The sequence below is a fragment of the Saccostrea cucullata genome, unplaced genomic scaffold (assembly GCF_032062105.1).
Source record: "Saccostrea cucullata isolate Sc308-1 unplaced genomic scaffold, CSIRO_AGI_Scuc_v1 ctg1276, whole genome shotgun sequence".
In the NCBI taxonomy this organism is placed as follows: domain Eukaryota; kingdom Metazoa; phylum Mollusca; class Bivalvia; order Ostreida; family Ostreidae; genus Saccostrea; species Saccostrea cuccullata.
The window spans coordinates 166,684-238,772 of NW_026927281.1; the positions used below are offsets into that span (position 1 = coordinate 166,684).

General features: G+C 32.5%; 5 protein-coding genes across 5 annotated transcripts; 2 read left to right on the forward strand and 3 right to left on the reverse strand.

The window, feature by feature from the left end:
• Positions 1–2,914: 2,914 nt before the first annotated feature.
• LOC134273952 (glutathione S-transferase 1-like) lies at positions 2,915–10,070 on the reverse strand. The gene is made up of 4 exons (XM_062756182.1): positions 9,863–10,070; positions 4,710–4,802; positions 3,722–3,948; positions 2,915–3,330 (listed from the first exon to the last, which is right to left on the reverse strand). The coding sequence occupies exons 1-4, from the start codon at positions 9,993–9,995 to the stop codon at positions 3,175–3,177; spliced, it is 609 nt and encodes a 202-aa protein (XP_062612166.1). The 5' UTR covers positions 9,996–10,070; the 3' UTR covers positions 2,915–3,174.
• Positions 10,071–11,107: 1,037 nt separating this feature from the next.
• Positions 11,108–26,977, reverse strand: LOC134273944 (glutathione S-transferase 3-like). Its single transcript, XM_062756169.1, has 8 exons — positions 26,781–26,977; positions 23,700–23,792; positions 23,203–23,429; positions 22,721–22,867; positions 18,598–18,790; positions 14,644–14,736; positions 14,055–14,281; positions 11,108–11,506 (listed from the first exon to the last, which is right to left on the reverse strand). Exons 1-8 carry the CDS (start codon positions 26,911–26,913, stop codon positions 11,351–11,353), a joined length of 1,269 nt encoding a protein of 422 aa, XP_062612153.1. The 5' UTR covers positions 26,914–26,977; the 3' UTR covers positions 11,108–11,350.
• Positions 26,978–31,254: 4,277 nt separating this feature from the next.
• Positions 31,255–36,261, reverse strand: LOC134273951 (glutathione S-transferase 1-like). Its single transcript, XM_062756181.1, has 4 exons — positions 36,003–36,261; positions 35,308–35,400; positions 33,901–34,127; positions 31,255–32,518 (listed from the first exon to the last, which is right to left on the reverse strand). The coding sequence occupies exons 1-4, from the start codon at positions 36,133–36,135 to the stop codon at positions 32,363–32,365; spliced, it is 609 nt and encodes a 202-aa protein (XP_062612165.1). The 5' UTR covers positions 36,136–36,261; the 3' UTR covers positions 31,255–32,362.
• Positions 36,262–40,901: 4,640 nt separating this feature from the next.
• On the forward strand, positions 40,902–43,052 carry LOC134273945 (medium-chain acyl-CoA ligase ACSF2, mitochondrial-like). The gene is made up of 2 exons (XM_062756170.1): positions 40,902–40,947; positions 42,504–43,052. Exon 2 carries the CDS (start codon positions 42,519–42,521, stop codon positions 43,050–43,052), a length of 534 nt encoding a protein of 177 aa, XP_062612154.1. The 5' UTR covers positions 40,902–40,947; positions 42,504–42,518.
• A 14,303-nt stretch (positions 43,053–57,355) lies between these two features.
• LOC134273946 (uncharacterized) lies at positions 57,356–60,440 on the forward strand. Its single transcript, XM_062756171.1, has 6 exons — positions 57,356–57,824; positions 57,960–58,047; positions 58,152–58,400; positions 58,573–58,778; positions 58,947–59,235; positions 60,346–60,440. The coding sequence occupies exons 1-6, from the start codon at positions 57,441–57,443 to the stop codon at positions 60,438–60,440; spliced, it is 1,311 nt and encodes a 436-aa protein (XP_062612155.1). The 5' UTR covers positions 57,356–57,440.
• Positions 60,441–72,089: the final 11,649 nt, after the last annotated feature.

Sequence of the window (72,089 nt, forward strand, 5' to 3'; positions counted from 1 at the left end):
AGAGATGCATGGAATTTTCTACTTAGCGTCAGATTGTAGAAAAAGAAATTTGTCACCACAACCTGTGTATGTTTCCAATGTCAGATTTATTAATGGACAGAGATTAAAACATTTATTAACCTGAGGACTGGAAACACCTGTAATACATACTTTGTCATTTAAATAACATTGATATTGAATTTACTAATTTTATAGTTAATTAAAGTTTTATTTTAGAACATTAATGATCCAGGTTTTTTACAAAATTAAATTTATAGTTGATTGGATTTTAAGATTTTGAAGGGTTAAAATGATTTTACAGCTCCTGGATTCTAGAGATTTTGAAGGGTGAAAATTCTACCAAGTAAACATATTTGATTTCTAACTTTGAAAATATCCGCCACTGTTAATGTGTGTTTGTATTTTTCAATTTAATAACTTTTATATGTATTTTAAAAAATAACATTTCAAAAATATTATTTCAAATGTCCATATGTATGTGTTAGTAAATAAATATATATTATTATTACAGTAACTAGACCCAAAAGGCCGTTTCACGTCGAGTTGAGAGGCGCGGATCATCAGATCAAACGAGACCCGAAGCGTCGAGTTTTGAAGATCCGGGTCTGTCATCGAGACGTGATACGGCTTTTCGGATCAAGTTACTATTATGATGATAAATTATAATATACCAACTTACAACTGGCTTCATAAATTAAAATAAATTTAAGATGAATCTTATAATATTTATCCATGAAACAAAACATAATATCCAGAAACATTTTAATGTGCAAGAAAAATAACGACATGTTTCTGCGTACTACGTCATCAGTTTCAGAGACTGTGATATGGCTTCAGAATAGCACAGAGTGGTGATCTGTAAAAAGAAGGAAATTGGTGGGTATATAATAAAGTTTAACGCTTTTCTTGTATGCGAAAATATCATTTGCTCTTCTTACGTTCTTACGTTTCTTACTGCAGTCTTATGTTTTTTTTTGATTGGATGGCATGACATTGTTTTATTTACCAAGTTTCCTTCCAATTTTTTAAAAAAAAATTAGATTACATGTAATGAAGGAAATATTAAAGGAATACAACTTACACTTTACCCTAGTGATAGAGCGTCATCCAAGTCCGAAGCAAAACGAAATGTCACCGGCCACAATGGGTTCCGAATCTCATTGCAATCTTGATCGTTAGTCCATTATTTATACACTGAATTGACGACGGATTTTCCCGTTATTTCCTAATCATAAGGAGCACACGGCGGATGTGACTGGTCGACAGGGGAAGCTCACCTGTTCCCCTCGCTGATGTTTTGGAGGTCCGTGTTTGCTCTTCATGCTCCTATTTTGTATTGTTTGTTTATGAACTTTTGATCTTGAATTCTGTTCGTTATCTCCATACGTTTCATCGTCCAGGCAGGGTTGATGTTTTCATACTTATTATTTCTCATTTCTCTATGGTCGTAGGAACGTGGGGTATAGGGGGTGATTTATAGAAACTATAGAAAGCAATAGAAAGCTCCTGTATGTTTGTGCGCCCTCAATACAAACGTATGACAATAACAACCCTTTTTGATGGTTGTGACAGGTTGACAGAGAATGCTTACTCCTTCGTGACACATGATCAAATTCAAGATGTTTTTAGAGGCGGAATTCCTTTTCTTCCAGTAAGTATTTTTATAGACGTTTAAGCTTAATCTATGTTCGTAATTCTTTCCGTTTATTAGTTTTTGAATAAAGTTTGCTTCATATAAATGTAAAATAGGTCTATTTATTACTCATAAGCTCAACTGCTTATGGAGGCCTTCTTCTCTAAAAATTACTCAGTGATTAAATATTTAAATCAAAAATCGAATATCGTTTAACATCAATTTTGGAGTACTTATGTGTTTAATCATAATAAAAAAAAATTGCAAATGAGCAAAGACCAGGTTAGTAAATTTACAAGTTCCATATGTATTAAAATAGCAGTAATATGTGACGTCAAAAGAACTATATGCGGTATATTGCATATCTTTGCCCCCCAAAAAGTCACATTTTGAAAAATTTGAAAAGAATTCCATATGAGAAATATAAATTAACAGAACATAATAGTTTCAAAGTAGTTTATTGACAATTTTTGTTTTTATGACGTCACAAACTAGTCCAAAATTTCACATCATTTTTTTGAAAGAATGGTAAATAAGGTGTTAACAAGTTTTGTACGTTTTTTGATATTCTACACATTATATCAAAATATTGAGCCTGACAATTTGATACAAAATAACGTAATATATACATTTTTCTGTAAAAATCATGGAAATTTAAAATTTGCGTCATGTTTGTGACGTCATTTCAAACATATGACGTCATTGCTTATAAAAATATTCAGTGCTTTGAAGTCGGTATATATCCCCCTGTATAAGAAGATAATTAAGTATTTCTCCGTCAAAGTTTGATTTGGGGGGCAAATATTCGTTATTACCGAAGAAAGTTCTTTACCGTTTAGAATGGTAAATAAGGTGTTGATATGTTGTACGTTTTTTGTCAGTAGGTTTGTTACAATTGGATACAATGTTGAACATTATTCTTGAATATTTCCTGGATTAATTGTAAAACATGTATTTAAATGAAAAATAATGATTGATTTTTTAAAAATTTAAAGCAAATACTATACATCTTTGTAAAAAGAATTTTTATGTATTTTAGGAATATGTATAGATATGAAAAGTTGAAATTAAGTTTGACTGTTGAGAATATCAGTTTTCTTTCGTTAGAGCTGACAAACTAGAAATGTTATCATTAAGATTTAAAGACGATTGGATTTCTATATACATGTATACATGTATACATGTATTTGATAAAGCTATATAAAAATAATATTCCACAAGTTTTGTAGTCTCTCTCGGTTCTTTTTATTCATAACACATGTAAATGAAACAGGGAGATCGTTTTAAATAATGTGACAGCAAAACACATCTTTATCAAGTAGCATACTGAATTACACGCAGAGATGAGATACAGCCTATAGATGAATAACAAACTTACACGTTTCAGTTAATAATTACACCACTCAATAATGATTCCTGCTTAATTTGAATTGATTATTTTACTAGTCTTTCCCATGTCCATCAAACATGTTGAACAACATTTCAGTAGCTGTTATAAGCACCTATAATGAGGGATTACCGGTACGCTCAGATTCTCCTGTTTATTTTGAGGCTTGTTTTGAGATGTACTCCTTAATTCTCGGATTGTTTTTCACTTTCTCTATCAGAGTCCCAAGCTTGGGCGGAATAGGCGGAAGTTTAACAAAATCACCGACTTGATCTGTTGTGTCAAAGAGCAGAAGGTCTGCAATCGACATCTGAAATGAAAATAACATTCAAAAAAATTCATTGCACATAAATGCATGTACGAAATTGAAATTTATAAAATCAAAAATATAGATAGAGAAGGTTTTTTTATATGAACGTTTTATTCGGTATCTAAAAAAAGAAAACAGCAACTCAATTAGAAAGCTGATATAGATTCAATAAATTAATCAGATAGAATGCAAGTGTCAGTGATGACATCTAATTTTACTTATTAATGAACAAAAAGAGTCTACTCAAAGTTATCAAAATGATAATATATATACTTTGAAAATAGCAGATTAAATAGTGAATTGAAACTATATCTTCCGAGATACTAATAGGGAGGTGCCAGCTGTAAAATATGATTAAAATGCAGTCAAACATAATTTACCAGGTACTTACTTTATTTCCTACAAAGAACGCATCCCCTCCATTATTTTCCATCAGAATTCCCTCCATTAAATTGAAAAATTGTGGCAGTTTGTTTTCTTCAAGATCTTTCTTTAATTCTGCTTGTTTTGTTTCGTCTTTCTCGTACCAAGCAGTAATGACGTATTTTAAGAAGTCATCATTAGCCCCGAGAATGACGTCAATTTGCGTACTTTCGTCATTATTTTCACCATATAAACCTAAACAGAAAAGTAGTTTCAAGTGCAAAAAATGCTAACAGCTGTGTTGCTAAATTATGAAGGAGCAAGTATAAAATTTGTTGAATATATCTTAATGTATGACATTATCATTTATTCAAAAACATCTTAAGAAATAATGTCAATCAGTTTTCTGAATATATTGATTAAAAGAAACAAACTGTGATTTTAATGACCATGGTTATATTTCACTAAATTCAGTACATTACAAGTTAACTATTTTATGCAGTTTCCAATAACATCGAACATTATTATACTCCTGTTAAAATGTTTCCTATATAAAGTTCAGAAGGTGAATATAACTATCCTTTATAGTCCACGCATAGCAAAGCTATACCCCGGGGTATAGTTTTTGCTACCCACCCTTGGAAAATTTTCATGCAATTGTTGCCACCAAATTTTGATTTCGAGCGATAAATCTTTAAATTGATGATGGCATAATGACTTCATTAGCCTTGTGACGTCATCAGGATTTCAGATTATTTTTTTCAGAATTAGCTTACTCCAAAAAAAAAATTTCAAACCTCAGAAATTATATTATACATCAGTATAGTAAAACGCTTATCCACCGGTTGTGAGTGGGATAGCTCTTTTATCAAACCCTTGACAGGAACTATTCCCCTCGGACAAGCCCTCGGGGAACAGTTCCCTGTCGCGAGTTTGATAAAAGAGCTATCCCACTCACACCAAATGGATAAGTTTATACTATTGAAAGTGTTTACAAGATGGAAAAAAATTCCTACCAAAGGCCCTCCCGATGTATCTCAAAATGGCACCAGATTGTGGAATAATTCGGTCATCCACCTGCAGACATGGTAATTGGTTCTGTGGGATAGCTGTTGAAAGAGCATAAATATTTAAAATGTAAAAAAAAAAATATGATAGTTAAGCTATTCAAAATATTTGAAGTAGTATGTTTAACCCGTGTTAACATGTACTTCTTTATCCTATGTATATATAAAACAATGGATATTTTTTTTATATCATACATGGGGATGATACAGCATGTTGGATAAACCTATGTATGGCAAGCCAAATTCACAAAAATGAGCTAAACAGAGTTTCAGAGTCGATAAACTAGGTTTATCCGTTATGAATTATAGTTTACGGACGGTAAGCTATAATTAACATCATATTTTACATCTGTAAACCATAGTTACATTTGTAACGCGATAAATACAGTTTCACTATTCGTAAACTATGGTTTACAACTCTTTACTATAGTTAACAATCTGATCAATATAGTTTCACGATTTGTGAAACTATGATAAACAACTCTTCAGTATAGTTTACGATTGTAAATAATAGTTTATCATGTTTATATATCAACAAAATCTATTGTTAACGCTTCATTACAGACATATAAACTTTGATTTACATTCGTAACCTACAGTTAACCACCGTTAAACATAGTTTACAGATGAAACTTTAGTTAACAAATTGTTAACTATAGTTCACGGTTTGTAAACTATAGTTTACAGTCGATAAACCTAGTTTATCAACGGTGAAACTATGTTTTATGGCACGCCAAATTCACAAAAATGAGCTAAACATAGTTTCACAGTCGATAAACTAGGTTTATCGGTTGTAAACTATAGTTTACGGACTGTAAACTATAGTTAACAACGTTAATCTATATTTTACATCCGTAAACCATAGTTAACGCGATAATCTATGTTTCACAACCTTAAACTATACTTAACACTGAAAACAATCATTTGCAATTGCAAAACATATATTATCTGATAAATACAGTTTCACAATTTGTAAACTATAGTTTACAAACCGTTAACTATAGTTAACGATCTGATAAATATAGTTTCACGATTTGTGAAACTATGATTAACAATTCTTAACTATAGTTTACGAATGTAAACTATAGTTTACAAACGTGAATCTATGTTTATCAACAAAATCTATTGTTAACGCTTATTACAGACAGATAAACTTAGATTATCATTCGTAAACTATAGTTAACAACCGTTAAATATAGTTTTACAGATGAAAACTATACTTAACGAATCGTTAACTATAGTTTACGGTTTGTAAACTATAGTTTGCAGTTGATAAACCTAGTTTATCAAATGTGAAACTAGGTTTATCTCATTTTTGTGAATTTGGCGTGCCATAATGTTTTAGCTCATTTTTGTGAATTTGGCGTGTCATACCTATGCTTTATCCACGGGTAGATGCTTTATTGATAGCACTTCAAATTTTGACACGATCCCCCGCCTCATGATTTTATTTGATTGAAACGTGTATTTGTAAAAATCCTTTAATATACCGGTATGTCAAAGAAATATCTTATTTTATCAAGGTACAGAAGCTGTTCTGGCTGCTTGAAGACGGATGTTAATCAAACCGTATTCGAAGAAAGTAAAGCCTAGCAGTTAAGTTGTTGTTATAAGATTCCCTTAACATCTTCAACAATGATATATTATGTCATACTACTTACACCTACCTAGTAATGTGGGTATAACTTACCGTGGACCAACAATGAATCTACAAGAAGCCTTTTCTATAGCACTTGTTGTACTAGTACAGTACAAAATATTTAAGAAGAAGGTACAGTTTCAATACATATTAAGCCCTATATTTTTCTAAAATATAAAAGTGATAGAAAAAATAAAAATTTGTTCTTTCTGAATCATAGGAATTCCCTGCAGTAAGAATACACAAACAGTTTTTCTCATATGACCTCCTAAATGCTAATTGTGACGTCATTAACTTGTGCGTTTTCCCGTATTTTCTTAAAAAGTTGCAGAAGACATCAATTTTCAGTGGAATTTTCTTTCAGAAAACATACTCTGCCACCGTCGCCCAGAAAGATTGTGAGATATGTAATTTTTCATAGTATTTTACATAATATATCCAAAAATTAAAGCGGGCGACGGTGGCAGACACTATTTTCTAAAGGAAAATAAGCAGAGAAATAAGTCATTTTGGGGCTTTTCTGCATAAAACGTAGAAATGTACCAAATTAATGACGTCATATTTCCGGAAAGGCCTTCCTTTATGCCATATTCTTTAATGATTTATCATATTCATCTTCTCAACTATTGTTAAAGCCAATTTCACAACTTTTTAAGAACATTAAATTTTTAGGGCACAATAAAGCTCAAACTGTACCCTTTTCTTTCATTATCCATCGGTGCTTACAACTTTTAGTCAGAAGTTCGCTTCATGTACAGCTCCAGCAAATGTTTCATAAAGTTTTTGAAGACGCAGATGGCAAAACTTCTAAATTTTGAAGACGACCTAATTTCTCTCGAGGCATGATAACATCAATGGCGCTAAGTCATCAAGGTCTACGTCATCAATTTTTATAAAAATCATTCCTGTAGTTTTACAGGGGAAGTCTCAAAGTTCTGTTAAAACAAAAGTCGTATGAGATAAAGAGAACATCTATAATTGTGTGGTTTGATATTGGCTTTATCAAACTCTTTGAAATGGTGTATATTAGCGCACGGACTAGTCTTGACGTTAAGGCAATTTCATTATAACGTCAAACATTTGGATTTTATGGACACACACTACATTTTCTTTATTATGACACACTGCAAAGTACTAGCAATAATAACAATAAATGTAGATTATAATTCATTTAATTATTAAAATTCATAACAATACACAATAATTTACGAGCGTCAACAATGTAAACAATTAGTATACAAAGCTGAACAATTCATTCTGATGTTTCACTAGATTTATAACAACGTCATGAATAGAAATATTAATTTTCATTAAATATAACGTGTTTTCTAATCCTTGTAGTGTCTTCGAATTTGTACGCACCATTGAAAATTCGTATACAGTGTATACCAATCTCAAATCATTCAGCAAAATATATTCTAATAAGTTGGAGTTGTTTGAACAAATATTTTGTCTCTGACGTCGTTTCAACCGTATTAAACATAATTTTGTGATTGGCCCTGGTCCCTTCGGACGGGCAACGTCGCTGTTTTCTGTCGAGTATTTAACACATATTTGTTAAAGTTTTTGTTTAGTATTTTCAATATCTATATTGTAACCGATACTTTAGATATCAGAAAATGATAATAGCCTTTTTATTTGTGTTACATATAATTTTTACTACGCTTTGACTTGTGACATCTATCTGACTTGGTTTTTCATAAGAAATATTTTGATATACAAAAAAATGTATATAGAACCATTTACGAGGGTTGTCCCGTAAAATCGTGGACAAAACGTTTTTCTCGAAAAGTAATGGGCGCACTAAGCTGAAAATTTCAGTAAATGTTTATTTATCATATTTAAGTGCATGATAATTTTTTTGATAAAATATAGGCAAAAATAAAGATTTTATTATGCTTGAATGTGCACGGGGCATTGTCCTACGGCGCACGGACAAAAAACTAAGGTTTTATTAAAGAATACACAAGTTTGAATTCAAAATAAAAGTTTTAAATACATAAGATTGGATTAAAATTATCTTAATTCAATTCAAAAATCAATTTTTTAGTCTTTGTAAAAATTTCAAGGCATTTGGTTAATTTTTGGCAGTTTCTTGAGCATTCGAAATGGGAAAGTGGTAAACACAACACACGAAAAATGGCGACGTTTTATGACGTTACGGCGCACCGGAGAGCAGTTCCGTTATAACTTGATGTTGTAATGACACCTTTAGAGACTTGAAATGAATATAGAAGAAAAGAGATTATAAAAATGTCACCATATCTTAAGTATACAAATGAAATAGCAGTTTTCTTAGCGAATTCTTTTTTGATCGAGTCCCTGGGGAGTACAAAACATACGGACAAACTCCTAATGTAATAGCAAAAGACGCTGTCACAGTAGACCGCCGATATGAGATTTCCTATTAGTTGAATGATGGTGAGAATATTGTCCGTAACTTACTGATAAATCTTCAGAAGATCGCATGAGGGTGCCAATTGGTTCTTCGGCTGATAATGGAGACTAAAGAATGTGTATCAATGAAATTCCTAAATTTAATTCGGACTCATCCAACTTCATTTTCAGCAAAGATAAAACGTGATGCTGTTTTAGACACTTTGACGTTATAATTCATGCGCCGTAAGGTGATACAATACATTGCGTAAAATCTCATAATTTGTTTATTTATGCATATATTTATCTGAAATTTGCTGTGTATATTACTAAAATATGTACTAGATAATAGTGAAAATTTTAGAACGCAGTGATGTTTATTTTTCACACTAGACAACTTGTCCACGATTTTACGGGACAACCCTCGTATTTTAACTAAAAACGTCTTTGTCCACGAACTTTTTGGACAACCTATATCAGAACTTGTATTTTATTGAAGTTCTCACTCAATTTGTCGATAATTATCATTTTAAGCCAAGCTGCACGTTCTACGTAGCTGTGTTACGCTTAGTTAACTAATAAATCATAACAATTAAGGACAGATGATACAAACAAAAAATTGATGCCTGGATTGGTATATATTTTATGGGGCTAATTTCATTGCAAATGATGCAAATAATAAATTTCTAGAATCTAAGAAATTGTAAACCGTCTGTGATGTTCAAAAGTATGCCATTCTGAAACCATCCTTATTAATCTAAACATATATTTTTCACTTGAAATTCCATTTTTGGGCAAATTTGAATAGAAAATTAAAAATTATGCGGTGAAAGTTATTATTTTTAACCATTTAAACATGACCAGAGTTGTTATTTTTAAATTCTTTGACAAAAGTTTGTTTGTATCATCTGTCCTTAAGTCACAACAAACAAATCATAATGAATAAGTCATAACAGGTAAATCAATGTCCCTCCAGGGCTTCCGTACTTTCCTGTTAGTGTGTCAATACATCAATCCTACACATGTCTCATTACAAAAAAATAGTACAGAAAAAAATTCATAAAGGTGTATAGGACAGTGCACTTACTTGGTTTGACTTTTAACCATTCTTCTCTTGTAAACCTTTTGTCTTCGAATTCTTGTCCTGCGGCTGTTAGGGTCAATCTGATTATCTCAGCACGCGCCTTAATCTCAAAGTACATCAGTTTGTAGGTAGGCATAATGTACTTTTTAACATAAAATTAGTAATTACAATCAACTCAAATCCCTGATATTACTCGTTCTGAATTTTTACCTTTTTGTACTACAGGGTAGTACAAAAATTATAGCTTTATAACTTATTTTTTCTTTATATTGTGAGTTCGATGAAGCATATCTATGGCACGCCAAATTCACAAAAATGAGCTACAGTTTACGGACTGTCAGAAAAGTTATGTTTTTTTTTTTTTAATTTTTTGCTTCATGCTTCAACTCAACACATTTTTTGTTCCTTGAAGCACTTTACTTTAATTTTAAAGTAATCGAAGAAATAGAGTGTTTGTGCTCATTTTTTAACCTTCTGATTCTCATCCATTCTGAAGAATTTTGAAGGTATTGCATAAGCAACACATGTCCCCTACGGGGCTCCCCTTTTCTGTTTGGGATGTCATTTTATAATATCCTGAAAGGTGACCCCAAAATGTGGTTATTTCGATAATTATTGATTTTGATTGAAATTTCCTTAAAATTAAGTAGATTATCTTGTAGTTATAACATGAAAATTGTTCAATCTTATTAACTAGGAAACATGATCGTGATTGCATTATTTACACATGAAATTGTCTGCTGAATTCTCATTTTTCTGCTCATGACACCTATCATGACGGTAATGATGGGTTAACATGGGATGATTACTCCTTTGTGGCACATGATTCAATCTCTGATGTTTGTAGAGGCCCGTGCTACCAATTCTTCTCCAAATAAATATAAAAATGTCCACAGCAGATCTATATTCCATTGTTAAATCAAACTGATTGTAGAGGACTAGATTTCTGAAAAAATATTCTGGAGTTTTTCCTGTACTAATTATAATATTTTAGTGAGGGTAATGAGTTTTTTTAAGCACCTTTATACATCTTTGTTTGAAAAGATTTTTATGTAGTTTAGTAATTCAGGTACGAAAATCAAAATTCAGTTGCTTGTTGAAAATATCATCTATATTTCGTAAGAGCTGACAAAACTAAAGCTTCACAACTGAGTTTGAAAAACCACTGAATTTCCGTTAATGTTTGATAAAGGCGTATATTTTTAGTTTGTTTCAAAGCGCATGCAAATTAAAAATAAAACTAAGATATCAATTTAGATACGGTGTCAGCAAACCACATCTTTATTAATTAACACACTTATCAGGTTCACATAGATGAACAGTCTATTAATGAATAACTAACTTGTACATCTAAGGTAATTATACACTACTAAAAATGATTCCTGCTGAATGTAAACTAATGGTTTTACTAGTGTATCCCATGTCCATCAACCACACTTTCTGTAGCTGTAAGTATCCAATAATGGGGGATTGCACATCACATTCTCCTGTTTATTTTGATGTTTGTTTTGAGATGTACTCCTTAATTCTCGAATTGTTTTTCACTTTCTCCATCAGAGCTCCGAGCTTGGGTGGAAGAGGTGGAAGTTTAACAAAACTACCGACTTGATCTGCTGTGTCAAAGATCAAAAGGTCGGCAATCGTCATCTAAAATGAAAATAAAATTCATTGATAGATGGATGTAATAAATTGAAATTTAACAGATTAGTAAAGAATACGGATAGAGAAAGTTTTTTAAGCGAAAGTTTTAATGAACTAAAAGAGTCCACTCAAAGTAATCAAAACTATGATATATTTTTTAAAGGACAAAGAAGAAGGTATTGTTTAAGCTTTATTGTGCCCTAAAGATTTATTGTTTTTAACAATAATTGAGCAGATGAATATGAAAAAATGGCATGAAGGAGAACTGTTCTGGAATTTGATGTAATGAATTTGGTTCATTTCTAAGATTAATGAAGAAAATCAACAGATTGACTCATTTCTGTGCTTATTTTCTTTTACAAAATAGTGCCTTCCACCGTCGCCCACGTCAAATATTGGATATATTATGTAAACTGGTATGAAAAATCACATATCTCAAAATCTTTTTGGATGATGGTGGCAGAGTATGTTTTCCAAAAGAAAAATTCCACTGAAATTGAAGTCTTCTGCAACAACATTTTGAAAAAAACATACGAGAAAATGCACATTCAAGTTAATGACATTACAATTAGGATATTGGAGGTCATGTGAAAAAAACAATGTTTGCATTCTTACTGCATGGAAATCCTATGATAAAGAAAGAATGAATTTTAATTTCTCATATCACTTCCATTTTAGAAAAATATAGGGCTTAATTTGTATTAAATTTGAACCTTGTTCTTATCTTAGAAAGTAAGTTGAAACCATATCTTCCGAACTACATATGTACTGGCAGAAAGGGAATGAATGAAGATAACGAAAAGTATTCAATATCAAAGTCCAAAAACAATACAAAATAAGAGCAGAGCAAACACGGACCTCCGAAACCTCAGAGGAGGGATCAGGTGCCATGGAGGAGTGAGCATCCCCTGCTGACCGGTCACACCCGCCATGTGCTCCTTGTCATTATCAGGAAATAACAGAAATATCCGTCGTCAATTCAGTGTATAAATAATGGACTGAAATTGGTAGGAAAAACGTTAGTCAGCATTTGACTCAATGATAAATTGTATTTGCTGACAAGGTTATTGTATCGACCATAGAACTTACGAAATGATGACTTTAAACGAAACTGCTGTTATTCTTGTTTCATCAATCTGTTTGTGAATAATTTACCTCGTTTTGGAAAATATTCATACGTAGAGCATGCTCTTGCGTGCGTATCGAATCTTGTGAGATTATACGAGGGTTGTCCCGTAAAATCGTGGACAAGTTGTCTAGAGTGAAAAATAAACATCACTGCGGTCTGAAATTTTCACTATTATTTAGTACATATTCCAGTAATATACACAGCAAATTTCAGATAAATATATGCATAAATAAACAAATTATGAGATTTTGTGCCATGTATTGTATCACCTTACGGCGCATGGATTATAACGTCAAAGTGTCTAAAACAGCGTCACGTTTTATCTTTGCTGAAAATGAAGTTGGATGAGTCCGACTTAAATTTAGGAATTTCACTGATACACATTCTTTATAGTCTCCATAAACAGTAGAGAAGAACCAATTGACACCCTCATGCGATCTTCTGAAGATTTATTAGTAATTAAGTTACGGACAGTATTCTCACCATCATTCAACTAATAGAAAATCTTATATCGGCGGTCTTCTAGCTGTGACAGCGTCTTTTGTTATTACATTAGGAGTTTGTCCGTATGTTTTGTACTCCCCAGGGACTCGATCAAAAAAAAACTTCGCTAAGAAAACTCCTCTTTTATTTGTATACTTAAGATATGGTGATATTTTTATAATCTTTTTTCTTCTATGGTCATTTCAAGTCTCTAAAGGTGTCATTACAACATCAAAATAAAACTGAACCGTTCTCCGGTGCGCCGTAACGTCATAAAACGTCGCCATTTTTCATGTGTTGTGTTTACCACTTTCCCATTTCGAATGCTCGAGAAACTGCCAAAAATTAAGCAAATGCCTTAAGATTTTTACAAAGACTACAAAATTGATTGTGGAATTGAATTAGGATAATTCTAATACAAATCTTATGTATTTAAAACTTTTATTTTGAATTCAAACTTGTGTATTCTTTAATAAAATCTTGGTTTTTTGACCGTGCGCCGTAGGACAACACCTCGTGCACATTCAAGCATAATAAAATCTTTATTTTTGCCTATATTTTGTCAAAAAATTATGATGCACTTAAATATGTTAATTAAACATTTACTGAAATTTTCAGCTTAGTGCGCCCATTACTTTTCGAGAAAAACGCTTTGTCCACGATTTTACGGGACAACCCTCGTATATACTCCGTATGCAGGTGATGAAGGTATATTGCTGCATAAGTAAGGGAAGTTGACTATAGAAAAGTGAAAGTCATCACGTTTATCATATAGCTAGGTAGTTAGATTACCGGTAACGTCTTTTTCAAGTAAAATATCCAAGTATGAAATAATTGTGTAAAACTCTGTGGTATCTTTTATCTCAAGCTCACCAGCACATGTCAGGGGAAAGCAATGAAATATATCTAAAATTTAATAAAAATATTTAACAGGTCACTTACTTTATTTCCTACAAAGAACCCATCCCCTCCATTATTTTCCTTCAATATTCCCTCCATTAACTTGAAAAATTGTGGCAGTTTGGTTTCTTCAAGATCTTTCTTCAATTCTGCTTGTTTTGTTTCGTCTTTCTCGTAATATACACCCATGACGACTTTAAAGAAGTCATCATTAGCCCCGATAATAACATCAATTTGCGTGCTTTCGTCAATATTTTCACCATATAAACCTAAACAAAAATTTAGTTCAAATGCAAAATTTTAAACAGCTGAGTTTTTTAATCATGAAGGAACAAGTATGAATATCTTTAAGTAAATTTTGCACGACCATCTTAATCAGTTAAGCAATGTCAATCAATTTCCTTTCTGAAATATACTGTACATTGTTTGAAAGACACAAATTTTAATTTTAATGGCCATGATTGTAAAACACTAAAATCCCAAACATAACAAATTTTCATTTTCCCCATTTGCAGTTTTTTTAACATCTGGCATATGATATTAAAAATGCATGTTTTTATTTGCATTGTTTGAAGGTATTGAATACTTTTAAATCTGTTGATTGTATGTTACAAACTGTAACAGTACCTACCAAAGACTCTCCCGACGTATCTGAGTATAGCCCGAGATTGGGGAATGATTCGGCCATCCACCTGCAGACATGGTAATTGGTTCTGAGGGATAGCTGTTTAAAGAGCATAAATATTTAAAATGTAAAAATCTATGATACATACTTATGATTAGGTTTTCAAATATTTGAATTAATGCACTGTTTATATTTAACATACGTTTACACTGTACCCCTTTGTCCTGTGGATATTACACATTAAATATTATTTCTTGATATCCCACTGCCGTGGATTCCTATATAAATTTTCTCTGTAATAGCTCAGTGAAAAGTAAGGAGAGTTGAATTTTGATAATTAGACCTGAATGTAATTTTTACTTTGTCAAAGGTCAGGAGCTAAGGAAACCTAATATGCATGTAAAAGCTCGTCCGGATGTCTTTTGGCTGACGTCAGTGTGCGGGTGCTATCAGGGAAGGCCTCGTATTATTTAAATCTTCAAAATCTTAATTTTCAATTTCATTCAACTATTAAAAGTTAATACGAGGGTTGATCGAAAAGTATTGTCACAACTTCGATAAAATTGCTGCTGAATGACGTAAATCAACAATATCATACAAGCTCGAAGCTAAATGTATTAATTACAAATCAGTCCTGAACAAATCAAATTAAAATGACTGATACTTTTGAAAATATCGATTTATATATAAAGTGCAACTATGGTAGTCGCCGCACATAAAAAGCGTCATATGATGGATATGCGCCGACATATATACGAGGGGTGATCAAAAAGTTCGCTAACTTATTGAATGACTTCCATAAAAGAAACAATATTTGGTTTCAATGTTGATTATGTTTTAAATCAATCCTCTCAAATTTTATTGCACATCAACCACCGAACATCAACATTTTTGCCCATGCGTGAATCACGTGATAATGGCGGTCAGGTGACCCCCTCCGTAGCGTTCTGTCACAAAAATTGAAACATTTTTCTGAGTGTTTTATTTCTTTCCATGTGAGTTAATTTTCATAAGAAAAACAGTTCATTTGTCAGAAATGGACAAATCTCGGCAACAGTATGGGTGGATAAGAATATCCTTTCCAAAAATAAGCATGGCGACCATTAAAACTCAAAATGTTCTGTCTCGGGAGAGACGTTTATTCAAGGTGGATAGAAAACGGGTGCCTCATTATATCTAATATGTTTAAAACCTAAAGTTTATTACTAATATTTTAGGTATTTGATAATTATATTAATGTTCAAATATTCAACTATTTTTCAAAGTGAAAATTGGAGGTCTTTGATAACAAATTGCTTTATTAAAATATATATCTTCTCGAACTTGTTTTCACTGGGCAACATGACAAGTATTATTTATAACCATCTGCCTTCCTTCATTAAAAGGATCATTCCAATCATTGATTGAATTTATAGGAAATCATTTGTCTTAATAAACAGTGTACACATTATTATATGCTACTGCAAAGGGATTTCTAAGATAAACAATAAATTGTACAATCGTTTGTTGAACGAGTTCGACTGAGACAACCATTTTTCGTCACAAGTGACCTACATAGTGACATAATTTTCGCATTGTTACGTCACAAACAAGGAGCAAAACTTTACTCAGCATATGCTATTTATAGAACTTGTGTATGTATATGTGTGTACCAATTTTTATTCTGATCTGAATTGTGGTTTTGTAGATATAGAGATACTATAATATACTCACCGTCAATGAAAACGCAACACTCTAATTCTAAGGTGAAAAGTATATACGGGTTATAACTATGTACCAAAAAAGTTTGGACATCTTTTACTTTGCCAAATCAGTTATTTAACGGTTGAATGAATTTCTTTCCTCTACCGGAAGTTGCTTTTTAGCCCTCTTAACAGAAAGCAAATTTTAGCATTTTTAATAAATTTTTAACAATATTTTGGGTTTTCTAGATTTTGTAGCTGTTTATCATAAGTATTGTACTAAAATCCCGGGAAAAAATCCTTCTTTCTTTACCGGATGTGATGCCTATATTTCTTCAAAATGACTGATTTTCATTGCTTATGCTGGAGATTCTCAAAATAAAGAAAAAAAGAGCTGCAGATGCAAATGTACACTATTTAACGACTCATCAGGCTCATGTGTTTCAATAGCATAAATAACAGTTACTTGACCGGAAGTCCAAGAGTTACTACACTACGCCAAGTTAGAGAAAATTCGACCGGAGTATCTGAACAACAGGCAATTAAAAATGCCCAAGAATATTTATTTCGCTCAGAAAAAAGACATTGATAAACCTAATGCATGGTAGAAATCGGACTGCGTACATGTATGTTGTACATGGCGGACTAGCATGTTTTGATTAAATGGTCGGAAGGGGGTGTGTGTGTTATTTAAATGTTATCTTTTAAGAGGGCTAAAATATCAACTTTCGGTAATGAAATGAAAACCATTCAACCATTAAATAACTGATTTGGCAAAGTAAAAGATGTCCTAACTTGTTTGGTACATAGTTATATCCCGTATATAATTTTTCATCCTAAAATTAGAGTGTTGCGTTTTCATTGACGGTGAGTATAGTTTGAGAACTTTTTGGTCACCCCTCGTACTTCCCCTTTGTTTCATTAAAAGAAATATAACAAAAACATTCAGATATTTCACTTTTTTAAAAGATCTTTTTTTATTGGCACCCATTGTACACTCACTTTATATATAATTCAGTCCTGTTTCAAAGTTCGTTGAACAGTACCATAAGACAAACTTTAAGTTTCTCATATCGCTCCATCCGTGACACGTCTCTCTTTTTTGAAAACGTCAGACAACGTTAAATGCTTCCACCCGACCTCCCTTTTTCGGTCTTCCTGTCCTCTGCTGATCATTCGATGGCCCATGAGCCGCAAAAAATCACGGAACCTTGCTATAAAACATGTCTCTTTTTATTACATTCTCTCCTCTGTGTGTCTGATTAATCATTGTAATTGTCTCTACTTGTGATTTCCCCAATTTCTAGCGAAAATGCAACACAGCTCGTTTCAGCGGTTTTTGAGTTCGACATTTCCTTTTTTCAATATATGATTAAAACTAAAACGTTTATGATTAAAAGCAATGACGTCATTTAATTTTTAAGTAACGACTAGAAAATTTCGTAAAACTTTGTCTTTTAAAATATTGGGAGATTAGACGCTTGCTTTTTTTAAGATGCTTTATTATGTGTCTTTTTTTCATACTAATAATATACATTTTAAAACGTGACGTTTCGTTTTGATGCGTGATACCCCTCATATTTTAATGTTTTAAACGTCTATAAAATTAAATAAAAAAAACATTATGAATAAAATTTCCAATTTTGATTAGATTTAGTTTTATGCATCTTTTAGTACATTATATTTTATAACATGAAACCAAATATTAAAGATATGGACAAAGTGACATTACTTTAGGATCAACATTCTTATAAAAAAAACTATCTAAACTTTTGGATACCCCAGGGTCATTTACAATATCAGCTTAGGAAAATGCATTCTTCATTAAAAATGTACATGTTCCTAGGAATTGATTATATGCAGTAGGCACTGAACGCGTGTTGCCTAATATTAGTGTAGGATTAAGTTTTACAAGAAAGGAGATTCTTGTATCTGCAAAATTAGAGTTTAAAGTAACTATGGAGAAGTTACCTATATGCATAAACATTGACGAACATTAAAATAACGTAAACCTGATACCCAGATAAGATCTCAAAGTAAACAAGCCGGGAGATATACCTCGCAGTCATCTGTTCAGTTCATTTACCTGTACATGTATTTGCCTTTCATTTTATAAAAATTCCTCTAAATCTGTCACTACAACTTCATAACCCAAGTTTCTACTAATACCAATAAAAGATAATACAGTTAAAAACTTTAAAAGATAATTTGTTTGACTTAATGTAAATAATGCAATGCATTAAATATAAGCGTTGTATAATTACGTAAGTGTACATACTTGGTTTGACTTTTAACCATTCTTCTCTTGTAAACCTCTTGTCCTCGAATTCTTGTCCTGCGGCTGTTAGGGCTAATCTGATTACCTCAGCTCGCCCCTTAACCTCGAAGTACATTAGCTTGTAGGTAGGCATCTTGCTCTTTAGTAATGTAAAGATAGTAAATACTGTCTGCTCATATGTCATGCATTTTATATTGTTTCATCGTTCTGAATTTTGCACCTTTTCTAATATAGGGTATTAACTTGAAATATATGTAGATTACGAACAGTATATAAAATCAAAAGTCAATAAAACAGTACAAAATAGGAACAGAGCAAACATGGACCTCCAAAACATCAGAGGTGGGATCAGGTGCCATGGGGAAGTGAGCATCCCCTGCTGACCGGTCACACCCGCCGTTTGCTACTTGTCATCATTGGGAAAAACGGAAAAATCCGTCGTCAAGTCAGTGTATAAATAATGGACTAACAATTAGTATAAAAACGTCAAGAATGGAAATAACCATTATTAAATGACAACACAAAAAGTGCGCAAAAATCGTTGATATGCACGTTTTTGCACGTTTTTTGCATTATATCTAAATGTAAAACCATAATGCTACAGCTCTGAAGTCACACAGTACGAAATGTTTTCAATTCAATGTATAAATAATTCAACGCATAAGATCTTGCGATATATCAAATTCTGCTTCATAAAATGATTATAAAAAAAAGTCTACTAATAAAGGAACGCAATTGGTACCCATGAGAATTCAAAAGGACTGTTTGAAGACCTGGTTTCCCAAAACAGCGTAAATATTGTCAATCAGAAAATCAAGCATCTTTTTGATGTCGACATCAGAGTACTTGTGTGTATAATCAGAATGTTTTGAAACAATTTTGCAAATGACCAATGACAGTAAGTAAATTTACGAGTTCAATTTTTATTGTAAAAAGCAGCTGTCGATGATATCAAAATTGCTGAACTTTAATTTATTGTGGGGAATGCTTGTATATAAAGTTGAAAAGTCATAAGTTTTTAAGCTGTTGATTTTGGTACAATCTTATTATTTCAAATTGTCCAAAAATTACTTGGAATTTTTTACTATCCACATCTGATTTAAACCGATTCTTGAATATATTGTTGCACAGTACTCTTGAGGTTTCTCCTTCACTACAATTAATATTTTAGTGAGGATAAAAGAAAGAGGCTTGGTTGCACATTTACTGGAAACCGCTATGTATCTTCGCCGGCAACCATTCCAAATTCAAAATATTAGACATTTTGACGACCGTTTCTTGAATGAAAACGGAACTCGAATATGTTCACATCTTGTATCGGTCATTATCAAAATTACTTGATTAAAGGTCACTCTGATTCTCTATACAAGGATTCAAAAGCTGCTGGTGTTCATCATGTCTTCTAACAGACTATTGGAAGTTTGATGGGCATTAATTTTGCTCCTTTTAAGCCGACCTGTTATTATATTTCTATGAAGCAGAATTTATTCATTAACTTCTACAGGAATAGAAGAAAACACTTACATTGACCTTCCAATCGAAATGCAGATATATCGACATTTTATCAAGTAACAATGGTTTATTTCATTCACTTGTCGACTCGATATAGCCCGGTGAATTCAAAATATAAAAGACACCACAGAGTCTGCCACTTCTTTTCAATATTTTGATGTTTTACCAACAACAATAACCAACTAAAAGCTAGATTACATGACAAACGAGATGATCAGTAAAGAATATATTCAACAATAATTGATGCAAAGGTGGAGCTAAGGAACAATGATCAATCCCAAATTATCTACAAACAACTCCAATCTAGGAAGAATTGTAAAGAAATTGAAATGAAAAAAAACTTAAGTGTAGGTGGGGGTAATATTTAGAAAACTATAGAAAACTTATTTACTGTATGTGTGTGTCCCCTCAATGAAAAAGCCTGACCATGACAACCCGTTACGACAGCTGTGACAGTTTGACAGGAGTCTTTCTCCTTCAAAGCACATAATTTAATTTGAAAAGTTTGTAGAGGCTTGTGTTTCCAATTCTTCCCATTGATTTTATTTGTAGAGACGTTTAAACTTGAATGCTGTTCGTTATTCTTTACCTTAAGTAGCTTTGGAATGAATTCTGCTTCGAATAAATGAAAAAACAGGTCTATTAATAACAGAGTGCAATTGTGAATTTCAACTGCTTATCGAGGATCTCTTCTTTAAAAATCATTTACAGATTCAAATATTTCAATCAAAACTCAAATATTGTTTTATATCAACTTCGGAGTACTTGTGTGTTCAATCAGAATTTAATAATAAAAAAAATAAATTTGCAAATGACCAAAGACCAGGTTAGTAAGTTTATGAGTTCCATTTTTATTGAAAAAGAAGGGATATGTCACGGCAAAAATTTACCGTTTTGAATGGTAAATAAAGTGTTGATATATGTTGCACGTTTTTCCTAGTAGTTTTGACACAATTGAATACAATGTTGTACAACATCTTGAATTTTTCCTGTATTAATTGTTATACATGTACACTTAACAAATCTTCTAAGTGTTGACTTTAATAAATGTATTTATTTAAAAACTACTTTATAGAATGGTATGATATTTTCAAATTATTTCAACAAATGAGTCTTCTAAACAATTCTGGAAAGAAAATCAAATACCACAGATGAAAACCAATTTTCCGTGACGAAGGTTAAAAACAATACATCTGTACTTTGTGGCACTTGTTTTGTGTAATAAGCATCTTTTTGTGTTCATTATCATATTGAAAAAAAAAACTGGTTTCATTAAAAAACAGAAAAAACTTGGCAAAATGAATATTGAGAAAGAAGGGAGAGCCGTTGGAATGTTGATATCTTGACCATACTTTCACCACGTTTTACTCACTTCTACTTTAGTTTTTAATTATCCTCGATCTTACTTTTAAAAATTAACAACCAGTATCAAATCCCATTTAAACACATTTTTATAGAGTGTTTGTCATTTACATCGCCAAAATATCACAATATGAAAGCTTTGGGCAAAATTTAACCAAACCGGAAGTGACCTTGATCTTCGTCTGAGCCCGAATTTCGCGTCATACCAGGTTAAAATTGTGTTAAATTTTCTTAAAACAATCTTGAAAACATGAAAACAAAACAATTTCAATCGTATGAAAATGATAAGAAATCGGTGCTCCTGGCAGTCTAGTATCAGATCAAGCAATCTGAATCATCCATAAAGTGGTGCACTTACTTGCTGAACGCCCAAGGATATTGACCAAAAGACTGTGTGATGAAACACTGTCAAATCACCGGATCTGAATTCCATTGAACATTTGGGATTTTTATTAATAATGTCAAAGCCCCCCCCCCCCTCCACACAATTTAAACGGATTGGAAAGATCTATGCAGTTAGTTTGGCACCAGATGGGTCAATTTCCTATTCAGAGGTACATGGTATCCAACAGTAAAGGATGTCTTTCAGTAAAGCGAGTGGTGGTTTTTTCTCCATAAAGATTATTTTGTGTGAATTTTCATTTTGAGGGTACATCATTTCTTTGACACTTGGCTTAAAATTCTGACGAGATACTTACATGAGATTTATGCAACATCGAATTGAAATATGCATCATTAACCATGAATTAAATAAATTATTTATTGTATGCATTAATTCTTCAAAACTTAAAAAATTGTAGGTGAACTCTTAGAAATTTGGTTCAGCGTATTGAAGTAAAGAGTAATGATAGAGGGTTTTAAAAAGTGTTATACATCTGTGTTTGAAAGGAGTTTTTATATACATGTAGTTTAGGAATAAGTATAGATATGAAAAAAATAAAATCAAGTTTAATATGGAGAACGTTTTAAATATCGTGACAGTAAACCACATCTTTATTAAGTAGCACACTGAATTACACTTACATATACAGTCTATTAATGAATAACAAACTTATACGTCTAAGGTAATTAATATACTTCTAAATAATGATTCTTGCTAAATTCAAACTGATGGTTATACAAGTCTTTTCTAGTCCATCAATAAACATGCTAAACACACTTTCTGTAGCTGTAAGTATCCACACTTTCATTAGCTGTAAGGACCTATAATGTTGGATTATACTTAACATTCTTCTGTTTATTTTTAGGCTTGTTTTGAGATGTATTCCTTAATTCTCGGATTGTTTTTCACTTTCTCTATTAGAGCCCCAAGCTTGGGTGGAAAAGATGGTGGAGATTTAACAAAACTACCGACTTGATCTACTGTGTCAAAGATCAAAAGGTCGGCAATCGACATCTGAAAATGAAAATAAAATCTATTGATGGACGTATGTAAGAAATTGAAATTTACATGATCAAAACTTTTGAGAGGAAAGGGTTTCGTTTTATATGAAAGCTTTATTCGATATTTAAAAGAAAGAAAATAGCTTCAATGATACAATCTAATGAAAACGTATTGATAGACAAAAAGAGTCTGCTAAAAGTAATCAAAATGATAAAATATATTCTTAATTGGCAAATTAGAAAGTAGATTGAAACCATATCTTCCGAAAGACTGGTAGAGAGGGACAAGAAAGAATATACATATATGTCGAAAATTCAAAAGAAAAAAATATTTTACCAGGAACTTACTTTATTTCCTACAAAGAACCCATCCCCTCCATTATTTTCCTTTAGTATTTCTTCCAGTAAATCGAGAAATTGTGGCAGTTTGTTTTCTTCAAGATCTTTCTTTAATTCTGCTTTTTTTGTTTCGTCCTTCTCGTAATATACATTAATGACGTTTTTTAAGAAGTCCTCAGTAGCCCCAAAAATAACGTCAATTCGCGTGCTTTCGTCATTATTTTCACCATATAAACCTAAAAAGAATATATTTTCAGTGCTTAACCTATTCTATTATTCAGGAACATCTTTATTCGTTAAGCAATGTCAATCAATTTTCCATCTGAAATATATTATATAATTGCTTAATAGACACGAATTGTGATTTCATTGACCATGCTTATAAAACACTAAAGTCCCGTACATTGCAAATTTTCATTTTACTTGTTTGCAGCTTTTTTTTAAAATAACACCTGGCTTATTAAATGGAAAATTTGCATACTTGAAGGTTTCAAATATATTCCTACCAAATTCTCTCCCGACATATCTCAATATGGCAGCAGATTGGGGAATGTATCGGCCATCCACCTGCAGACATGGCAATTGCTTCTGTGGGATAGCTGTTGAAAGAGAATAAATATCTGATATATAAAAACTTATGATATCTACTTAGGTAATTCAAATATTTTAAGTAATATATATTTAACATATGTTTACACCGTACCCCTTTCTCCTGAGGATATAACACAATATAACATTTTTAGATAAGTTTTCCTATTATGTCACAAATGTCATAAGTTTCGCTATAAACCCACGCTGGAAACAGTTATGTCCCCCAGACGGAAGCAGTTATGTCGCCCTCTCGATCACGTTCACGTGTTTTACGTTACACATTTTAGTTCGTGTTCGAGATTTTATGACGTAGGTTGCTTAGCAAAAGTAAACAACGGAGCGTTATTCTTAACGTCGATAAAGCATTTTTGGATTATTTGTGTAAATTTTAACTGTTTTAAATGAATTTTTTTGGTTTTTTTATATTAAAAATGTCATATAACATATACCACATGGATTCTCAGGCGACTATAATACCAGAATATTTGTCCCTCGGTGACAGGAAAGCCTTCGGCATCGGGTGACATAACACTCCAGGACTTTCCTGTCACCTTGGAATAAATATTCTGGTATGTCACCCTTGAAGCCATGTGATATTTAAGGAAGTTTTGTGTGAGTTATTGGTGTGTGAATCAAACAGACTTGTCACCTAGGCATATTTCATGAAGCGCGCTGGCGCGCTTCATGAAAAATATGCCTTCGTGCAAGTCTGTGTGATTCACACACCAATAATGCACACTAAACTTAAAAACATTCCTTATACACTGTATTTACATTTTACATATTTGGAAGCACCAAAAATATACTCAATATTATTTGAATTTCTCACTGTCCTATATTGTTGCATTTTTACTAACGTCGCTGCAGCCTCATTGTGACGTCACGTTAATGCACGTTTCTCCGTGTATATTTCTACGCGTGAGTATACACAAAAATGGTATTCAAATCAATTTCACAGTTGACATACTAGAAAACACAGCAAATGTGAACATATGTATAATGTATATTATTTGTTTTTGATATCTCACTGCGTGACGTCACAAAGGGTTTTGCGTAAAGTTAAATAAAGTGGACTCCTATATTTGTTTTCTCTGTGATAACTGTGAAAAGCAAGGAGAGTTGAATTTTTTATAATTAAACCTGAATGTAATTTTGCCATGTGAAAGGTCAGGAGTAAGGAGATCTAATTTGCATGTTAATCTCGTGGAGCTGTCTTTATGTCTGACGTCAGTTTGCAGGTGCTATCAAATTGACACGGGAGGAATTTTATTTAACTATTAAATGTTAATATATAAAGAACCACTGTCTATATTTTTGGATATCCCAGGGTCAATTGCAATTGCAGCTTAAGATAATGCATTCATCCTTAAAAATGTACATGTATTTCGGAACTGCCATATCAATTAACACTGACGAGAATTAAATAACTTACATATGATACGCAAAGTAAGTCTCAAAATAAATAAGCCGAATGATATACGAGGGTTGTTAGAAAAGTTCGCGGACACATTGAATTACAGAAAATTTATTGTGTACTGTGAAGTATGGCCTATGTCTGAATAAATTCCTACATTTTGTTTATTAGTATGTAAAAAAATCAGGTCCATTTACTAAACTCCTGAAAATTTACAACGATTTTACTATGAAGTCATAGGATTCACGGAGCAATCCCTTGACGTAAGGCGACGTGACAACCAATCCGTTAGGCTTTGTCGCAGTTCTATAAATATTTCCTTTCTTCAGATTTTTCTTATCTTTTTTCTACTTTAAAATTGAATATCTATATCAAGACATGTAACCTTTCTACTATAATGTCTTTTGTACTAATTCGGATTGTATTTATTCGGATATTTTTGAGATCTTTAAAAACGTCTTTGCAGTAAATTGATCAGGTATAAAAACTATGCAAAACCAAATTGGCACAACGTCCATGCGATAGGAGGGTATTGAAGTATCGATGGAGTTAGTCATTCAAAATGTTAATCCTTCCATTTATATGAAGTCACAACCATTTGAAAATTTTTGTCCTTTGTGTGTGTAGGAAATTCATCTTGAAAATTTTAATCTCTTTTTAGACATTTTACTGTCTACACACATAATTTTTACGTAGTGCATTGCTCCATGTGATGACGCTCAATGACGTTCCGATTTTGTGTTATTACGTGTTGATCATTTATAAATGGCTATAAAACAGTCATATACCCTCCAATTTAATTCAAAATTTCTCCAAGTGAGGTTTCATAAATACTTTAGCGATAAGTAAAATATTATAAATCTCTTTGCGCTACAATTGTGCAATCTTTAATTTTAATAAAGAGTCTTTGTAATGTAAAGGTGCCAAAATGGAGCATGCTCCGTTAAGCAAGATTTATCAAAATAAAAAACCCGTATATTTTTCAATGATCACCGGAGAGCACCAATTTTTTGTATATTTATTGGAAAATAGGTTAAGATTTTATCTGGAAAGTTTGACCGGTTTCGTGGAAATAGCACGCTCACAACAGAACTTGTCCGCGAACTTTTCTAACACCCCTCGTATTTATTGATAGTCCATTATTTATACCTGAATTGACAGATTTTTCCCATGATTTTCCGATCATGACAAGGAACATAGGGCGGGTGTGACCGGTCAGCAGGGGATGTTCACTCCTCTATGGCACCTGATCCCACATCCGATGTTTTGGAGGTCCGTGTTTGCTCTGCTCCTATTTTGTATTGTTTTATGATATTGAATACTGTTCGTTATCTCCATATCCTTCACCTTGTAATCTTATCTGTTCTGTACATTTACCTTTATTTGCCGACCATTTTATAAAAAGCCAAATGATCTAACACGTTTCTCGTAAGTCTGTCACTACATCTTCAATACCCAAGTTTCTACTCATATCAATAATAAATAATACAGTAAAAATATTGATAATTTGTTTGACTTATTGAAAGTACTACAATGCATTAAATAAAATATAAGCGTTGTTTAATGACAAAAGTGTACTTACTTGGTTTGACTTTTAACCATTCTTCTCTTGTAAACCTTTTGTCCTCGAATTCCTGTCCTGCGGCTGTTAGGGCCAATCTGATTGCCTCAGCACGCCCCTTTCCCTCAAAGTACATTAGCTTGTAGGTAGGCATCTTGCTTGTTTGTAACGTATAGCTAGTTATTTCTATCTGCACAAAATTAAATGTCCTGCATTTTATCTTCTTTCCTCGTTCTGAATTTTCACCTTTTTTTACTACAGGGTAGTACAAAAATAATCGATTTTTTTTACTTCTTAAAGTTAAATGAATCATATCTTACCAAATTAAGTGTCTACTTCATGTTATGTTTTATTACCAAATATGGGAAAATATTAATTTTACGATTAAATTTGAAAACGTAACGCATATCTTACCAAATAAAGTTTCTATTTCAAGTTACTTTAGTATGTTCTGTAACCAAATAAAGAAAAATGATTAAAATATTCTATTTACTATTAAATTTGAAAATGTAACATTTATCAACGATTGCAGTGTAAATTTATAAAAAAAAAATGGATCGTGAATCTGCACATTCTATCAGTTGAAGATGTAGAACAAAGATCTATTTGAGAGTCAATTCAGGACAATTTTTGTGACTGAGCGAATTCGTCTTCAATCTTTACATAATAAAAGTCATGGTGTTAAAGAATCATGATGTTAATAGTTTCTAACTCTCCATTCCATAAAGTGATGTTATTATGTACGGAAGCGTAAAGGGCTATTCACTCGTTGTGTTTTAACTTCGTATATTTAACTTATATTTTATCGTCATATCAACATATAAAGTGTTATAGCTCCTTATTTAAAGGCCTTTTAACTAATTTTTCAAGTTGCACATATGATAAAAAAAAATACATTTCCTAGATAGATTTATAGGTACATGAAATTATCAAAATAGATTTTAACCTATGCATATCTTTAATTAAATCATTAAAAAGTTAATAATGAGCTTGTATGATGTGTTTTAAGGACAGGTTACCAGTGTGAAAATTGACCAACTTAGTGCCGATTTATGAGTTATCCTTTATAGGAAAGACATATAGGCTGCTTCAGTTTGTATTGTTATGTACATAAAAGGGTTCCGTACATTGTTTTGTACACAAAAAGTGTTGACCAAAGAAGGAGAATCATCTACCTCTTCCTGAAATAACGGGATCAAATGAATGGGGAACGGACTATATTCAAGATTTTAACTCTCTTTCAATTGACGATTATTATGAAGAAGAAAATATGTTTTATGTGTGCATTTTTGCCCTTCCTATATAAATACATATATTTCAACAAGTAAATGCAACAAGTAATTATCTTTTTTGTGTTACTAAGCACGAAGAAGAACGACCGAGTATAAAATTTAATCAGGTTAACATTTAGAACGGGGTATATTTCACTTCATATTTTAATTAAAAATTATACTTACCTCTACAACTACATGGTTTTAAAATTGAACATTATAATTGCTAAATTTCAAAACCACTGATTTCTACTAACAGCGAAGAAACACTCAAGGGAAAAGCTAAAAACTGACTTGCTTAAATACAGTTAGATGCCTCGGACCTGCTCTAAACATGTTCCGACAATGAGTTATCGTTCGTAACATCGAACCCTAGCGGCAATTGAAAAGCATTATATTTATACATGTATTTTGAATTTTGAATTGTATTAGGATTGTATTAGGATATTTTCATATCACATCTTATATATATTTATTAAATATATTATTATCATTATATATAAGTTAGGAATATATATAATTATATATAAGTTAGGAAATATGTTTTAACGGGTGTTCTAATATGTCCGCTTACGATAGTGCACTGGTACTCGTCTTGACGAATTTGTTGACGATGGAAAGTCATTCGGTGCCCAAGGGTGTTCCCGGTTTGGTCAATATAATGCTCACCGCATCCTGAACATGTAATGACATATAACAAATTAGAACTCTCGCAGGAAAAAGAAGATTGAATAGTGAATTTTCTTCCGTTCTAAAAAATAAACTGTTGGGTTTCCTGTAAAAAGGGACAAGCTCCACATCTTGGGTGAAGACATTTTTTTCTAACAAACTCTGTTTCTTCGAATTCTGTGTTGTTAAATTTGACTCGTGTTAAAATCTTCTTTAATGAGGGGCTCTGTCCTCTACTTTTGATTAACTGAAATTAACTAAATACGTCTTTCATTCTTGAGTCATTCTCTGACCGAAAAAGGTACAGACAACGCCAAACTACATGATAGAAACAGCCTACTTCAGAGAAAAGAAAAAACAAAACAAAACAAAAAACCTTATTCCCTACGTTCTTACACACAACCCAAAATATCAAGAATTCTTCCAAGTCGTCAAAACCAACATGCCAATTTTAGAGAATGACTCAAGAATGAAAAACTCAACACCAAAAGTTTCTTCCACGGTTTTGTATAATTTTTCCTCAAGATATCCCAAAGTAAGTGTGGCATATGTCCGAGTAACTTTGGTTCCAATAGCTGTTCCACGTTTTTGTCTGAAGGTTGTTCCACGGAAATTCATAAAGTTATTTTCCAATATGAATTTTAAACAATCTAGAATAAAAGTTTTTTGAAAAACCAAGATGTAGTTATTCTGGGAATTCATCAATCCAATGGCTTCTAGTCCTAGTTCTAGTGGAATGGTAGAATATAAATTGGTCACGTCAAATGATATGAGAGTTGAATCAGTTGGAACTTTGTCAGTAAGTGATTTGAAAAATTAATATTATCTCTTATATAACTTTTTACCTTTAGTACATATGGTTTTAAAGTTATGTCCAAAAGGTTGCTAATTCTAGGGTCCTGTCCTGCTACAATTAGTCGTAGTTTTAAATCATGTGGGTTTGGAAACCAAGAAAAACATTTTATTTCATTTTCTTAATCAATGCTAAATTCCCTATCATGATAGACAATTTACATTTTCCCCTCATTTTTTGTCTGATTATTAACGTAAAAGCGTAACATAATGACGCCACAATATACTTTGAAATGTTTCCATCTATAAGAATTTTGTCAAAACTCACGATATAATTGAAACCGGTAGAGTTTTAATCGGTGTTCTGTTATTATATTATACATATAAAGTATATCATTGAGGGAGTTAGCAAGATTCCAGGGGCTCGTAACATAAAGCTTGCTAAGACTAGGAATATTTAAAGCGAACTAAGCGAGGCGCAGTCAAACCGATCAACCAATGGTTTTTGATTTTATATAGATATATTGCTAAAAGGATAAATCAATTTATAGATTAGTCGTATTAAAATTATAATTATGTTATGAACTTGGAAACAAAAGAATAAGTTTAAAACAAAAAGGAATCTTGGTGTACAAACTTATTTACTGTCACTTTGGATTCATTATATTGCGGTATAAATGATAAAAAGTTCAATACAGGTCTGATGATAAGCCATGCATGTAGCAAAAAAAAGCTGATTTATTTGCAATTTAATCAAGGATACAAAAAAAAAAAATGATTTTCTTTTATCTTAACAGCAATTCTCTCTCTCTCTCTCTCTCTCTCTCTCTCTCTCTCTCTCTCTCTCTCTCTCTCTGATCTCTCGAATGTAAAATTTCCTTCGCGTTCTACATTTATTTTAAACTTTCTTCCTTAATCATCTGTTTTTAAAAAATTATTTCTAATTTTGCATTTTTATTACTGTATTCAATTTATTTCTACACACGAGTATCCCTAAAATTAAATTTTTTTACATGAATGCTGTGTTGGAAGTGATCCCTAAAATTATTTTCATTTATTTACATGTATGCTATGTTGGGAGTGATATTGGAATCAGTGATCAGCCCCCCCCCCTCCCCCCACGAAAAAATAAAATTCTTAAATCATGCAGCGTCAAATAGAGATAATTATTTTCTTTAATGTATATTATGAATAGAGAAATGTTTTAACATCGAAAGTCTACATTAAATAATTCTAAATATATGTACAAGAAAGTTCAGATATACTTAAGTCTCTACCGACTGCCTAAGTTTTGCTAAGATTATTTTGTTTTCTTGAACTTAAGCACGGTTTAACTTGAAACTTTAAAATCGTTTAAAAAATAAAACAAAAAGGAATCTTGGTGTACAAACTTATTTACTGTCACTTTGGACTCATTATATTGCGGTATAAATGATACCAGGTCTGATGATAAGTATGTAGAAAAGCTTTTATGAATGTTCTTTTATCTTTCAAATAATGTAAAATTTCCTTCATCTTCCTTAATCATCTCTAATTTTGCTTTTTAGGAGTGTATGCGACATATAATTTTTTCACTCTTGAACCACTTTAATGAAACTTTAAAATCGTTTAAAAAATCGTTTTGTTTATTTTTGAATTCTCCGAATTTCACCTAAGAATAAAGGGTGTTAATTTCACTCTGAAGGAATCTGAGCAATACCCCCCCCACCCCCCTCAAAAGTGGAATTCTGATATCGTTATGAACATGCAGTTAACTCAAGAAACCAAATATTATCCTTTAAAGTACTTCATTTGAATAAATATATAACATGACATTTTTTGTTTTATCAACAATTAAGTAAGTATATATAAATTCTCAACACCGAGCACTTTAACTTACTCTGATTAACAAAAAAATGAACCATGTAGAAAAATCATTGGATAAAAAGCATTAAGAATGCATATCCTCAGAAACAATAAATAACAAGAGACCCATGGGCCACATAGCTCACCTGAGTAACTTTGGCCATTCTGTTCTTCAACAGATTTCCCTCTTTGTAACCCCGTCCTATCCTCAAAAGTCACGATTCAAACAATTTAGAATCTAAAATACCCCGGGATACTTCCACGTAAGTTTCAGCTTTTATTGGCCGGTGGTTCTTGAGAAGAAGATTTCTAAATTTTTTCTTGATATTATCAAAGTTGTTAAAAGCTTTTTCCTATATATTTCTATGTAAAACTTGGATTCTCTATTTGGCCCTGCTATACCCGGGGGTGGGGGGTCATAATTTGAACAATTTAGAAACTTCACTACCCCAGGATGCTTCCACATTAGTTTCAGCTTTTCTGGTCCAGTGGTTCTTGAAAAGATTTTTTTAATGACTCCATCCTATTTCTGTCTTTTCTTGATTACCTACCCTTGAAGGGGAATTGGTCCTTTATTTTAGCAATTTAAACTCCCCTTCATCTAAGTATGCTTTGTAACAAGTTTGATCAAAATTTGACATGATTTTCTTGAGAAAAAGTTGAAAATGTGAAATATTTACAGACTGACGGACAGACGGAAAGAAGACGGACAATGGGTGACCTGAAAGCTCACTTTAGCTTTCAGCTCAGATGAGCTGCAAAAGTTCATGTTTTCTGATGTATTTTATCATTGTTTACCTTTATGTGGTGTTTTTAAGATAAATAATTCTACAGGAATATGTCAGTGCTGTATGGCGCGCTTGATAAACAATGTTAATACGTTTCGAACTTTGATATCAAAGTTAGTTAAATATTTCAGTATACTCAATAATAGTCACTGCTTAGCTTCAACCAATGCTCTTCAGACGTACATTGAACAGCATCATTAATGTCGGTGGCACAATTCACAGTGTCCAACGCTACTGTTTATTTTGAGGCTTGTTTTGAGATGTACTCCTTAATTCTGGGATTGTTTTTCACTTTCTCTATCAAAGCCCCAAGCTTGGGCGGAAAAGGCGGAGTAGTAACATAACCAGCTACTTGATCTGTTGTGTCGAAAATCATAAGGTCGGCGATCGACAACTGTATAATATGAAAATTAATGACACATAATCAAATATTAAATCTTTGTCAAAATGGTAGATAATATATATTCTTTTAGTACACATTTAACAAATATATCTGAGAAAAAGAAATGAGCATATATATGGTATTGTTATGTGGTATATATTGATCTGGAGATACAACCTGGGGAAAATGGACTCTCAGCTACCCGTTGTATTTTTTTCATTTGTATAAATTGTTATTTTTAAATTAAGATCACTGTTTTAGGCAACATAAAGAGGAATTGGAATTTTGACATATCCTTCCAAAGTGTATATAATTTACATATTTAATAAAGGAAGTTGTTTATGACTATTAAAGTAGTCTGAAACAAATGTTATGGTCTAATTTACTTATTTTCAAATCCACAGAAAGAATGACAAGATGTCCATTTAAATTCTTAGAATACTTTTCTCATTCTGATTTGAATTTTATCTTCATCACAAATGCAATTGAAATTGCTCTAAATGTAATTGACTCAAGACATGCAATTTGGAGTTAAAGATATATCAAATGTACTTGGACACCAAGAAATTGAATAAACATGCAATGCAGTGACGATTATTACGAAAATAAATAGTATTTGTATTTTCCCGCTAAGCATTTAGAAAATCATTTTTCAATAAAGCCAATGCAAGAATTTCATGACAACTTCTCAATACAATTTGTATATTATTGGCCAATCCAAGCATTGCTCGACCCTCTTAATGTCCAATACAGGCATTTTAATTAAAAATCTATATAAATCTGAATAAAAGCCATTTAATTATAAATATGTCAATCATTGAAATCAACATAATATAGAGATAACTGCCCCCCCCCCCCCCAAAAAAAAAAATAAATCAAATAAAAAAAAGTTTTGATCTAAATGTTTTTTTTAAAAAAATGATAAATATTCTTTTTACAGGAGAAAGAAATTTCAATGAAATATATATACTTAAAACTCTGACGGTCTGTTAAAATTATGTAAACAAATAGTTATATCATATGTATTATAATATATCTATTTATTTAGGTAAATAAAATGGTTCCTATAAGGAAAGAAGATAATGTTAGATGAAAAATTCAAAATATGAATTATTTTTCAGGTAAAATTTGTCAATGATATCAAACTAAATCAATTTAATATATTTTTCCATGAAAATAAATGGAAAATAATTGATTTTGAAAATCATAAAAATAAAACAAAATTTTTTTTATATAGAACTTAATTTTATGAACAGAATATTGTGCTTGATTTATAGAATATAAACAAATAGTATCAGACGTTCAAGCCGTACTCTTACAAGGATAAGTAATTACAAACTTTAAAATCTTATAAATTTTTTTTTAGCTACATGTAACTCTATCAGAAAACTTACTTTATTTCCTACTAAGAACCCATCCCCTCCATTGTGTTCCTTTAAAATTTCCTCCAATAAATCAAAGAACTCAGGCAGTTTGTTTTCTTCTAGATCTTTCTTCAGTTCTGCTTTTCTGGTTTCGTCCTTCTCGTAATATACAGCAATAACATGTTTCAGGAAATCCTCCGTAGCACCGAGAATGACGTCAATGCGTGTATTTTCTTCGTTATTTTCTCCATATAAACCTTAAGTAAAAACTTAATATTAGACTTTTATACATGTCTAATCCGACACTGGGAGACATTATTTTGTGTCGGAATAGACAGGATGTCGGATTGCACAGTGTTAAAAACAAGGAAAATACTAAAATGGGAAAGAAATTTAACGTCGGAATTCACACTGTCTCGGATTATTCAGGTGTCGGATTAGACAGTTTTCAATGTATTAATTTGATTTTGTGCTTTGATGCCTAACCTACTGCAACCCCCAAAAAACTGAATTGATAGTTTTATTTGAACGAAACTTTTCATTTTACATTGTTTCATTAATACATGTATATGAGACTACAATATTGTAACGTATTTAAAATTGAATATGTGTAAATAGGTTGGTAAATATATAACGAGGCATCAGGAAAGAATGATCAACGATTCATTTAAGAATTAAAGCTTATTTTAACCTATTTCGTTTCTTAAAAAGCGTAAACTGTCCAAGCTGTTATATCGTGTAACAAAAGTTAAAATAAGCTTCAGTTCTTATTATTTAATTTAAGTGTAGACAAGAAGACAATTTTTCCTTCAAAAAATTGCTTCAAATTAAGCATATATTTAAATGTTTAAATCACGTAACTCATTGTGACGTCGTAGTCAACTTATCTATTACGATATAAACTAAATGTTTTATCCAATCAAATGGCATGTTTCAACTAAAATTGAATTATACTGAACAGCTATACCAATGTCTTGTGTAATTTTTCTTTCAAAATTGGTTGCTTGGTAATGTAGTTATTTTTTATATTGTAAACGTGTACAAAATGAGGAAATTTTACTTAGACTTATCATTAAAAACGAGATAGTAAACTTTTCTTCGTGTGTAAATATTATCATTTACATTGTTTGAACATTGTAAGATCCCTTGTATAGATTTTCTTGAGAAATATTTAAAATTTTTAACGCTTCCGCATAGGCATCATTGAAAGATTAATTTGTCGAAATGCTTATTTGTTGCAAATTAACTGATACTGTATGTTATGTTTATACACATTTCATTTATTTCAATTTTAATACATAAAACACAAAATAAAGGGACTGTGATTTGAAATACGAGACATAAAAAGAACTTTTACATTATTAAAATTTTAAAGCTAACCAGATGGGGGGTTCATTTTTGCTACATTTTTTCAATCATTCTACATGTTCTACTCACCGAATGCCCGTCCAATGTATCGTAGGATCGCACCAGACTGGGAAATGAATTGTCCATCCACCTCAAGGCATGGCAACTGCTTCTGAGGGATAGCTAATAATTAAAGAGAGGGACCTTTCATAATGAACAGATTATAATACATTTTTTTAATCTAGCTAGTTAAAGGTAGTAGATTGAACTTTTCTAAAAAAAATAATAAACCATTTCATACGTTTATGCTTCTTTGATGCTGTTTGTTATATCAATATATTTCATTGATTGATTGATTAATTGATTGATTGACTGACTGATCAGAGCTTGACGCTTAATAAGCAATACTCCAGCTAGGTTTGTTAAATATACAACAATTATGATACTATATTAAGTATGTAGGAATATAATCTTTAAAAACTTTGAAATTTAATGAATTTTATAATTACCTATAATATTTTAATGCCGGTAACAAAGTCAATTTGATTGTGCAATAATATGGATCAAAAAATTACATAAGGTTAAGCATTTAACCATGAGAGAAAAACACGCACCAGAAAAAGGTTTAATTTTAATTTCGTTTTTTTTTTTGTGACAAAAAAATCCCGTCAACAAAACTGACAAACAACCCTCGTATGTGCGTCTGTCAAGTATTTTGACAAATACTGGATTCCTTTAAATACATTGCAAGGAATACAACATTAAGCAGTGTCATTAGTACTTACTATGTTTGACTTCCAGCCATTCTTCTCTTGTAACCCTCTTGTCCTCGAATTCTTGTCCTGCTACAGTTAGGGCCAGTCTAATCACCTCGGCACGCCCTTTACTCTCAAAGTACATCAGTTTGTAGGTCGGCATGTTGAGTGTTAGACACTTACCTGGTCAAGTTATATGTGCTCTATTTAAATTCTCTGTTATGTGTGTATACCTATGCTACAGGGTGATACAAATATCAAAGTTATCCTCTACATATCCCGGTCTAAGTAGAAAATTTCCAATGCGCAGAACAGATCGACATATGATGAATACCTTGCCTATAGCTTCTTCTGTCTGTTCATTTGAGTCAGTTCTAGTATCTTTTTCTACATTTTTTTTACAAGACAGGAAATGATATAATTGGTTAGAATATCCTTTTAACAATATTATCTCATTTAATTTAGTACAATTAATCGTGATCTATTAGATATTTTGTTTATTGTTTAGAATTTCTATTCTTAAGGGTGAAAATACATCTATCAAAGGGTTTTGCAGCTAATACATAAAATATTGCATGGAAACACGTATCTTACAGAATTCATTACCTTGAGGAATAGCGTATATTCACTCGATCCCGTAGGATAAAAATAGAAGTGGATGCTGTGAATCATTATATAAGTGGTTGAACTTCTGACCTGTGAAGTCAAATGAGGGTTTTTTGTTGCATGCATGGTAAATAAGATCCTTAAGGTGCAAGCAATCTTTGGTAACTGGCCAAAGGCCAGATTTGTTTATTAATTATACACAACAGAATATATATATATATATATATATATATATATATATATATATATATATATATATATATATATATATATATATATATATATATATATATATATATATATATATATATATATATATATATATATATATACTTTTTAACTTTTTTCTTTGTCCTGAGGAAGGGAAGAAAAATTTGACAATTTTTATTGTTCGTGTTGTTGGTCATTTTTAGTGCTTTATATATTTATATTAGGGATGTCAAATCGGTCAATTTTCAATACTCGGTTACTCGGACGTTTTTCCGATCGAGTACCCGGGTACTCGGTAAAAGTGTAAATAAATATGAACAAGTAAATTGAAGACTGTAAAACATTGTAAACTCTTGTAGAAATAAAACCAGATGCACTGATGGAGGCTTATCCGTAAATGTATTTCTGTTGTAATAATAATGATGAGTACTTGTGTGACGAAATTTAACATACCGGTACCAATTTTTAAATTCAATTATATATATATATATATATATATATATATATATATATATATATATATATATATATATATATATATATATATATATATATATATATATATACAGTATCAACTTGAACTTGATCAAGTTCTCCTAACAGTGCAGATACACGATTTTAGTTCACTTGTTCGATCCGAGATTTATATAGTATTACGGGACGGTATTTTGTACATGTAGTTTGATGCAACGATGGACATCAGTTTTTTTAAAGCCTTTGCCTTCAACCAGTTGTATTGGCATGTAATCAAACACAAACATATCAACAATCGCACGTGTAATCAGAGACATATAAAACCATACATATGTCTCTGGTGTAATATCATCCGCTCGTCAAGAATTTACGGCTTCTCGGAGAATTGACAAAATTAGTTAATTTATCTAAACATAATGGATCTTAAACGATGTTCAGTGAAAACAAATAATTAAAGCCAAACAAAAAATAAGGAAGAAGGCAGCCGAAGGTGAGAAAAGCCAGGTACCCCAGGTCTTGGTCACGATAATTACTGTAATGTATAAACACTGCCACAGGCGATAACGGTCATATAGAGTCGTAGTAAAAAAAAATTACTGTATGTACAAGTGCAATGAGCATTTTACGTTTTTAAACAGATTGTTTAATGCATAATAAATAAGATTAGAAATATTCCAAAATATACATCCGAGTAACCGAGTACCGATTTTGGTATTCGATACTCTACACAGCCAATACCCGGTTAACCTGTACCCTATCCCTAATATATATATATATATATATATATATATATATATATATATATATATATATATATATATATATATATATATATATATATATATATATATATATATATATATATATATATATATATGTTTATTCACCAATCAAGGGCCCGCGGGGGCGGCATGAACAAATTATTACAATATGATTTCATTAATTACAATTCTATGTTATATATAGGTGTATAATGTAATATGACTAGTGATTAAGTTTGACATTGAGAAGTGCATCACCACAAGATGTATCATCATGAAAATGATTTACTGGATCAAAATATATATACATATATATAAATAAAAATAATAAATATAAGATAAAAAAAAATTCTTGTAATAATGGCAGTACTCTGCTATATAACTAGTGCATCTTGAATACAAAGGGCAAGGGGATGATACCTCTATACAGTCAGTCAGGCAAACCTGTACCCTAAGTATTGAAGACGGTCATTCAAAAAAAAAAATCATTTAAGTATTAACGTAATATGATAAGGAAAGTAATTGTGAATGCTTTCCCTTCATTTGACGAGATGAGTTTTTTTTTATCTCATGTTACATGTTCATTCTCTTCTTTGTAAAGAATATGCACATGTGTACATATATATTCTAGTGTTTGTATTTATAATTTGTAAGTCAACATATTTACAAATAAATGCGCTGCATATTTATATATGGTCGACCGTGTGGCGCAATGATTAGAGCGTCTTCTCTAGAGTCGCCAAGTAAGAAATTGATCCTTACGTCGCAGGTTCGAATCCCACTGTCGGACGTGGAGACCGATCCTTCGGATTAAACCGAGGTCCCGTGTTGCAGTAGGTTCAGCCATGGAAAAGATCCCTCCCTGCTAAATTGCCCTTGTATATGACAAAATTTGCAGCTCTCTACCTGCAAGTGGTGGCGTCTCCTTATGAGTGAAAAATTCTCGTGAGGGACGTTAAATTACGACAGTAATTAACAAAAGATTGTCATAAAAGATTAATGAGTCTTTTCTGTTATATTTTATGCAAACAAAATAGATGGGGTAAGGATACGTTTACTTGTACTTTTCTCTTTTCAGATCACTTCTTCAGTTTTAAAGAACGTGGTTTGATTTTTAAAGTACTTTGCTAGACCTACTTTAGGAACTAGCTGTATCAGAGATATCAATATACAAAATTCCTTTAAATCACTGATGTGTAGTGGGTGAAAAGATCACCGGGTATCAACACGTCCTGTTCTTCAGATAGGCCTATGTGTCTAGTATTCTATTTAAAATTTTTAAATGTCATTATATGAAAAAAAGTAAATGATACATTCACTGAATATATGGTAAATAGGGTCTTTAAAGGGACATGGACAAACTTGCCGCTAAAACTTTTAAAATATATTTTTCAAATTTTAACAAATATTTCAAACACGGTTATTAGCAAACCTATTTTTGTATTCATATGAAACAGAAGAAACATTTACACATGTAAATATATCGACGACCCATCATCAATTTACATTAGTTATTTCAATTCTTTATAGATACGATAGATCCCGATGAGCTTGACATAAAAAAAAAATACAACAGATTCCACCAGAATCTATTTCATACTTAGATATTTTAACTGAAAAAAGACATTGTGGTAAGCTAACAACCAAGCTTTTTGATAAACGTAACTTTTCAATCGTCAACTTCACTTATCTATTCAGCAATATACCTTTCTCACCTACATATGGGTTTATATATCTCTTAGTTGATTCGATACACAAAAGCATACTTTTCTTATGAACAATTTCTAAAACGAGGTAAACAAATGGTGGTTGAAAAAAAGATATGCACAGTCTCGTATAAAGTCATAATTTCGTAAGTTCTATGGTCGATACAATGATCTTGTCAGCATATTCAATTTATCATTTAGTCAAATGCTGACTGGCGTTTTTCATTCTAATTGAAAAGCCATTATATACACAGAATTGTCGATGATTTTTTCCGTTATTGACTGTTCATGTCATTGAGCACTCGCCGGGTGTGACTGGACGGCAGGGGTGTACTCCATGGCACCCGATCCCACCTCTTATGTTTTGGAGATCCGTGTTTGTTCAGCTCCTTTATTAAAATGTTTAATGGGCTTTTGAGCTTGAATACTGTTCGATCGTTTTCCACATGAATTCTATTACTGTTCAGAAAAGGATGATTTTTGATGAATTGCCATATAATAGTTTGAATTTTTAAAGACAAATTTAAAATTAGTTTGATTTTTTTTTAGATGAATTTGAAATTAATAGTACGATTTTAATATGTATGCTAAAACGACGAAGACTGAATTTGCTAAGAATTCTAGCCTTCTAATGTTCTTAGAAATGGTCATATTGTTATTCATAATTTTTAATAGAAAAAAATTGCTACTTTGATTTAATGAGGGAAAAGGTAGCATTTTATACATTTGAAGATCTCAGTATAAATTTTAAATGTCATATGTCGCTGTTGAAAACTGTCAAATGTTTTTTTGATTTCAATTTAAAATACATATTTGAATTATGAGAGGGGTAAAAATACTTTTCTTCTAAAACAATAGTTTTAAATTATAAATCTATTTTTAAAAAGGTACATTTACTTATTTTTTTTGGAAATTAATTGAAATGTTTTTAGAGATGATATATACGTATTTCTTGTGGTATTGGCCATGTAGACTCCTCGAGTGCGCTTAATTGAAAAATAAATAAAATAAAAATAAACTGGATCTCAATGGCCGATTGAGAGGTGTCAGATAGTATGATAAGATGTCCCGGGTTACAGCTTGTGTTCATGCAAAAATAGACACAATGAATAGGAGATAAAAGGTCAAACAAAAGTCAAAAAGTTTTAGGTATACAATAACACTGTTACTGTACATATTCCGTCTAAAAGATTATTTTCGGTAGGAGAGGAAAGAGAGGTAAGAATGATATTTAAAAAGAATGCCCTTTTTCGGAATATGATAATTTAATGAATTTATATTTGGACGTTAACAGAATACGATTTAGATTCCTTTCAAGCTAATTATGCTGTTTAATAGTCATATCTTATTATCTATTAGTTTTAATCTAAAGGCGTACTTGTGTAAAAAATCAGATATATGATGTGTGATCTTTAGTATGTATGTTATGAATGGTAGCTTTTGCTTGCTAGTATGACTTAAGCGTCGTAAGGTAGATGTCATAAAAATACTGAAAATAAGAGGGGTTATCAAAAGATTCGTGGACTGAGGCTATAAAATTAGTACTATGTGATCTGTGCTTTCAAAATTTATAAGGAACATAGAACAACAAAAAATAAAGAAATGTTTAGATTTTTAGCTTGATACGTTCATTTTTTGCAACATTATTATAAAATAAAAACGACATTATATGATCACCTGGCGCCGTCACCGTTTAATTTCATGACGTCCAACATCGTCATTGTTTGTCAATTTCCGGTTCTTCTACCTCATACACTTATTTTGACAAGATCCTTGGAGCTGAGTAAAGAGTTCAACCGGCCTTGTTTCTATGACTTTACAATGTCATGAACAGTGGCTTTTAACGCATATAATTTTGCAAATGGATTTATACATTGGGAGAGAGATCATTGCTTGATAGTGCCAGCATATTTTGTTTTTTTTTTTTGGAATTCAACATCTACAACTCATGATCAACGTCATTTTTTGACGTTACTGATTTTTTACACCTTGACTACAATTTTAAATTATGGTGCATCCCTTTTCTCTCTGAATCTATATTGGCATTAAAAGACAAGTACTCTAGATGCATATTATTTCTCTGCAGCCAGTTTAAACATTTGCTAGATCTAAACAAGTTTTTAGGGGCAAAACTTTACAAAATGTTGGAAAAGGAAACCCCTCCCCCTTTTTTGACGTCATTTTCAAGGCCTTATTTGTTTGGACACACCATGTAAAATTTACGATAAAATGTCATAGAAGAATAAAGTTGGAACAATTGTGTCCCAACACATACCTGAATCAAGGGGTTTTTTGGAAGTCAAATGTTCATATCAAAAGAATTTTTTCTCAGTTACACTTAAGTCGCAAAAACGTCGTGTTCGAGGTTGCGCCGCCTGTTAGTACCATTACTTACAAAACATTACTAATTTATTAAAATATAAAATTTATGAATTGTTATTTATTCTTTAGATAGAAATGATTATGCTAACTCGATATTTTAAAATTCATTGATGTACCTAAATCGGTTTTGATTTTATGGCGCTAGTCCACGAACTTTTTGATAACCCCTCGTATATCACCAAAGGATCAATTTATTTCTACTAACCGCAAATAAGAATCGTCTGCAGACCACTGAAAAACAAAATGCCTTTTAAACAATGTGCATTCTAGATTCATAAATGTTTTTTATCCCTATAAAACTACCCTTTCGTAAAACGCTAGTGTCTTTTCAATCTGTATGAATATTATTCATGTACCTTTCAAATTTCTATGGCATTAAGTTTCTGTTTCAGAAGCAAAGTGTCGCCATGTCGGAGTTCAGCTACCTTTCTACACCAAGGACCACTCCATATGTCTATAAAACTGTCGTTGACGCTTTCAATGAGACATGTACGTCATATCCGGACAAAGAAATCCTGATATACTGGGGAATAGATGGGAATAGGGAAAGTTTGACTTACCACCAACTACAAACAGAAACAACGACGTTTGCCCGTTACCTTGTAAGCAAAGGAATCAAAAAGGGCGACAAAATTGCCCTCTTTGGCCCAAACACACTTGAATGGGTAGTTGCTGAATTAGCAATCATAATGGCGGGCGGTGTTGTTGTCCATGTGACACTTAGCATTACTGACGTCAGAGATTTATGGGAAATATTTTCAACTGCAGAATGCAAAGCTTTCCTTATTGATCCTGGAAAAGGTGAAAAATACTTGGATATAATTTTTCAACTGATTGCACTATTTCGTCGCCGCCGACCTTCACGAGATTACAAAGATATAGACTCAAGCGATCCAACTCTAGTATTCCTCAGAAAGAGCGAGCATTTGCCTTCTTACTAAGACCTCCCTGGGGTTCTACAGATGAAAGAAGCGAATGTTGATTTCCCAAGACTTTTCCCTGAAGATGAAATTATGATATTTACGACATCTGGAAGCATGGAAAACCAAAAATGGTATCCCACACACATTTTGATGTTAACAACGTTGACCTAGGTCCAGAGAGACCCAAGGATATTATCCTGGCAGGGAAAATGTACAATGATCGACCTTTTGCGTGGGGAGCAGGATCTCCTATATTAGCTGTGTGTAAGGGAGAAACTAGAGTGTTTTGTGACTCTTCGATAGCCATTGAGGGAAGCAGTACCATGAAGATATGGGAAATAATGAAGGAAGAGAAATGTACCTCGGCGCTTCTGATGCCTTATTACCTCATGGATCTGGTTGCCCAGATAGAGAATTACAAAGATTTGTTCAAACTTCAGGTGATCATCACAACAGGACAACCGATTGACAGTCACCACACTCTGGTAATTGGTGTATTTACCAAGTTACTTATTTTGGGATACGGGTCAACTGAATGTTCGATGATATCCGTTCTACCTCCGATTTCTGATGACGTAGGAAAACCTTTACCAGGAACAGTAGTTAAGGTCGTCGATGAAAATGGAAACGTTCTGAGAAAAGGCGAAACTGGGAAACTTTGCATTCGAAGCATATATCATTTTAATGGATACTTCATGAATAAGGAATTAAACAGTGAATCTTTTTTGTCAGGGATGTGTGATTTCGCTCAGGTGACATAGGCATGTAAATGAAAACGATCATATTGTTATAGGCGGTGTAATCACCTAATGAAACTTAATTAAACAATCGAATGGCGCATGTTGCCGAGTTAACTTTCATCTAGATACAAATGTTTTCTAAAAGTATCATTAGCCAGGTAAGAATTTGGGCGTCAGTTAATTAAGTTTTATTAGGTGATTACGCCGCCTATACCTGATTTCACAGATTAACCCTAATGTCGGGTTTTCGGCGCATGCGTGAGATAAAGTGGTAGTCTTAAGAAAGGCTCCGAATTTTTTTTTGTTATTCAATCGTTTTAAGTCAGTGAAATATTGGGATTTTGTGTCTTATATCCATTGGGAAGATGATGTTCGGAATGAAGCCTGGAACCGCGATGAAGAAGACGAAGAAAAGAAAGAATAAGAATGTAAACATCAGTGGTGAGAGTGAACAGAAAATTCGTGTGAGTACTAATCAAGCCTCAATACCAAGAATCCAAAGTATGGATCCTCAAAATGCTCAAAATGCTCAAATCAATGCAAGTATGTGCAATCCCGTCCTTATGCAACACTCGACACCTAATGCAAGTTCAAATTATCAAGGAAACGGTCAAATCAATCAGTTCAACCTGTATGGGCCCCTAGGTCCTCAAGGACAGTTCGCTGGTTTTGTCTCACCAATAGCCAGTCAACCGAATCAACAACAATTCGATATACGTGACGCTCTGAAAGCTATGACAGAAAAATTGGAAAACGTGTCAAGCAAACTAAACAAACTCGACCTAATTGACAAAAGATTAGGGGAATTAGAAAAAAGTGTAATAACCACAAATGATGAGCTAAGGAAATTGAAAGCTAAAATGGGGGACATGGACGAAGGCCTGCATTTCAGAAACAAACAATATGAAGATCAACGCAGCAATATTAACAAAATAAAAGAATCTGTGGTTCAGATCAGGAAAAGATCAGAGGTCATAGTTAAAGAGAACAAGACTGTAATGTCTGAGCTCCAGACAGTGAAAAACAATTTATTTGACCTCGATGAGCGACACCTAGAACTTCAGATGCACACAATGCGGGAAAACCTTATCTTTGACGGAATCCCAGAAGCTCAAGAAGAAGATACTGAGGCAGTTTTGAAAGAATTTATTCACAATGAAATGGGAATCGATGAGGAAATCCAGTTCCACAGAGTACACAGACTTAGGAGGAAAATTCTAAATAAACACCGCCCAATTATAGCAAAAAATTGTGCTATTTAAAGAACGCGAGAGAGTAAGAAGAGAGGCCCCCACCACGTTAGTCGGAAAACCATTTGGGGTCAACGAACAATATCAAAAGGCCATAAACGACCGAAGGAAAGTACTCTATCCACACTATAAACAAGCAAAACGACTAAAGAGAAAAGCGGTGATGGTCGCGGATAAGCTTTTTGTCGACAACGTTAGAGTCTATCCATCAGACCCACTGCCCGATGACAGACCGGTACCAAACCGTAGCCATTATGCACCTGCCATTCCCATGGAATATGCACCTTCTTCTAAATACAGATCAACTCTATGTCTGAACGTCACGCCGCCCTCCGCCAGCAACCCAGAATTACGCGTTGCGAACACGGAAGCCTAGGAATACCATAGAGAGCAAAACACCGGATGTGTAAACATTGTAAATACTGACAACGACTCTCTCACCTCTCCAGCAATACGAAGTATTTCAGAATTAAAAATTGTTAGTTTGAATGTTTGTGGGCTCTTATCTAAACTTCATATTGTAGAATTTATTGAATTTATCAACCAGTATGACATTGCTTGTTTAACAGATGCAAAAACTGATGAAGCGGACAATATCGATATTCCTAATTTTACAGTGTTTAGTAAGCATAGGTCAAAATTAGCAATACGAAAATCTGGTGGCATTATAGTATATATTCGAGATACTCTAGCTAAATATGCTACTGTTATTAATAATGAATGTGAGAATGTACTTTGGATTAAAATTGCAATTAAAAAAATAGATGATTTGATAATAGATGAAAATTGGTGAAAATATTTTACCTGAAGAGTATGTTGATGTAAACCAATTGGAAAAATATAATTTTGCTATCGAGAGAAAATCTAAAGATATAGTTATTAATCAATATGGAAGAAGACTCCTAGATGTTTGTAAACAGTGTAATATTTTCATACTTAATGGTAGATCAACAGGTGATAGTGATGGGGAATTAACTTGTAAACAAACAAGTGTTGTGGATTATTGTATAGCCAATATTGATTTTATAAAATATGTGTCAGATTTCAAGATACTACCATTCTGCACACTTTTTTCAGATGTGCATAATCCTATTGGAGTTTCATTAATGTTTAGAAATGAGCATTTTATAAGGTGTAGAACTGATGATCAACCTCCTGGCCCTTGTTATGTAGTTGCTAAAAACTGGGATACTGATAAAAAGTTGAACTACCAAAAATATGTTGAAAAAAAGGTAAAGTCCTTGAAAATGATATTAACAAGAGGCCCATGGGCCACAGCGCTCACCTGAGCACATCGGGCTTGAATTTACTACCCCCCCCCTTCCAGGCGTTCATCATTTGAACAAACTAGAATCTACACTACCTATGATTCCATATAAATATCACTAATCATAGATTTGAAGTACTTGAAAAGAAGATTTTAAAAGGTTTCCTATATATCCCTATGTAAAACTTGGGTCGGCCATTTTGGCCCCACCCTATCCCCAGGGCCGGGGGTCATGATTTGAACAAACTTGAATCCACACTACCTGAGGATGATTCCACATGAGTTTCATCTTTCCTGGCCCAGTGGTTCTGGAAAAGAAGATTTTTAAAGATTTTTCCTATACATTCCTATGTAAAACTTGGGTCGGCCATTTTGGCCCCACCCTTGCCCCAGGGGTCATGATTTGAACAAATTTGAATCTACACTACCTGAGGATGATTCCACATGAGTTTCATCTCTCCTGGCCCAGTGGTTCTGGAGAAGAAGATTTTTAAAGATTTTTCCTATATATTCCTATGTAAAACTTGGGTCGGCCATTTTGGCCCCACCCTTGCCCCGGGGGTCATGATTTGAACAAATTTGAATCTGCACTACCTGAGGATGCTGCCACATGAGTTTCATCTTTCCTGGCCCAGCGGTTCTGGAGAACAAGATTTTCTAAGAATGCCATTAATTTTTTAACAAATTCATGATTATCTCCCCTTGGAAAAGTGCGTGGCCCTTCATTTGAACAATTTGAATCTCCTTCAACCAAGGATACTTTGTGCCAAGTTTAGTTGAAATTGGCCCAGTGATTCTTGAGAAGAAGATGAAAATGTGAAAAGTTTACGACGACGACGACAACGACAACGACAACAACGACAGACGACGGACAAATTTTGATCAGAAAAGCTCACTTGAGCCTTCGGCTCAGGTGAGCTAAAAACTGTGCAGTTGGAGATACTAATTTGGAGTTTATTGATAATATTGTAGATAAGGTTGGTGAAATCTTTGTAGAAAGTGCTAAAGAAGTATTTGGAACAAAACAAATTTATACAAACTGTAACAAAGAAATCAAAAATTGTAAAGTTAATAAACCTTGGTTTACGGCTGATTGTAAATGTGCCAGGCAAAACTATAAAAAAGCAAAGAGACTGTATAAATAATTTGGTGGCTCTATTTTCAAAACAAACTTGTATGAAAAAGAAAAGTTGTATAATCAGAAACTAAAGCTTGCTAACAGTAAACATAGAACAGAAATGAAAATTAAACTAAGATACCTACGTACTTCAAACCCTAAAGAATATTGGAAAATTTTAAATACAAACATAAACAAGCAAAGATGTATGGCTAACCTAAACGATCTTTATAATTTTTATAAAGACTGTAGCAATATGCAATTCAATGAATCAAATGAGAACTATGTTTTGAATGAGGAAGAACTCCTTCTAGTATCTGATATGCAGTTGAATCACTATATTAATCAACCAATCACACATGATGAAGTTCTTAAAAGTATTAAATTATTGAAAAATAATAAATCTAGTGGTGATGACAGAATTATAAATGAGTATATCAAGAGTACTTCTGACTGTTTACTGAATTTGTATGTTGAGCTATTTAATAGAATATTTGATTCTGGAATAATTCCCTCACAGTGGACTAATGGCAATATAATCCCAATATATAAGAATAAAGGTGATAAGTTTGATCCTAAAAATTACAGACCAATTACATTAATAAGTTGTTTGGGTAAATTGTTCACTTCCATTATAAATGAGAGACTAAATAACTATGCTGATAGAGCTCAACTTATCTTGGAGAACCAAGCCGGTTTTCGAAAAGATTTTTCTACTCTGGATCATATTTTCTCATTATACTCACTTATTGAACTGTTTAAATTATATACAAAGAAACTGTACTGTGTTTTTATAGATTTCGAGAAAGCCTTTGACTCGGTCTGGCGATTAGGTCTCTGGAATAAAATTTTATTAAACAATATAGATGGTAAATGTTTTAAAGTTATAACTAATATGTATAAGGATATTAAATCAAGAGTAGTAGTTAACGGAGTATCATTAGAAATGTTTTCATGTACTGTTGGAGGAAGACAAGGTGAAAATTTATCACCATTTTTATTTGCACTGTATTTAAATGATCTTGAAGGTTTTTTGTTTGACAAAAATGTAAAAGGTTTGAAAAATCTATCTGAGAAAATTGAAGTTGAACTTAACATATATCTGGCTTTATGTTTTACTCTATGCAGATGATACTATCCTATTATCAGAGTCCCCTGAAGATCTTCAGTACCAGCTTGAGATGCTCGGTGAATACTGTAAAAAATGGCACTTGAAGGTTAATAGTGCTAAAAAAAAGTTGTTACGTTTGGTAAAGGTAAAAGATGTAATAATAATACATTTCAGTTTGAAGGTGTTCCATTGGAAATTGTTGAAAATTTTAAATAGGAGTAACATTTAGTAAAAGTGGATCTTTTAATTTGAATATTAAGGATATGTATGAAAAAGCTACAAGAGCAATGTATGGTGTTCTTGGAAAATGTAGAAAACATAATCTTTCAATTGATTGTAAACTAGATATGTTTGACAAAATAGTGAAACCAATTTTGTTATATGGTTGTGAAATATGGGGATTTTGTAATATCGCTCTTAGAGAAAGACTTCATCTAAAATTTTGTAAACATATACTAAATCTTAGGTCTTCCACACCTAATTTTATGGTGTATGGAGAACTTGGTAGATATCCTCTATCTATTAATGTCAAAACTCGTATGATTTCTTTCTGGACAAAACTTGTCGTACCACAAGGTACTAAAATGTCATCAAAACCATTATTTGTGTTTAAAAATTATAATATACCATGGTGTAATGCTGTTAAAAATATTTTGAATGAATGTGGATTGGCTTATGTATGGCAACAAAACTCTATTAATATTACATGGTTAAAGAATAAGGTGCAAAATATTCTTGTAGATCAATTTAAACAATTGTGGTTTAGTGATATGTATAATTCACCAAAAATTCTTAATTATAGATTGTTTAAAAAGTCATTAACTTTTGAGAAATACTTGTTGAATTTACCTCCTAAACTTTCTATGAAATATTGTATTTTTAGAACTGGAAATGCTAAGCTTCCAATTGAAACAGGTAGATGGTATAATATTGCAAGAGAAAACAGAATCTGTCACTTGTGTTTGTGCAAGGAAATAGGAGATGAATTTCATTATTTATTTAAATGTACTGACCCATACATTAAGAATTCCAGATTAAAATTTTTGCCCAAGTATGTTTATACAAATCCTAATGTTTTTAAAATTGACCAACTATTTAATTTGAACAGTATGGAAAAATTAATTAAATTATGTAAATTCATTGGAACTATAATAAACAGAGTCGCCTCTCTTGGTCTGTGACATTGTCATTTTTTTTTCAATGTTTTTTTTTCTTTGTCTCACGCATGCTTAATTGTTTATTGTGAATATTTAAGTACAGGTCTCTGTAAGAATCAGACAAAAGGTGAATCATGTGGGTTCTCAGAATTCGATGATTTTACACACATAGGTTTCTCTTACCCTATGAACCACGTATGTAAAATGAAAATTATTTTGGGTCCTGGTTACTATGGAAACATGGCCAAAGAAATTTTCCCTAGCAACCGGTCAATTTTCCATGTTTATGGACAAATATATCACTAAACTTAGAGGCTTGAAATTGAATGTGAATATTACCAGAGGGGTTCTTAAATAATGTTATCATAAAGATAAACATTTCAAGTGATAAAACCATGTAATACATGCAATTTTTATTTTAAGATATTTCTTTTACGGGCAATGGAAGATATGCATGTTTTGCATTTTTTGCAGATTCAGCATTTTTGTTAATTTGGGCAATTTTCAAGGCCATATATCTCAAACTTCTTGCACAATACAAGAGTATGGTATATTTTACATAAAGGCAGAGGAATATCCTTTTCAGAATTTAAATTCAAAAACTTGTGTTTTTTAATATTTACAATCGGTTGCCTAGCAACAAAAATGGATGTTTTAAGAGAAAGAGACAAATTGTCAAATATGCGAGTTATTTATGGAATTAAATCTTATCGGTGGATACCAAAATCAATTTTTAAAGTAAAAACATATTTCTGAGACTTCTTCATGAATCCAGGAATATTTTGCATATACTAATCGCCATAGCAACAGAAAATTCCCCATAGCAACAAAGAAAATAAATCCACTTTTGACATGCACCCATTCACAGATTTGATTATTTTCGCCTAGAAATGATGATTTGGTAAATATTAAAAAATAGTGTTGAACTTTAACAATAGTAATTTTTAATCTTAATTAATGCATAGCAATATTACTGAGCTTGTAACGTTAATAAAATCATAGATTACAAGGAGATAAAGTTATTCTCTAAAGTCTCTGTACATAAGCATTTTAAGACCAATTCTCCGTAATTATCAAAATTGGTTGGCAACGCATACTTACAGATTTGAATTTTTCCTGTCATAATTATAAACAAATGTGTGATTGATTGTGAAATGTAGAAGTATTTTTGAATTATAACCTCGGTTTACCATTGCCATCGAAATGGGATACAGACTTTCTCATTTCTGTAAATCGTGCAAATCTGCTCTTTTCATGAAGATGTCCAGAAATGAAAGGAGATAATTAAATTTGTGTATAATTTTTTTAAACTTTAATTTCACACTTGTTAGTGGCCATGCTAAGTACTCGAAAATATCAAAATATGGTAATTTTTGCTGTTTTTAAGGTAGTCCGATCCTCAGGTTTATAAAATTAGCAGTTAAGTAATCAAAAATACTCATAAAAATATCTCTGAATCCACAAAGTTATGTAAATTTATCCACAGTATTTCTTTAAAGTTAAAGATTAAAGTTAATCATATTATATAGGGAAAATAGTCAAATCTCTAATATTTTTGCAGAAAAAGCAAATTGGAATATCAGCAATGTATTTTCTAATTGCAAATTGATCAGCAACAATATTTTAGGTTAAAAAATGATAGGTATCCAGGCATTTAGAGAAATTGTCATAAATTTTATACTTATTTGGTATTTTTTGTCTTCTATTTCCGTTATGTATTCTATTATAGATAGTGTAAAAGGCTTTTGCTGTCCTTGCCAGACACTTCTGATTTCATATCATGCTAATAATCATTTTTACCAAAGGCTGAATTCAAGAAAATCTTATTTCTCTGAAACTGTATTATTTTTTTCTTTTTATAGGGTACAAATATCAACTTTTATAAAACCTTTTCTAAGACTTCCAAAAACCTTGAATTTTATAAAGATGAATAAAATGAAAATTGTTGCATGAAAAAAAATTCATTTTCAAGGTTTATTTTGATGCATTTCAAATAAAATATAAATTTTTGGAGTTATCCTTCCTGGCTGAGGATCGGATATCCTTAAATGCTTAAGACAAAAAATACAATCATTTACAAATTAAGCATAGAAAAAGGAAGGTCAACATTTTATTATATTAAACATTTTAAATAAAAATTCGGTGGGCAAATGATATGCATAAAAGAATTTTAAAGGTGAATATTAATTTTTTATGCATTTTGAAGCATTTTTGCTTCCCAATTACTCCCCTTGGATTACTCTCTTAAATGATTAATAAATAATTATAACAAGCCGGGAGCAAGCCCCTGTGCTTTTTTCTTTCCATTTTTTTGGCTTTCATGCATTTAACCGAGATTCCTCTGCTTTGAAAATTGTGACACCTGAGGGGGCCTCTGCCCTGACTCTCCCCGACCCCGGTACATTTCGCAATAAAAATATTACATTACATGAAAAACACGTTGATGAGAGACAATGTAGACATATGTCAGGTAAGACAGTGACAGACACAATCTCTATGTAACACTGTATATGTATATACTTAGAGTAGCTTGCTTAGACGGTTAGATGTTCAAACTAGCATGATTTACAATTTTTACCACACTAAGTTTTCCTCATGAGAAATCTTTTTATGCAGTTAAAAAATGAATCTTGGTGCACAGGGGCTTGCTCCCGGTGTTTAAAAAGTATTTATTGAAATATCATTTTTTCCATAATTGGTATATGATAGTTTTATTTAATTTTTTTTACAATAAAAGCACATCTTCAGCTAGCACCAAATTTTATTTTAATGCAATAAAACATTTTCTTTATTTCCCTTAACTGTAACTGTAAAGTTGGGGGTGTCTTCTAATAAACATTTCCTACAGTGATAAGTTACGTTCGAAAAAACTAGGGGGGGGGGGGCAGCCCCCACCCCTTGGGCCCCCTGTTGCTACATCCCTTGTTTGAAACAATTGTCCAAATTGGGTATAATAAAACTACAATACATCAATAGGGAATCAATGCCCTAAGCAGGACAAATACAGAAAAAGTGCCTGCAATTGTCCACAGTCAATACTTGCCATATAAATGTATGACAAAAAAATTATAGCCTAAAATTTTTGTACTGTAAATTTCTATCCCTAGCGTTCATAGCATTATTGATCACTTTGCATGAGATGATATATTTTTACCAAGCAATGGATTTCGAAAATCAACATGCATCTTTCGAAGTCTACAGTTGCCCACGTGGCGCAGTGGTTAAAGCGTCTTCTCGAGAGTCAATCCTTACGTCCAGGGTTCGAATCCCACTGTGGGACGTGGAGACCGGTCCTTCGGATGAGACCATATAAGCCAAGGTCCCGTGTCGCACTAGATACAGGCACGAAAAAAGATCCCTCCCTGCTCAATGGCCCTCAGTGCCAGGTATATGACAAAATTTCCAGCTCGCCACCGGCAAGTGGTGGCGTCTCCATGTGAGTGAAAAATTCTCGAGAGAGAAAGACGTTTAACAATATACACAATCAATCAACCGAAGTGTACAAATTCTCTTTAATTTGTGTGGTATTTTTTTTTAAACTTGAAAAACATTAATTTCAAAAAAATAATCAAACTGTTTTTGTAACTTACAATGATATATAGTGTTACTTAAAAGGAGGGATGTTTTGTCGTATTGGATAGGTATACCCGTATACATCAATACACTAAAAATTGTACAACAAAACATAATCATATCTGCACCCCGCACTATGTACCCTTTTCAGAATACATATAACATTATGGTAATATATTGTGAATTAGGTGAATTTCCTCTTGAACTGGTCGGGGAAAAGAAAATCCTTAAATATTGTTTTTTTTTCTTTTTAAATAGTGATAATTGTATTCTTCAAGCATGTCTCCAAAAAAGGACAGAAAATAAGGATGACTGCATTGTAAATATTAAAAAATAAATTTCATTGGCTAGGCTTTGCAAAATTGTACATGTTCGATAGAAACTGTAACACAGTGTATATATGTACTATACTCCCGAAGACCAAGTGCCCTAGAATTAGTACAGTTACTTACCGTAGTCATGTTATTACACAGAATAAAAAAGAATTATGTAATCTAGAAAAATTTGTGCAACTGGCGAGTGCATCAAGAATAGTGCCTTTCACTTGTTTATATAAAATACATTATAGAAAATATAATATGTACTGTACATGTTGCATGTTAAGCTCATCATTATATTTGTTATTGAAAATGTATAATTGTGAGATATATGTCTCTTTAGCTTCAATAAACTGAACTAAACTGAGAAAAAATAAATAGAATTCCTAATACCATCAATGTACCTTAATTTTCAAAGAATACATTCATTTCCAAATGTTTGAATTTAATGAAAAAAAAATGTTTTTTTTTATATTTGCAAAATCTGATTTCTACTTCGTGCACTATTTAGAATACCAGTACCCACTAGATTTTCTGACTTCAGTATAAGTTTGCATGTTTCATTAGCTATCTGTTTACTTTACTGAAATTGGGCTAGTGCTCATATCTTGAGAGAAAAAAAAAACAGGAAAATTCAAGAAAGTCGATCAAGCAATTTTTTAATGGGGTGGGGTTGGGTTGGGGTAGGGTTGGGGTGGGGGGCAGTAGAAGGCAGGGGGTCCAAGACTGCACTGAAGTCCCCATTGGGTTTAGGGCATGGGACTAGTGGGGGTCCACAAATGAAAGATGTTTTTTCCTTGATATTAGGATAGTGGACATATAAATCTTATATACATTAGTGTACATGTACAAAATCTTCAAACGGGGGGGGGGGATGACCGGCACACCGGCACTGGATCCGCATTTGTGACATGTATACATCCCTAGGGCCTTGCAACACCACAACACCAACAACATAAGAAAATTTGATCATTTTCTTCTTTTCCGTGTAACCATGGAAACAAAGTAACAGTGGTTTAAAGTAATATCTTGCTCTTTTGGAATTTGCTTTCTTGGGTACTATTTACATGTTCTCATAAATAGGCACTGTCAGAAGGGTATATAAACAGTTCGATTTTGTGACACCCGATTGCACACTCAAAACTCGTGGCCAACATGTAGTACTCCTTGCGTGGTCTTAAATTTTTTGCGTTTATTCCTTGTTTTTATGTGCATTTTCTGTTTGTAAATGATGTATCGACCTATATTTTTCATGATGCTTTTGTCCTATTTTGAAAAAAGTACGTTAACTTTGATAATTTCATCGCGATCGAGTAGCACGGCTATGTAACTTTGTAAGATGTACGTCTACACTTGTTCGGATCTCTACAGTAAAATACATTGAACTGATTAGCGATCTGCTCCTTATATATGGGTTGTAGGGAGAGCTTTGAAGAATAGGAAATATTGCGGACTATGCCTTTTTACGAGTAGTGTTCAGCTTTAATCAAGAAACTTGTTATTTGACTCACCTTAAATAGTACTTAATTGGAAGAACTTAAGTTACATTGGATACATGTATCACTTAAGAAATAAGACATCGTACCCCCTCCCTTTAAGGTGTCATAACAGTATTACACTTTTGAATTGGTTCACGTCAAATCATGGCTGACGGAAAATAATCCCGGAATCTTCCCTTCCGATTCGGGCATTTTGATACGAGACTGGAGCTGAATTTTTTTATGAGATGAAAAACAACATGTAAACTTCCTGTATTGACCAGATTTATTAAAATTTAGGGCGTGCTGATTTTTCTGTATACTGTCAAGAGTGGGGAGTGATTAGGCCCTGGACTAGATTTTCAAGCACCTGCTCGACTGCGACCGAAACAAACTTGCGTGCCTTGCTGGATGGCTATGTATTTTTTGGTACTAAAATCTTTATAAAGAATGGTTTTACAAGATCTGAAAAGGAAACTTCTCAGAAGTTTGTTTTGAATTAGTTACATCTACTCAAACTTGCGCATTTTTGGTAAGAATATATAGCAGAAATTAATACTGTTGTGACACCTGCAGTAAAACCGAATTTTGTACTTAGAAATATTGTAGTCTAAGAATTAAGGTTTTATTTTGTGAGTTTAGACGGAAAATGAGAAATAATAGCATTTTTCGGCCGTCATTGCCGTTCGTTCATGTTTAATGGAGCAAAGAAAATTAGTCCAGATTTCCTCTAAAATAAATTATGTTGGCCACACCACGGCCTGATTTGGATGTATCGGGTTGAGAGAAATGCATGAAATTTATGGGACAGCTTAAAAAATACTTTGCCATCACACTCGTTAACAGTATTTACTCATAAAAAAAATGAAAAATCTATAAATGAAAAAAAATTAGACCACACTCGGAGCAAAATAAAAATTCTGAATATGTGTAAACATCGGTTTATTTGGAATATATTGGTAACAGATAAAGAAATCCGGTCGCAAAAAATAATTATTGAGGCAAATCAATCGTAATTAAACAGAAAACACCTTAATATTTCAATAATATTTATTTTTTCAATGCCCTTTTTAACCCCACCCCCCAACCTTTTGACAAAAACTTTTTCTTTCGCCCTGTTATAAAAAGCAAACTTATTTTGATTAATTTTTCATCCTCATGTGAATCAGTATGCATCCATCAAAAAATTAAAACGAAAAAACCGCACAAGTTTAACGCGCAAGATCATTACATACAGTTCAACTTTTGCCATAGTTTTAGAAATCCGTGTTCACCGCGAGGCCCCCTGTCACAGAGTTTTGCCCGTAATTTTTCTATCTTGGGACGGATTTTTATGAAACTTGGTAAATACATTAAATAATCATCATAGATCGGGAAAATAGCAATATACCGGCAAGGAAAAAAATTAAGCTTAATTGCAGTAAAATCGAATTTTGTACTTAGAGATATTGTAGTCTAAGAATTAAGGTTTTATTTTGTGAGTTTAGACGGAAAATGAGAAATAATAGCATTTTTCGGCCGTCATTGCCGTTCGTTCATGTTTAATGGAGCAAAGAAAATTAGTCCAGATTTCCTCTAAAATAAATTATGTTGGCCACACCACGGCCTGATTTGGATGTATCGGGTTGAAAGAAATGCATGAAATTTATAGGACAGCTTAAAAAATACTTTGCCATCACACTCGTTAACAGTATTTACCCATAAAAAAATGAAAAATCTATAAATGAAAAAAAATTAGACCACACTCGGAGCAAAATAAAAATTCTGAATATGTGTAAACATCGGTTTATTTGGAATATATTGGTAACAGATAAAGAGATCCGGTCGCAAAAAATAATTATTGAGGCAAATCAATCGTAATTAAACAGAAAACACCTTAATATTTCAATAATATTTATTTTTTCAATGCCCTTTTTAACCCCACCCCCCAACCTTTTGACAAAAACTATTTCTTTCGCCCTGTTATAAAAAGCAAACTTATTTTGATTAATTTTTCATCCTCATGTGAATCAGTATGCATCCATCAAAAAATTAAAACGAAAAAACCGCACAAGTTTAACGCGCAAGATCATTACATACAGTTCAACTTTTGCCATAGTTTTAGAAATCCGTGTTCACCGCGAGGCCCCCTGTCACAGAGTTTTGCCCGTAATTTTTCTATCTTGGGACGGATTTTTATGAAACTTGGTAAATACATTAAATAATCATCATAGATCGGGAAAATAGCAATATACCGGCAAGGAAAAAAATTAAGCTTAATAGTCCATTTTCGAGTTACCGTATTCCGGCAGGATTCTAACATTTAGTTTGTACGTAAGTCACGTGATTTTTATTGAAATGCGGGGTGCATCACTTCCGGTGAAATTGTTGACACTGGAAACATCGTCTGCATCGAAATGCCTCGCTACTACTGTGTAGCTGAAGGCTGTTCATCGGATTCTCGTAAAAAGGGAAGATATGGCTTCATGGCCGATGTGGAATTCTTCGCATTTCCCACCTCAAAATACCCCAAACTCCGCAAGAAATGGCTGGAGTTAGTTAGACGCCATGAGTTTGACCCCTCTCGCCACGATAGAATTTGCTCGAAACATTTTGTAGAAGGCAGACCTACTGAATCCCACCCGTATCCTGAGCTGTATCGATATAATAACTATAAACGCCCACAAGAGACCCGTGGAACTTCTTCCATTGAGAAAAGATCCACATGTACTACGAGTGAAGCCACGCCCACAAAATACGAGTCTATACCAAGGCCTACAACAACGGGGTTTCTCGTACATGTACGTATCATAAGACATTGTAGGCCTTTTTTTCATTATTTTAAACAATGCCCTGAGTCAATTTATCACCAATAATTTGATTATTATTCAAATGATTTAAAATAAATATAATTAACCTATTAATTCTACATGTAGGATGAAAATGAACGAAAACAACCTTTCCCATTCCCAGTGGAGAGAGAAATTACTGTTCAATCCTTAATGACAGCAGAACAAATAGCAGGTATGTTGACTTATGCACAGCCTTTAATTTGTAATATTTCTGAAGAACTCAAAAGCAATCAATAAGCTAATAAAAAAAATCCCTTTTTTTTTTTATCTATTTAGCCCCCCATGATCATGATTACTGTTCAGTTGGCAATGAAGTAGTCCATTCCTCTGATGTACAATGTCAGACAGACTTGACCCTGCATGACCTAGAGAAATCTGAGGCTGAACTGTTGCAACTTCGAGACACCTTCAAGAACAAAGATGATCTGAGGCGGTACATGACAGTCGACAAGATGACAAACAGTGATAGCTCCGTTATGAGTTATTTTGGACTGCCATCTGTTCTGACTCTATTTGGAATCTTCGGTAAATTTAATGATATTTCTAGTGCATGTAAAAAAAATTAACTAAAGCAAAATTACATATGATTTGATTTCATGTTTACTATACCATAGCAAAATTAGAATTAAAAGTATAGAACAGATAATTCTGAATGTAAAATACTAGTATCTCTTATCGTCTTCTTATTACTTTACAGCCATATTTGACAAAATAACACCGACACTTGCATATTGGAAGGGTGGATCAGCCATTTCTAATACAGCAGCCAAGAATCCTTCCAAAAAGTCTGGCCCAAATAGGAAGCTGACTCGTTTTCACGAATTCCTTGTGACTCTATTAAGACTTCGTCTAGCTTTACCTACATTTCTAATTGCAGATAGCTTTGGTATTTCTTGCACAAGGGTATCACAAATTTTTGTCACATGGATTAGTTACATGAATACTGTATTTTCACCACTGTTGAAAAGACCAAGTTCCAAGTGTTTGAAAAAATTTATGCCAAAATGTTTTAAATCAGTTTTTCCAAAAACAGCTAGCATAATTGATTGTACTGAGTTTTTCATTGAAAAGCCATCTACACCTACTGCACAGATAAGAACATTTAGTTCATATAAACAGAAAAACACATTCAAAGCTTTAGTTGCTGTGACACCCTCTGGAGCTTTTATGTTCGTTTCTAATCTTTGGGGAGGAAATGTGTCAGATAGGTACATAACAGAACACAGTGGATTTTTAGATTTAGTAAAGCCTGGTGATGAAGTGATGGCCGACAGAGGGTTTTTGATCAGAGACTTGTTGTTAGAGAGAAGGGCTACATTGAATATACCACCATTTACCAAAAAGTGTTCATGGGGAAAAGGTAAACATCTAACTGCTCACGATATTTTGAAAACAAAAAAAAATTGCAAAGCTTCGGATTCATGTAGAAAGGGCAATAGGCAGATTGAAGAATTACAAATTTTATCTCATACTATTCCATTAAAAATCAAACCATTATGCAATCAAATTCTGAGAGTGTGTGCATTTTTAAGCAATTGTCAAAAACCTTTAGTGAAGTAAGATGTATGAACTATGAAGACAAAGTGTTTTTATATATTTATATTTGCAACTATTTTCTCTTACAAAACTATTAATATTCAACCACTAGTATTAACTCAGTCACATGAGTAAATGTACTATAGATCATGATATTTTGTTGATACACATGTACATGAATATGTTAATTTTGTACTTTTATACATGTAATGTCATCAACTAGAGAGTACTGATACAGTTGTTTGTAGATCTACCATGAGTCCTTTCTGAAGATAAATAAACAATAAATATTGTATTTAAGCAATGACTTTTGACTTATGTTACTTAAATTAGTACATAAACATGTACACAAATCTTGTGAACACATTTTATGTTGTTCAAGTGTTTGAATTTTGGTGCAACAGAGCATTTAACACATACTTTTCAAAAAATCTCCTGCATTTATGCACAATTTCAAAATACATTTCAGGGTCAAATGATATCCGATCAACAATGATTCCCTTTCTTGTGAAAAAAATAAAATCACACCACAAAGATTTGCATATGCCCATTTGCCCCTGAATTTGAATATACCATGGAGACTTCTGTTTCAATCTGACATCATTGTTTTCATCAATGTATAAATGATAATGATCATCTTTACAAGCTTCTAAAGGTTCAACATTCTGATATGTGAAACTACATTTTATCTCCATAAGACCTGTTCCACAACACTTGCATGTAATTCTTCCATCGGGTGAAGCACCCATAAAAGGATATTGATCACAAACAAACAACCCACATGATTCTACATATAAATTTCTGTGTGATTTTTTGTATAAATCAATGTACTGTTGTCTGGCCACAGGCTCATACTTTTTTCCAAATGCAATGGAAGGTATCATGGAACCATCCATTGAACTGCCAAGTACTTTTTTTAAAATATAATTTTCAGGATTGTCATTAAATCTGAAATGCATAACAGATGGGAAAAGTGATGCAGTAACCCTGCCATATCTATGCTCAAACCAAAGAGTGTTGTCAGATTGACCTCTGGTTACCTTTTCTATTTCTTTTACAACATCTGGTGTGTAAATAGTTCTCAAATGTTCAAAAACCTGATTGTTTGATGAAAGCGTTTTTAAAGCATTTTTGAGTGGAGGAACATCTATTTCATCATCAGATGAATTGTCATCACTTGGGGGGTCTAATACCTGCAATAATAAGGAGTTGCTAGACTTAAACAAGTTATATACATCTTTTTCAACCTCTCTGTGGTTGATCTGTCCACAAGGAGAGTAATTTTCAGGGATTGGCAAAACATTTTTCTTTGTAGTGGTATTTCTCTGCAGATCGATGCTGTCTATTTCCATTGGCTCTGATGTTTTCTTAGGTTTGTCCCACATACACACAGTGTCAGTACATGCCTCTGAATAACGGTCCTTGTGTCGGTCATTGAAACTTTATCAAGGAAAACAATAAGGCCACACAATGTTTACATGTTCCATTACCTCTGAAAAAGAAAATGCATAATATTCAATACAATGTACATGTAATACTATGTCATTGTACATGTGTAGGTGTTCATGTAATAACTTCATGTCTTTTATTAAAATTTGACTTAATTCAATATTATATTTAGGGTTATATTTTTGTTCTGATTAAGCTATTGAGTATCTCTTTCCCACAAAATACAATGATTATACATCATAATAGATGCTGAAACTTTTTAACAAATTTAAACTGAATAAGATTTTCAAATGGAATGATGAAATGAAGATGATAAACCATACCAATTTCATACCAGATGAATGGCTGATTACAAGGAAATGCTTTAAAATGGTTACCACCAAGTTACCAGCACTGGGGTAGAAGACAGGTGATGTATTAATGTGAAGTCAACGATTAAAGTACAGAAAAGACTTGTTCAAATTAAAAGCCTTTTAAGTAATTCTCTCAGTTGCAACACAAATTGAGGAAAGCGTAAAATCTGAGAACACTAGTAAAAAGGTAAAAAATAAAAGCACATTGGATTAAGTTAACATCATGTAAACGGTAAACACTAAAACAGCAAAAGAATTTATTTAGCTTACACAACACAAGAACAACCTCCTGAAAAAATCTGCCCATTTGTTTTTACAAGTACCCAAGTAGCATATGGGGCCTCAGTCTGTCGAGTTTCTGGTACACAGGATGCCTTCACATAAAAGTATGGTAAGGTATCTGTTACTTCCGCAATGGTAACATCACTGATGTGGTTATCAATATATAATTTGTAACCATTATCCTTCCTGTACCCTGTTAACCTAGAGGCCTCCCAACCACAATTGTTCATAAGGTACACCATGACATCACATGATTCAATTGATGGTAAAGTCGTCAAATTCCCTGACCATTTTTTAATTTCTTGCATCGGCAAGAAACCCTTTTCATTATTTCCATTGACAACACTTGGCAATTCATCTAGGAATTTAGAAAAAAAACCAGTTGTTCAATATTATAAAATTTGGATTTTTACGCAAATAGGTATTATTGAAGATAGATTAGATATATGTAATTCATGCTCATATTGAGCAGAAGCTATTGCAATGGCCATGCTCATGATGGCTGTTCCATTTATTGGAACAAATATGGAGAATAACACAAGGAATTTTTAAAATATAAATCCCATTTGCCATCAAGGTAAGGGTTTAAAAAAATGTAAATCATATTTTTTGGTAGATATTAAGTAAACTCATAACTGCATCCGTATGTGCAAAGAAATTTTGAGATTGAATGTGTGTGTGGCGGTCAGCCTGGCTCGAATCCAGGTCTGGTCCACTGCATTTTTCTCCTCTCCCATTACACGTTACTTAATCAGTTAATGTGTTTGCACACACTATTGCAGTTATGAGTTTATTATATCTCTAAAAAATAATAATGCAATGCTGAAATATCACTGTACATACTTCTTTATATTTAAATTATTCTTGGGGAGATAATCACTTGATTCTCTAAGGCTTTGTTTATCTGGTTTATCAGCTGTTAAATTACATTCAACATGTTCAAGGCTTTAATTTAAAACATGGGCTAATTAATATGACAGTCCCATGTCCTTTTAAATGTTATAATATATATATAATGTGTAGAAATCAGAACTTTGTTTCATAATAATCCTATATTATGCAAACTAAAATGCAAATCTCATGGTGTTTCATGTAGAGTGCCGATTTCATCACTGTTCAATGAGAACACTTTTTATACCTGCTTCGTCGTTTAGAACTTCTAACTTTAATTCCTCCGCAAGTTTACATAATCTTAGCAAGTGATCTCTTCTATAAAAGTGACATGTAACCCCTCGATCACGCAAAAACCGCTTTAAATCTGGTACTTTGCACCTTTCGAAATTCATCTTGGGGAAACCGAAAGTTGATGTGCCCGCATCGAGTACAAACTAAATGTTAGAATCCTGCCGGAATACGGTAACTCGAAAATGGACTATTGCAGGTGTCATAACAGTATTACACTTTGGTTCACGTCAAATCATGGCTGACGGAAAATAATCCCGGAATCTTCCCTTCCGATTCGGGCATTTTGATACGAGACTGGAGCTGAATTTTTTTATGAGATGAAAAACAACATGTAAACTTCCTGTATTGACCAGATTTATTAAAATTTAGGGCGTGCTGATTTTTCTGTATACTGTCAAGAGTGGGGAGTGATTAGGCCCTGGACTAGATTTTCAAGCACCTGCTCGACTGCGACTGAAACAAACTTGCGTGCCTTGCTGGATGGCTATGTATTTTTTGGTACTAAAATCTTTATAAAGAATGGTTTTACAAGATCTGAAAAGGAAACTTCTCAGAAGTTTGTTTTGAATTAGTTACATCTACTCAAACTTGCGCATTTTTGGTAAGAATATATAGCAGAAATTAACACTGTTGAGACACCTGCAGTAAAACCGAATTTTGTACTTAGAAATATTGTAGTCTAAGAATTAAGGTTTTATTTTGTGAGTTTAGACGGAAAATGAGAAATAATAGCATTTTTCGGCCGTTCGTTCATGTTTAATGGAGCAAAGAAAATTAGTCCAGATTTCCTCTAAAATAAATTATGTTGGCCACACCACGGCCTGATTTGGATGTATCGGGTTGAGAGAAATGCATGAAATTTATAGGACAGCTTAAAAAATACTTTGCCATCACACTCGTTAACAGTATTTACTCATAAAAAAATGAAAAATCTATAAATGAAAAAAAATTAGACCACACTCGGAGCAAAATAAAAATTCTGAATATGTGTAAACATCGGTTTATTTGGAATATATTGGTAACAGATAAAGAAATCCGGTCGCAAAAAATAATTATTGAGGCAAATCAATCGTAATTAAACAGAAAACACCTTAATATTTCAATAATATTTATTTTTTCAATGCCCTTTTTAACCCCACCCCCCAACCTTTTGACAAAAACTATTTCTTTCGCCCTGTTATAAAAAGCAAACTTATTTTGATTAATTTTTCATCCTCATGTGAATCAGTATGCATCCATCAAAAAATTAAAACGAAAAAACCGCACAAGTTTAACGCGCAAGATCATTACATACAGTTCAACTTTTGCCATAGTTTTAGAAATCCGTGTTCACCGCGAGGCCCCCTGTCACAGAGTTTTGCCCGTAATTTTTCTATCTTGGGACGGATTTTTATGAAACTTGGTAAATACATTAAATAATCATCATAGATCGGGAAAATAGCAATATACCGGCAAGGAAAAAAATTAAGCTTAATTGCAGTAAAATCGAATTTTGTACTTAGAGATATTGTAGTCTAAGAATTAAGGTTTTATTTTGTGAGTTTAGACGGAAAATGAGAAATAATAGCATTTTTCGGCCGTCATTGCCGTTCGTTCATGTTTAATGGAGCAAAGAAAATTAGTCCAGATTTCCTCTAAAATAAATTATGTTGGCCACACCACGGCCTGATTTGGATGTATCGGGTTGAGAGAAATGCATGAAATTTATAGGACAGCTTAAAAAATACTTTGCCATCACACTCGTTAACAGTATTTACTCATAAAAAAATGAAAAATCTATAAATGAAAAAAAATTAGACCACACTCGGAGCAAAATAAAAATTCTGAATATGTGTAAACATCGGTTTATTTGGAATATATTGGTAACAGATAAAGAAATCCGGTCGCAAAAAATAATTATTGAGGCAAATCAATCGTAATTAAACAGAAAACACCTTAATATTTCAATAATATTTATTTTTTCAATGCCCTTTTTAACCCCACCCCCCAACCTTTTGACAAAAACTATTTCTTTCGCCCTGTTATAAAAAGCAAACTTATTTTGATTAACTTTTCATCCTCATGTGAATCAGTATGCATCCATCAAAAAATTAAAACGAAAAAACCGCACAAGTTTAACGCGCAAGATCATTACATACAGTTCAACTTTTGCCATAGTTTTAGAAATCCGTGTTCACCGCGAGGCCCCCTGTCACAGAGTTTTGCCCGTAATTTTTCTATCTTGGGACGGATTTTTATGAAACTTGGTAAATACATTAAATAATCATCATAGATCGGGAAAATAGCAATATACCGGCAAGGAAAAAAATTAAGCTTAATTGCAGTAAAATCGAATTTTGTACTTAGAGATATTGTAGTCTAAGAATTAAGGTTTTATTTTGTGAGTTTAGACGGAAAATGAGAAATAATAGCATTTTTCGGCCGTCATTGCCGTTCGTTCATGTTTAATGGAGCAAAGAAAATTAGTCCAGATTTCCTCTAAAATAAATTATGTTGGCCACACCACGGCCTGATTTGGATGTATCGGGTTGAGAGAAATGCATGAAATTTATAGGACAGCTTAAAAAATACTTTGCCATCACACTCGTTAACAGTATTTACTCATAAAAAAATGAAAAATCTATAAATGAAAAAAAATTAGACCACACTCGGAGCAAAATAAAAATTCTGAATATGTGTAAACATCGGTTTATTTGGAATATATTGGTAACAGATAAAGAAATCCGGTCGCAAAAAATAATTATTGAGGCAAATCAATCGTAATTAAACAGAAAACACCTTAATATTTCAATAATATTTATTTTTTCAATGCCCTTTTTAACCCCACCCCCCAACCTTTTGACAAAAACTTTTTCTTTCGCCCTGTTATAAAAAGCAAACTTATTTTGATTAATTTTTCATCCTCATGTGAATCAGTATGCATCCATCAAAAAATTAAAACGAAAAAACCGCACAAGTTTAACGCGCAAGATCATTACATACAGTTCAACTTTTGCCATAGTTTTAGAAATCCGTGTTCACCGCGAGGCCCCCTGTCACAGAGTTTTGCCCGTAATTTTTCTATCTTGGGACGGATTTTTATGAAACTTGGTAAATACATTAAATAATCATCATAGATCGGGAAAATAGCAATATACCGGCAAGGAAAAAAATTAAGCTTAATTGCAGTAAAACCGAATTTTGTACTTAGAAATATTGTAGTCTAAGAATTAAGGTTTTATTTTGTGAGTTTAGACGGAAAATGAGAAATAATAGCATTTTTCGGCCGTCATTGCCGTTCGTTCATGTTTAATGGAGCAAAGAAAATTAGTCCAGATTTCCTCTAAAATAAATTATGTTGGCCACACCACGGCCTGATTTGGATGTATCGGGTTGAGAGAAATGCATGAAATTTATAGGACAGCTCAAAAAATACTTTGCCATCACACTCGTTAACAGTATTTACTCATAAAAAAATGAAAAATCTATAAATGAAAAAAAATTAGACCACACTCGGAGCAAAATAAAAATTCTGAATATGTGTAAACATCGGTTTATTTGGAATATATTGGTAACAGATAAAGAAATCCGGTCGCAAAAAATAATTATTGAGGCAAATCAATCGTAATTAAACAGAAAACACCTTAATATTTCAATAATATTTATTTTTTCAATGCCCTTTTTAACCCCACACCCCAACCTTTTGACAAAAACTATTTCTTTCGCCCTGTTATAAAAAGCAAACTTATTTTGATTAATTTTTCATCCTCATGTGAATCAGTATGCATCCATCAAAAAATTAAAACGAAAAAACCGCACAAGTTTAACGCGCAAGATCATTACATACAGTTCAACTTTTGCCATAGTTTTAGAAATCCGTGTTCACCGCGAGGCCCCCTGTCACAGAGTTTTGCCCGTAATTTTTCTATCTTGGGACGGATTTTTATGAAACTTGGTAAATACATTAAATAATCATCATAGATCGGGAAAATAGCAATATACCGGCAAGGAAAAAAATTAAGCTTAATTGCGGTAAAACCGAATTTTGTACTTAGAAATATTGTAGTCTAAGAATTAAGGTTTTATTTTGTGAGTTTAGACGGAAAATGAGAAATAATAGCATTCTTCGGCCGTCATTGCCGTTCGTTCATGTTTAATGGAGCAAAGAAAATTAGTCCAGATTTCCTCTAAAATAAATTATGTTGGCCACACCACGGCCTGATTTGGATGTATCGGGTTGAGAGAAATGCATGAAATTTATAGGACAGCTCAAAAAATACTTTGCCATCACACTCGTTAACAGTATTTACTCATAAAAAAATGAAAAATCTATAAATGAAAAAAAATTAGACCACACTCGGAGCAAAATAAAAATTCTGAATATGTGTAAACATCGGTTTATTTGGAATATATTGGTAACAGATAAAGAAATCCGGTCGCAAAAAATAATTATTGAGGCAAATCAATCGTAATTAAACAGAAAACACCTTAATATTTCAATAATATTTATTTTTTCAATGCCCTTTTTAACCCCACCCCCCAACCTTTTGACAAAAACTATTTCTTTCGCCCTGTTATAAAAAGCAAACTTATTTTGATTAATTTTTCATCCTCATGTGAATCAGTATGCATCCATCAAAAAATTAAAACGAAAAAACCGCACAAGTTTAACGCGCAAGATCATTACATACAGTTCAACTTTTGCCATAGTTTAGAAATCCGTGTTCACCGCGAGGCCCCCTGTCACAGAGTTTTGCCCGTAATTTTTCTATCTTGGGACGGATTTTTATGAAACTTGGTAAATACATTAAATAATCATCATAGATCGGGAAAATAGAGTTTAGACGGAAAATGAGAAATAATAGCATTTTTCGGCCGTCATTGCCGTTCGTTCATGTTTAATGGAGCAAAGAAAATTAGTCCAGATTTCCTCTAAAATAAATTATGTTGGCCACACCACGGCCTGATTTGGATGTATCGGGTTGAGAGAAATGCATGAAATTTATAGGACAGCTTAAAAAATACTTTGCCATCACACTCGTTAACAGTATTTACTCATAAAAAAATGAAAAATCTATAAATGAAAAAAAATTAGACCACACTCGGAGCAAAATAAAAATTCTGAATATGTGTAAACATCGGTTTATTTGGAATATATTGGTAACAGATAAAGAAATCCGGTCGCAAAAAATAATTATTGAGGCAAATCAGTCGTAATTAAACAGAAAACACCTTAATATTTCAATAATATTTATTTTTTCAATGCCCTTTTTAGCCCCACCCCCCAACCTTTTGACAAAAACTTTTTCTTTCGCCCTGTTATAAAAAGCAAACTTATTTTGATTAATTTTTCATCCTCATGTGAATCAGTATGTATCCATCAAAAAATTAAAACGAAAAAACCGCACAAGTTTAACGCGCAAGATCATTACATACAGTTCAACTTTTGCCATAGTTTTAGAAATCCGTGTTCACCGCGAGGCCCCCTGTCACAGAGTTTTGCCCGTAATTTTTCTATCTTGGGACGGATTTTTATGAAACTTGGTAAATACATTAAATAATCATCATAGATCGGGAAAATAGCAATATACCGGCAAGGAAAAAAATTAAGCTTAATTGCGGTAAAACCGAATTTTGTACTTAGAAATATTGTAGTCTAAGAATTAAGGTTTTATTTTGTGAGTTTAGACGGAAAATGAGAAATAATAGCATTTTTCGGCCGTCATTGCCGTTCGTTCATGTTTAATGGAGCAAAGAAAATTAGTCCAGATTTCCTCTAAAATAAATTATGTTGGCCACACCACGGCCTGATTTGGATGTATCGGGTTGAGAGAAATGCATGAAATTTATAGGACAGCTCAAAAAATACTTTGCCATCACACTCGTTAACAGTATTTACTCATAAAAAAATGAAAAATCTATAAATGAAAAAAAATTAGACCACACTCGGAGCAAAATAAAAATTCTGAATATGTGTAAACATCGGTTTATTTGGAATATATTGGTAACAGATAAAGAAATCCGGTCGCAAAAAATAATTATTGAGGCAAATCAATCGTAATTAAACAGAAAACACCTTAATATTTCAATAATATTTATTTTTTCAATGCCCTTTTTAACCCCACCCCCCAACCTTTTGACAAAAACTATTTCTTTCGCCCTGTTATAAAAAGCAAACTTATTTTGATTAATTTTTCATCCTCATGTGAATCAGTATGCATCCATCAAAAAATTAAAACGAAAAAACCGCACAAGTTTAACGCGCAAGATCATTACATACAGTTCAACTTTTGCCATAGTTTTAGAAATCCGTGTTCACCGCGAGGCCCCCTGTCACAGAGTTTTGCCCGTAATTTTTCTATCTTGGGACGGATTTTTATGAAACTTGGTAAATACATTAAATAATCATTATAGATCAGGAAAGTAGCAATATACTGGCAACGAAAAAAAAATTAAGTTAAATTGCAGGTGTCATAACAGTATTTCACTTGGGTTCACGTCAAATCATGGCTGACGCAAAATAATCCCGGAATCTCCCCTTCCGATTCGGGCATTTTGATACGAGACTGGAGCTGATTTTTTTTATGAGATGAAAAACATGTAAACTTCCAGATTTATTAAAATTTAGGGCGTGCTGATTTTTCTGTATACTGTCAAGAGCGGGGAGTCAAGAGTGGGGAGTGATTAGGCCCTGGACTAGATTTTCAAGCACCTGCTCGACTTCGACCGAAACAAACTTGCGTGCCTTGCTGGATGGCTATGTATTTTTTGGTACTAAAATCTTTATAAAGAATAGTTTTACAAGATCTGAAAAGGAAACTTCTCAGAAGTTTGTTTTGAATTAGTTACATCTACTCAAACTTGCGCATTTTTGGTAAGAATATATAGCAGAAATTAATACTGTTGTGACACCTGCATTTAGGGGTAGATTGGGACCACAAATACATTTAATCTCTCCAAGGCTGAACTGAGTTTTGGTTTGATCCCTGCTACGGTGCTCAAGTGAGAGATGTGGTCCATGGGCTTTTTGTTTCAAATTTTAATTGATGCATATTTTTTTCTGCTTAATTCCCAAGCACTGCTCTTTTTGGAAGAATAAAGTTTGAAAATTTTGAAATGTGAAAATCTATATTAATTATGACCAAAACAATGTCTTTATATTATTTTACAGTTGAAGGCTTGCTTTGGTTTCGTCCCTGGAAAATGTTTCAAGGCTCTTTTCTCTAATATTTTGTTGTACATTTATTTCAACCCCTTTACATGTAACTGTGAGATTGAGATCGAAAGAAAACTCGTCTAACTTTTATGGCCTGGAACCTTGCCACTTGTTTGTTTATAGGTACAAATGAAAACTATAACACTCTAAACATGTTAAAAAATGCCATATGGCGCTTAATAACTTTTCATGATTGCTACATGCTCATTGTTGTTGCCATGGGTAAACGTTAAAAACATTCTGAGATTAAATTGCATAAGCAATGCTAGTCCAAAAAATCTTACGTTTTCCTGGCTTTTTTACGATTTTGATATTTTACATGCCAGGAAAACGTCAGATTTTTCGGACTAAAGCAATGCATGCCCCCTACCGGTTTCCCCCTTTTCTCTCGAATGTCATTTTATAATATGCAAAAGTTATGACCAAGGTAAAAGTGTTTGATGTTAAAATTTTGACGTTATGCATGCCTTTAATTTAAAAAAAAAATAAAACACATAAAGACGGAAATTCAACTCATTTTTTAAACATCTTTTTTGGGCTTCATCATAGTTCATGTTTACCATGTTGACCTTTGGAATTTAGCGCAGCACGAACCCGATCTTAAATCATTATGAAAAAAATTAAAACGCCATAAATCTATCAAAAATCAATGAAGCGTAACGACATTCAAACTTGATCTGTGACTCACCAAGATACGCTCACATGCCGAAATTCAGCTCAATATCTGCAAGCGTTTAGAAAATAAGTGTGGAAACCCAAGTAGAACAGACTTACAGACAGACATAGGGACAGCTAGACTGACGCACAGACTCAGAGGAAACCTATAGCCCCCTCCAGTTTCGCGGGTTGGGGACTAATAAAGTACAAAAAATGTACTGATGCTCTTAAATCACTGTGGTCTGTCAAACACTGAAAAATCTTTACAAATATATATGAGTGCATGTCAAAAGTGGATTTATTTTCTTTGTTGCTATGGGGAATTTTCTGTAACTATGGCGATTAGTATTTGCAAAATATTCCTGGATTCACGAAGAAGTCTCAGAAATATGTTTTTACTTTAAAAATTGATTTTGGTATCCACCGATAAGATTTAATTCCATAAATAACTCGCATATTTGACAATTTGTCTCTTTCTCTTAATCAAAACATCCATTTTTGTTGCTAGGCAACCGATTGTAAATTTAAAAAAAACACACGTTTTTGAATATTCACATTCAATTTCAAGCCTCTAAGTTTAGTGATATATTTGTCCATAAACATGGAAAATTGACCGGTTGCTAGGAAAAATTTCTTTGGCCGTGTTTCCATAGTAACCAGGACCCAAAATAATTTTCATTTTACATACGTGGTTCATAGGGTAAGAGAAACCTATGTGTGTAAAATCATCGAATTCTGAGAACCCTCATGATTCACTTTTATACACATATTGTCTGATTCTTACAGAGACCCGTACTTAATGTAATATCCTCTCTATACTGTTTTGTACAGTTCATGAGAAAAAAGTCTTCTCTTGTCTTGGGTATTATACGCGATTTCACGGGTAATACCCGATTTCGAGTATTCTCTCCAACCTGTTTAAAGGAATTGAAACAACCTCATTTGTAGTCGTAATTTTGTGAATTCATCAGTAGTTTTAATGACCTTGTAAGCAAATATAACCTTTAACTACCATGACGTCTCATTTTGGCTGACTTCTTTCATATCAATTTTCTTTATTTTGTTTGTTTTACACGGCCCGTCTACCTAAATATACATCAGGCTTAGAAAGTTAGAAAGTAAGTGGCCAGTCAACAGTGGATGCCTACTCCTATTTTCAGAATCTCATGACTTTAAAATTTTCTGTACGTTACAAAAGTTAGCTGTGTTATTTGAAATTACTTGAACTTTTTCGTTCCCTCTTCACATGTTCAGCTGTGACACTTGAAAAATAAAATAAAAATATAAAAGAAAATGCATTTTGATCTCATTTGATAAAAAGGCACTCTTATCTGCCATACTTCATTATCGAAAACACTGAACTATATGGGACCAAGACAAATAACACAAATTTCTTGTCTCTGATCAACAGATATTGTGGATCATGTAACATAAAAATGAAGGACATTCAAGCGTTAACGCAATGATTTAAACTTTCTATTGTGTCCACTAATGCATGAATAGAGGATTCAAGCAATATTTTGTTTTAAAAATAGGTATTTGTAATATATAAATTAC

Coding starts and splice junctions, on each gene's coding strand:
- LOC134273944 (XM_062756169.1), bottom strand. CDS start 26,913: ATGCCTACCTACAAGCTAATGTACTTTGAGGGAAAGGGGCGTGCTGAG. Junction 23,793..26,780: donor ATGGTTAAAAGTCAAACCAA/GTAAGTACACTT, acceptor CTCTTTCAACAG/CTATCCCACAGAAGCAATTG. Junction 22,868..23,202: donor GGTTCTTTGTAGGAAATAAA/GTAAGTTCCTGG, acceptor TTTCATTTTCAG/ATGTCGATTGCCGACCTTTT.
- LOC134273945 (XM_062756170.1), top strand. CDS start 42,519: ATGTCGGAGTTCAGCTACCTTTCTACACCAAGGACCACTCCATATGTC.
- LOC134273952 (XM_062756182.1), bottom strand. CDS start 9,995: ATGCCTACCTACAAACTGATGTACTTTGAGATTAAGGCGCGTGCTGAG. Junction 3,949..4,709: donor ATACATCGGGAGGGCCTTTG/GTAGGAATTTTT, acceptor TTTTCTGTTTAG/GTTTATATGGTGAAAATAAT. Junction 3,331..3,721: donor CGTTCTTTGTAGGAAATAAA/GTAAGTACCTGG, acceptor TTTTCATTTCAG/ATGTCGATTGCAGACCTTCT.
- LOC134273951 (XM_062756181.1), bottom strand. CDS start 36,135: ATGCCGACCTACAAACTGATGTACTTTGAGAGTAAAGGGCGTGCCGAG. Junction 35,401..36,002: donor ATGGCTGGAAGTCAAACATA/GTAAGTACTAAT, acceptor TTTAATTATTAG/CTATCCCTCAGAAGCAGTTG. Junction 32,519..33,900: donor GGTTCTTAGTAGGAAATAAA/GTAAGTTTTCTG, acceptor CATATTATACAG/TTGTCGATCGCCGACCTTAT.
- LOC134273946 (XM_062756171.1), top strand. CDS start 57,441: ATGCCTCGCTACTACTGTGTAGCTGAAGGCTGTTCATCGGATTCTCGT. Junction 58,401..58,572: donor GACTCTATTTGGAATCTTCG/GTAAATTTAATG, acceptor ATTACTTTACAG/CCATATTTGACAAAATAACA. Junction 59,236..60,345: donor AAAGTGTTCATGGGGAAAAG/GTAAACATCTAA, acceptor TATAATTTTCAG/GATTGTCATTAAATCTGAAA.